A 57,498-nucleotide genomic window follows, 5' to 3' on the forward strand; every position below is an offset into this window, starting at 1 on the left:
TGAGAAAAGCCAGGGCAGGAGGCTGAACACCCCCGCCCGCGAAATCACGGCCTCGGTGCTCGATTTGGGAGCGCATCTTTGCTTTGCTTCTCTGCCTGTTCTGCTACCCAAGGAGGAGTTACAATTATTGCCCCAAATAAAATTACTGTTCTAGTTCCACTGAGCTGTATGTTGAGGTATTTTTTAATTCTGGCAGAAGGCTGACGCCCAGCGTGTAACTGGAGTAGGGACGCTCCTCGCTGCAGCTCTCCGAGAGGGGGGAAAATTAAACACGTGGGGTTCCTCGATAACTTTTCAAGTTTAAATAAAACAGAGAAAGGGATGAAAAAGGTAATCGTGGAAGAAAATGACAGAAAGCACCATCACCACATCAGCCTCATTCCACTTGTGAAATGACTTAGAACTGATTAAAACTGATAAACATGCACTGAATTTAAAACCGAACACAACGCACGCACACAGGCACACAAAAAACCACGTAACTTCCCGCAATTAAACAACATCAACATACCCTCCCCCCCCAATATCAAAAAACCTAATACGAGGAAAGCTAAAGCATGAAAAACCTGTGAGCTTTTAAAGAAAAAAAAAAAGACAGGAAAGGTGAAAGACCAAAAACCATGCAGATTTTAGAGCTAGAAATGGGGAGGAATAACAAACACCAAGAGGCCTGGTAAATCAGTATCTTTATTTTATAGAAATTAGTTTGATCAGTGTGCTGAACCTACCATTAGAGGTGGTTTTGCTATTTTTTAGTAAAAATAAACATTTGAAAAAATTACCTTGGAGGACATACTGCCTCCAAGCTTATCTCCTTTTAATCACTGTTGCTTTTTTCAAACCTATTGCAACTAACCTAACACTGGGTGCTTTTAAGAGGAAGGGAGTGGTAGCTAATGTAGGATATCTCAACAGTTTATTTCCTGTAACTGGTAGCGAGTTTTCTAAAATTAAGCAGAACATGCGTAAGCTCACCTTGCGCCAAAGCAGCATAGTACAAAACCTGCATCTATTCCACTCTACACCTTTATCCATAAACATCCTGCAACATCAGCTGTCAGCTGAAGAATTTTCTGGTTAAAAGTCACACAGCAAGCCAGTTTAAGTACCCAGATGGACAGTTTAACTCTCACAAGTTACTATAGTAGAGAACCTGGATCATATACGTGTTTGAGGTAACAGAGTCAATCAGCAACACAAGAATGACACACTCTGATTGCATTATGTATTGCTGCATAGACAAACACAAGTCACAACTGCTACTCTACAATATTTAAAAGGGACATTATCAACTATAAACTACATTACTTTGTCTGGACATGGAATTATTGTTGAGCAAGCACTGGTGAATGCAAATATTAAGTTCCATTTGCACACATGGCTACTACAAGTACAGAACCGTGAGTAGCCACTATTACCCTTAAGTGTGAGTAACTTGCATAGTAACAGGGAGAAAGCATTAATACCCAGAGGACAACAGTCAACGGAAGTCCTTAAGGGCAACAGCTGGAAGAGTTTTTAATTCAGTTCTTCCCCAACAAACATATTTAAAGTTGAGAGTGTCCCTTTAAAAGTTTCAGATACAACAAACATTTACTCATTTTGATTCCATCATCACAAGAAAACTACCGATTACTTGATTTACAATACTTGTTAAACATCAATAAACGTTGTACAAGCAAAGAATTGATTTGTAATTGAAGTAGCAGCAACATTGAATTCTAGAAGGTTGAGGTTTTGCAGGATTTATTGGGAAGATTATGAAGGTGTGGCTATTACACTGTGATTTTACATAATTTAGTTTTGAGAGTAGCTTATGGTAACTAAAAACATTATTGAAAATGCCTGCTCACAGCCAGTACTTTTCTGGTATAAGCACAGGTTTGCCAGGATTATCCATAGTGCAGCTCTAGTAAAAAAAAAAGACAACATTGTATGCCTTAGCAAATAACATATAAAATCCCCTCAGCTCACAGATGATATAACAGCTTTTTATGATTACCAGTACAATAAACTGAGCTTGAAATATTAAAGCTAAATCAGATATAAATATTTAAGGATAAAACATCAAGGACATAATTATATAATGCTGCCATAATTTTTGCACATTTTCCTTTTCTGAATGCACTTTTGTTAGTTCAACAGGTGCATAAAACCAACGCATGTACATAAGTAGCTACAAAGTCAGGGTGTGCTACTGTTATCTCCATTGTTTTCCTTCTTTCACAAGAATTAAGGAATATTAGAAACTCATTCACTAAAGCAGATATGACATGCACATTGGCCAAGTCTGTTTTGTAAGGTGGTAGCGCTTTTAGTCAGTCACTTTCTGGTCCATCACTGTACTTAAACTGTTTTGATATCAATTTTTATTTCAATCTACAATTGCGGAAGAAAATGACAGTTGAATCACTGAACAGCTGTACCAGTTTGAAGTGCTGCCACATGTTTCTTCATGGCAAAATATTCACATTCTTCTTATTGCACAATTTGAAAATTCAGGTTATGTGCATTAAAACCTTCATAGTGTTTGCACTGCAACTTGCAAAACATACATTTAAAATTACCTTAATACATTTTACAAAATCTTTTAAAACAATTTTATATTCTTAAGACAAAAGCATCCTGAGAATGTTACAAAGTTCATTTTACAAGCCCTTCAGTTCTGCTATGCTTTATTTATCCCCATAGTTCCTAATTTGACAAGTTTATTTTACAGTTAATATCTTGGTGCTATGTTTCACAAAATATCTTTTAGCAAAAAGTACACCATTGGCATTCAAGTAATCCAGCCTCACATCTAATTTACAAATTAAATCTTTGTCATGCTCTCAAGTCAGGAAAAGTAAACCAAAATACTTACAGAAACAGGTTTTAGCTGACTAAAAAATGTAAAGGCTTTGTGCATTAATCATTTGGTCAAACATTTAAGTTATGCAGTTAAATATTTTGGCAAAAAAAATCCATCTACATTTTTCAAAGTTTTTAAGGTTTTTCTTTCATTTTACACCAGACGTAAACTCACAGTACAAAGACTGACAGTATTTAAGTACTTTGCTGTTTAACGTTTTCCTTTTTCAAAGCACTTCTGAAAAGCAAACAAGAACATAAGTGCTAAGAATGAACTGAGTATCTTTGGGCTAAATAAAAGTCTTACTGGAAAAAATGTAAAAATAAATTAGTTGTTTGTTGTTCTGTGTTTTCTTCTCTACAGACATGTAAATAAATAGTATTTGAAGAAATTCTAGTGCCATATCCTAAAGAAGTATCTTCCTGTGTCTCTTCAATCAAGACAAAAGCTTCAGACATAATCTTGACTACTTTACTAGGAAGATATCCATTAATATTTACATATTTTTGTAAAGGAAGTGTTCAGGGTTAAAAATATATTTCTTTTTAAAAGGTAAGCCTGCCATCCTGATGGCAGTGGTTCAAGCTATGGAACAGAAGACTACTTATAGAACATCCTTCAGTTTCTTATACCCTAGATCAGGGGAAGGAGATTGTGCAAGGGTCAACAGCCTGGATTTGAGGAATGGAGACAGACAGTGGCTTGTTATATGAATGCTTGCACAGCCAGGAGTACTCATATAGGCTTTGTTTCTCTTCTACACATAGGTATCAACTTTTATTTTTGGCTGGCTAAACAAGTTGAAAAGACAGTTACGATTGCCACAGCAAAGAAATAACATTATCTAAGGTTTCCATTAGGAAGGATCTGCTTTTAGAAGGTGGCCAGGTGTTCAATATAAGCAGAGGCCATGAACAAATGTTACACTCCAGGGAGGAGTGTAACTACCTCAAAAGGAAGAGTAAACCACTTCAGCAACATCTTGCTAATATTCTAAGTATATAATTTAAAGTTGTGTATAGCTTTTATTTCAGGCAATGATCAAAATCTGAAGGACCTTGTTAATCTTTAAGGCATCAGTGCATCACGGACTAGAAGCTCCAGGTAATAAATATCGGGAGGAAATAACAACAACAAAAGCATCTTTGTGGCACAAGCTATCATTGTGTATTTGCTTTGTTGGCTAGTTCCAGGAAAAATATTTTCAGGGATGGCAGAAGGGGAATGTTATACACAGTTCCAAGAAAAATATTATATCATAAATTTCACATCATGTTTTAACACATCATTTAAAGGGCTGAATCTATCAGGCAAGATTCTCATCTTTACTGTTCCATCAGCACCACAGGAGAATATGTGATTTGCTGGTCCTGTCTCAATTTGCATGACTCCTGTCCCAATGTTTCTGAAGAGAGACTGTCGAGCATGCTCATTGATGAAAGTATGAAGAAGACCAAATGTGGAAAGACTCCATACCTGAAAAAGCATAAAACATCAATCTCTTATAGGAAACCTACCAGTAATGTGTCATGGAGAAACTGGACAACATCTTGCATTTATTTTTCTGATACTAACTTTAAAAGAAAAGATATGCAGCAATATGTAGTAACACCGTTAAATGGTATTAATTTTCTCCAATAAGGAGTATATATGGGACTAAAGTAAGACTAACTGTCATGGATGTGAGTCTGGTGGGTATTTTTGTAAAAAAAGCAGGGGCAGACTCGTGCGAAACTTTGAGAGTCTCCCCCATCTCCGGGTAGAGTCAGGCCTGCCTGTGGCCAGGGCCAGGCCAGGCAGCGCCTCTGCCATCAAGGCATTTCAGAGGCGACCCCACTGTTCTTGCTCTCTCGTTTGGTTTCCTCTTGTGTTGAGCTGTCCTGTCTTTAATATTGGGGAGTTTTTCTGTCGGAGGAGGGGGAGGTGAGAGGAGAACAAAAGAACATTGCCCTGAGTAGAAAGAGATGGAGAAGAGTTTCTGAGGAAAAGAAGGTGGCTGCTGGAGCAGGATCTTTCCCTGGAGCCTCGTAGTGGCTGAGATGGCAGGAAGGGGATTGCCTGACAGCTGGGGGACTGACGGCAGTGAGAGCATCCAGGATGTGTCAGTAGGTGCAGAGCCCCATGCTGGAGGGGAGAGAGACCGAGCATCAGCGGGTGAACGCACCTGAAGCAATCCATGGCCCTGAGGGGCTCCCGAGGAGGAAGAGGATTGCCTCCGCTGAGGTGGACACCCCACGGCAGGAGGGAGAGACTGTGAGGAGCCCTCTTTCTCAAGGAGGAGCTGCCATGGACAATGGCCAGATGGACCAACTCCCCATCCCCTGCTCCCTTGCATAGATGGGGGGGCAGGAAGTAGCTGAGAAGATGGGAGGGGTGGAGGGGTGAAGGGTATTTAAGATTGAGTCATATTTATTGATGTTATCCCTCTTACTTTCCTACCTTGTAAACGGTGGTGCTGAATTTAATCTATGTTTTTCTCCCCAGATCGCTCTGTTTCTTTACCCATCATTTTAAATGGCAGATTGTTACCCTCCCTATCCTTAATCTCAAACCTTTGAGTCTTTTTAGTTGAAACTGTCTCCCTCCATATCACTGTGGAAATAGGGGTGGAGTGAAGATTGAGCTAAAGACCGCATGGTTCTTTGTTCCAGTCAGCTTGAACCATGACACTGACTAAAAGAACTGCAAGGTAAGACTTAACACTTCATAATTAAATTAGTAAATGCAAAAGTCAGGGCTGAGAACAAATGTAGAATATACATATTATTATTCCACACCTTTATGAATTTGCACATCATCACCTACTTCATCTCTCCTCCCTCCCCCTCATCAATACCTTTATGTTGCCTTCAGCAGAACCCGTGACAAAATACTCTTCTGTAGGATCAACAGCAATTGCTTTGACTGGAGAATCATGACTCTGGAGTAACTGCTGCTGTTGTTTTTGGCGAAGATCAATTATACATGTAAAGCCTTTTCTGCCTCCAGATATTAACAGCTGATGTTTTGGGGCATATGCTAGCACAGTTGCTCCACTATCATGACAGATAAAAGCTGAAAGTCAAAGCAAAGGTAATTTAATAAATAAAGACACAGTACTAACTTCAATTTCATAGTACTAACTTTAATTTTCCATCAATTTGGTTCAAGGCAGTAGCAACACTGACTTTGATGCTGCAATCCAGTTGTCCACAACCAGTCCATTTACTGCAGTAGCTTATACGTATGTAAGCCCAGGTTCACATCAGACACCCTGAAGTTGCAGTATTCTCAAACTAAGCAGTTATGAGAAAAAAAATAAAAATCCTTTTTCTATCCCTGTGTAATTACAAACTATTAAGCCTTGACCAGAAACAGATTCTTTTCAAACTCTCTGCTGCTTATTTTAAGGCATACATTTCCTATACGATATGTCCTCCTAAGTTACTTGCCTGAGTATTTATTACATCTCAAAAAGCATACTTATAGGAATAATTCTTCTAAAGCACCTTTGTGATACTGTGGCATGCACACACAAAGAAAGCCTTTAAAACATCCCACAGTATTTGGCACAATATAGAGAATAGAAGTGTCACAGAACCGGACAATCTTTGAAAGCGAAAATGCCCTACCTTACATATAAAAAAATCAAGTTAGTCTTTAAGTTAAACTCTGAAAATTACTACATAAGAACTTATTTGTACATCTGCTTTTTCAATATATTAATTAAAAACAATCAATGAATAGTTTCTAGAAAATGTGGTGCATTTATTGATACATGTACCTTCAAGAGAATCGTTTTGTCATTTTGGACTTTGACAGAGGCAATGAAAAAAACTTCCTCACATATTCTCCAAACAAGTACTGTATCTGCAAGTGCCCAATACTATCTTTACAGTACCATTATTTTGTCTAACACTTATGCCCTGTTTTCAGCTGGGATAGAGTCAATTTCTTCCTAGTAGCTGGTACAGTGCTGTGTTTCAGATTTATTGTAAGAGCAACATTAATAACACACTGATGCTTTAGTTGTTGCTAAGCAGTGCTTATCCTAAGTCACAAATTTTTCAGCTTCCCGTGCTCTGCCAGCAAACAGGTACACAAGAAGCTAGAAGGGAGCATGGCCAGCACAGCTGATCCAAACTAGCCAAGGGGATACTCCATACCACAGAACATCATGTTCTGTATGTGAACTGAGGGGAGCTGGTGGGGGCAGTGGATCACTGCGTGGGCTTTGGTCAGCACATGGTGAGCAACGGCATTGTGCATCACCTCCTTGGTTATATTTCTCGCTATTTTCATTATATTTCTTTTCAATACCGTTATCATTATTACTACTACTATTATTATCATGCATTATTATTATTATTTTAGTCATTAAATTGTGATTTTTCAACCTGAGTTTTACTTTTTTTCCAATTCTATCACTAAAGGCAGGAGTTGCTCAGAATTTTTTAAAAAGCAAATTACAGATGTCTTGCTGTTAGAGGTTGCACTTGTGGTGCAAATGTGCAAGGTATGTCAAGGAATATGACCATGTCCAATCATTTGTATATAGCCCTAAATTTATCAAAAATCTGTTTTTATATGTCCTGCTATACATAGGACAGTGAAAGATATTTTTCTTCTAATATTAAAATTATTTCCCACAGTATCTTTTCCATAAAGACAGACATATTTATATATTTTACTGTGATCGAATATTTTGCTGGTTGTATTGTACTTACCATGCACCAAGCTATTTGTAGGTGAAACCAAAGTATCCCAAAGACAAATATTTCTGTAGAAAGAAAAATGTTTCAAATATTACAAATGTTCTAAAGTGTTTTGAATACTTGAAGAATCATCTAAACCTTGAAAAGATTGTTTCATGCACTGAGCAGAGCCAAAATTACTTTCACAGCTACACATATACGGCAAGAACATGCCCTCTCCATAATCATTCTGTGACTGGTTACTCTCATAAAGCATTCATACTGAGATCACAATCTTCTGAAGCTGAATTCACCTGAATGTTATCAGTTCTTGCTATTTCTTGATCAGAACTTGCTTAAGAATGTGAAATGAAAAGCTATGTACAACTCCCTACATTTACAAAAATTCTTTAAGACAGACTCATATGAATAGAACACAGTATTTCAGCTGGAAGGGACCTACCATGATCACCTAGTGCAACTGCCTGACCCCATCAGGACTCGCCAAACACTAAAGCCTGTTATTAAGGGCATCGAGTGCCCCTCTTGGGAGCCTGTTCCAGTGTCTGACCACCTTCTTGGTAAAGAAATGATTCCTAATGTCCAGCTTGAACCTCGAGTGATGAAGCTTTAAACCATTCCCACATGTCTTACCACTGGATACCAGGGAGAAAACATCAGCACCTCCCTTTCCACTTCCCCTCCTCCTGTGGAACATGAGCAGAGGATCTGTGCTCCCCTATGGAACCTCCTTTAACAGGCACATGGAATTTAGCTGCAAGCATTGCTTCTCCACCCTCCCATGAAGAAAGAGCAGAAGTACACAATTTGCTCTTAAACTGCTTAAGAAGAATGAGTAACGGAGGGAAAAAAAAAATAAAGGGCGGAGGGGCAGGAGGGAGGGAGTGATAGAAAACATGGCACCACTACATTTTGATGCATTATTACAGCAGTTCTTACCTGTTGTCGGAAGACAATCCTGCTGTGGCTATCAAAGATGATGAACTGATGAAAACAAAGTCATTGGCTGTTTTGTTATGACACTGCCACGTCTGAAAAATTGCAGTTTAGAAATTATTAATTAAAAGAAATTTTATGTAAGCATGAAATCTTACAACTTTCTCAAGAAGGTAAGCTGTTTCAAAAACAATTTAAAGAACACAGGATATAAAGGCATGTGTAAACCTCCTGATAGGCTTAATTTTTCATGGAAGTATACTCTCTAGTCCTGTGTTCTTGAAAATTAATTAACAATTGACAATTACTGACAAGTCTCATAGAACATTAAAGTTATTTCAGATCTAACAATTTTATTTTCTACTCTCCAACTTCATAAGTATGACTAGGATTTAAGAATTTGTCTGTCACACAGACCAAGGATGGCAATAATAGATTATTAAATCTTGATTAATACTGTTAATTGGCACAATCCCTACCATCTTCTAACCATTTTCAAGGAGGGAAGAAATAAGTGAGCACAACACAAGTTTATAGAAGCAAATTTAGTTTTCAGCTTACCAAGTATGGTTTAGGCGAAGTTCCAGTAAGTGGGCAACATTTCCAATTTGTTTGATATAAACTTATATATCCATCAGCATCAACAATTCCAAACTGAAAAAGATGTATAGATTGTAAATCCGTATTTATATATCACAGAGAAATTATTCACAATTCAGAGAAATTATTTTATATTTGAAGAACATGACATTTCTGCTAATTTACAATTATACTGAGGAGGGGAGGACAAGAAGAGGGTAAGTACAGAAGCATCCTGGCAGTTACCTTATTTCCTTGGTAATTGAATCTCATTCGAGTCACTCTTGAGTTGCCACCAGATCGAAAACACATGATTTGCTGTGCATGACCCCATTCAAACATTCTCACACTACCGTCTTGAGCACCAGTCAGGTCTGCAACAGAAAATATTTACATGACTTTTCACAGGTGTTGTAGCAGCTAAGTAGGAAAATTGCTTCCAGAATTTTAAGAAATCTTACACCAGATCACGTCATCTTCAGAATGACTAGAGGTCCAATATGTGTCATACTACTCGGCACACTACAGGAGGTAGTGGGTACCACTGAAACTTAAACCCATGCTATTTGAACCTTACTGAACTGCACTTACTCATTATTTAAGAACTATATTGAGATGGTACTGAAATATGAATCTATTCATTTGGAGATAATAATGTATTTTTTCCCTACAATCTTTCATCCAAGTCACAAATAAAACAGAAACACAGTACTTTTTGTTAGAAAAAAAAAACAAAACTGTTTCTAAAGGTAATCTATATCCCTCAGTATTATTTTTTTAGATGAATGATAGTATTAGCAAAATAGAGCTTGTAAGCAACTTTTAAAAGTTATAATTGGTTGCTGTGCAAGTACAAATTAGCATATTTAGAAACAGGGCCAATAAGTAAATATATCATTTTTATTTATTTTATTTCATTTTTTTACAAAACTGAACTTACAATACGGCAATGTCGGATGAGAAGCCATTCTTCTAACATTATTAATAGCCTTCTTGAGCATCTGTTCAGTACACAAAACAACAGAAAAGAATTAAACAATACTACCAAACAATACATTACTGAACTAGAAAAACTGGTGATCGCGGAGAGTTGTTTCCTATGATAATTCCCACTGAAAGCAAGTACTGCGTTTAGAAATGCAGAGAGAAGTCAGTTTCTTCCAAGACTAGTGTAAATGTTAATACTTTTGCAGCTTTATACATCTAAGCAAATTATAGATTTTTGCTTCAGAGATTTATGGATCCAAATATAAAGACTCCTTAGTCTGCAGTCTTACCTCTTTCCTTGCCAATTCCCTTCTGATTCCATTAAATTTATTGGAATATTCCTGAATATTGTAAGATAAGCAAGAGAGAGGCAGAAGCATGTAAAGAAAGGTAAACAAACTTTAACAGAAGTAAAAAATAGGAAGGAATATATTTTCAAGTCTAGTCAGCTTATTGTCAGTGACTGAGAAGTAGCAATCTGCACAGAATTACACAGAATCATTTAGTTTGGAAATGAACTTTAAGATCATTGAGTCCAACTGTGACTTTCAACTGCTATAAAAATTATCTACACGCACACAAAAAAGAAGTACAGCTCTTGGTCACTGCTTGTCACTGAAACAGTAGACAGTTTATCAAGTATTTAAATGTGCTATTCTCCCCTGATCATATCAGGGTGTCAACTGCAAGGAGTTGTGAATTATAAATTCTTACTTGCTTCATATTAATAAACACGATCCAAGGAGTTGAAAAGCAATATTCTCCAAATTTTCAGTTTGCAAATGAAAAGCAGGAAAAACACTTGAAAGGGCAATAGAAGAAGGGCCAGGAGGAGGATCCAGGGAACTACAGGCCTGTCAGCTTGACCTCAGTGCCAGGAAAGGTCGTGGAGCAGATCATTTCAAGTGCCATCACATGCCAATTAGAGGACAACCAGGAGATCAGGCCCAGTCAGTACAGCTTTAGGAAAAGCAGGTCTGGCCTGACTAGCCTGATCTCCTTCTATGACAAGGTGACACGCTTAGTGGAGGTGGGAAGAGCTGTGGATGTTGTCTACTTGGAGTTCAGCATTTTTTAAACCATTTCCCTCATCATCCTCCTTCAGAAACTTACCACTCAAGGCTTGGATAAGTACACTCTGCTCTGGATAAAACACTTGTTGGAACCGGGCCCAAAGAGTGGTAATGAATGGAGAAAAACTTGGCTGGCATCTGGTCACGAGTGGTGTCCCCCAGGGCTCAGTACTGGGGTCTGTGCTTTTTAATATTTTTATTAACGATCCAAATGAGGGGATTGAGTGCACCTTCAGTAAGTTTGCAGCTGACACCAAGTTAGGTGAGAGCATTGATCTGCTGGAGGGTAGGGAGGCTCTACAGGGGAATCTAGACAGGCTAGATCAATGGGCCAAGACTAACTGTATGAGGATCAACAAGGCCCCACACTGGGTCCTCCATGGAAGTCTACAGACTTGGGGATGTGTGGTTGGAGGACTGCATGCTGGAAAAGGACCCGAGGGTGTTGGCTGAAGATGAGCCAGCATGGCCTAGACAGCCAATGGCACTCTGGCTTGTATTATAAATAGGGTGGCCAGCAGAAGTCGGGAAGTGATTGCCTCCCTGTACTCAGCACTAGTGAGGCCACACCTCAAGCGCTGTGTTCTGGACCTCTCACTACAAGAAAGACGTTGAAGCACTGAAGCACGTCCAGAAAAGGGCAACAAGGCTTGTGAAGAGTCTGGAACACAAGTCCTATCAGGAGTGGCTGAGGGCACTGGAGCTGTTCAGCCTGGAGAAAAGGAGGCTGAGGGGAGACCTTATTGATCTCTGCAACAACCTGAAAGGGGGTTGGAGATAGCAGGGGGTCTGTCTGTTCTCCCTAAGTAGCAAGTGATAGGACTAGAACAAATGGATGAAAGTTGTGGCAGAGAAGGTTTAGGCTGGATATTAGGAAGAATACCTTTACTGAGAGGGTCTTTGGGCATTGGAACAGGCTGCTCAGACCAGTTGCGGATTCATCACCCCTTAAAGTATTTAAACAAGGTGATTATCTGCTGCTTAGGGACATGCTTAGGGATTTGGCAGTGTCAGGTTAATCGTTGGACTCGATCTCTTCAAACCAAAGAGATTCTGTGATTCTGTAACTTATTTTCTTGCTAAAATTTCCAAGGGTTTGGATTAGTGAAGTAATTGCAATTCTCTTGATTACATTTTGGAAGCAGATTTAGATCTTTTACTTTTCAAAGATTTATTATTTGTTGAAGGAAAAGCCTTGTGCTTCTCAGTAACAAAATTAATTTCAAAACACTTTCCTGAAGGTAAAAAAGATCTTTAAATACATGTTTTCCTTTTTTTTTTTGTTAAACTCTTCCTGACAAGGAACAAAAGCTCAAAGGTGTGGCAAAACACTGGTGAATAAAACAATATATACATCGTAAGGTTTAGGACAAGAGAAAAGAGGATGATATTCTTCAGACATTAGTGCATATATCAGTGAGTAGACAACTACAGTACTTTGCTCTCTAAACTTAAAGTTTATCTCTAAGTGAAAGAACAATTATTCATGCTCATTCTAATTCTTCCCCAAAATGCACGGCTGTGTTAAGTTTTACAGCTACCAACTTTTACCCAGAAGTCAGCGTAAATCATCTTCTTTCATTCAATAGATAAGCATGCATCATCATCTCCTAACCCTCACTGGATTATGCTTTGGAAAAATGCAAGCTTACAGAGATGTGCCTTTGAAAGACTAAAGTCATAAATCTCTGGTGCAGCATCTCTGATTCAGAAGCCAAGTATCATTATCAAATATAAGTATTTCCATTACCAATGTGATACTTGATACTGCTGGTCCTTAAGTTTCCCCTTAACAACAAGTGATGCCTAGAACACCAATTGTTTTGTTGGAGAGTTGGGAGCTTTGGCTTAAATGTAAAGACTGAATAATAAAAAGAACTTAAAATCTGACCCATCCGTTATTAAACTGGTTAATACCGACGTCAGTCATACTGGCTTGGAAAACAAGCTGTTGAACATAACCTGAGTTTCAAAGTTGACAGTATATACTATTTACCTCAATGATCTCTTAGAAACACCTCCTGTAAGAAGTGCGTCAATATACTGTACTGAAGGATCTGGTGGTGACCCTCCTTACTCACCTTGTGTGAATCGCGTTACAGGAACCAGTGAAGAACAGTAACAGAAAAACCTTAGAGCTAAAAAAACGTTAACTGTCTGAGTATCATAAGTCCCAGTAGCTTCCCTTGTTGATGAAAGTGAAGCAATGGCAAGACTGAAAAGCCAGTAATGGTAAAGAACAGTGGACTGTATCTACTAAATGGGCTGAAAATTATGGAAAAGCAAAGATGGCAACAAGGATCAAATGCAGCATCTGAAGGAACAAAGTAACAAATAGTAGCAACAGAAAGATTTTGGTGAAGCTGTTTTTCCTCCAGAATTGAGTCCTTCCACGGTAACTATCTCCTCCCAAGAGGTCCTATATCTTCCTTCATTTACTTTGTCCTTCATTAAAGTACCTTTGTCTCCCCTCCCTAGTGGGCAGGCGTCGTTGTGTGCTGTGGTTGGTGCTCTAATCTGCCACAGTTGAACAGTATGCCAGACAAAAATTAGGTCCAAAGTTTAACAGTAAATGCATTCAAGGAAAGTATAGACATATATCTTTAGGTAAGAACAGTTCACTACATATAAAACAGAAAGTCATATAATAGTTTACATTGATAGATTTTGCAATTTGTTGAGAAATATACAAAAATAAAAATGCTGCAAATAGGTGTATACATATACACACACATATATATCTATATATAAGCAAACAGATGTGAAAGAAGAAAATGGCAAAGGCATTCAAAGAATACTTGTAGAAGAGTCCAGACTGATACTAGAGTTGCAAAACTGGCAACTAGGATCAGTAGTTCCCAAATAGGAGGGAAAGGTGTAGGTACTAGCACAATACCCACTTCCATACATGGGTTATCACCTTCATAATGCTCATTCCTTATTTACTCATCTTAATCATCAAATACTCTCAAAAATCAACTACACTATGAACTAATCTATGGTTCTTTCAATTCTACACCACTTAGGGACTCGCCCCAAGCTGTTAAATGCTGCAATGCACATCCAAGTCATAAGACTTAATACACTGAGTTATCCAGGAAAACTCCACATCTATGTGCTGACAGGATGATAAACAGGTGTCTTTTATGACCGTTTCAGTCCAGTTAAGTGGCCCCAGATACATATCTCCCAGCTAACTAATCAACGGATACGCATTATTAGGGAGCATCTCTGCTGCACAGGACCCAAGGTAAGTATGTAAATGGCCAGACCAGAATTCTAATTTTATCTGAAATAAATCTGAGCTAATATCTTTTTGCTCAGGGTCAAGCTTCAGATACAGAAACTATTTCTAAATGAAAGAACTACCCTTGTAAGGTGTCACAACTCTATGATAAGAAGGACCAATTTGCTAATATAGACACAGTCATATTTTGCTGAGTTCCCTCACTCTGATGTATTTCAGAAATACCAAATCATCTCAGAAGTGAGATATTTAGTAATGCTGCTAAGCAGACTTATGGCAAAACCGCACAGCACTTCAAAGACAGAGTTGACAACAGCTCTGTAAATAAACAGCTGTACATCAGCATGACATGCAGTTCGAACTATGCATGATGTTTGTAGTTGGTCCTATTCCCGCAGTCCTGCCCTCCTCATTTTAATCATGGAACTAAGAATCCTCATTTTTCCCAAGTTTAAGTTACTCAGTTTCCAGAGCTCAATTCATTTCACTTGAAGCCTCTGTCCTGACACGAAGCCTGCTTTAGGAGTTCATTCACTGTTGTTCCTGTAAAACAGGATCATACTAATATATACAGCGCACAACAATGACACTTCATACTAAAGTAGAAGTTGATTCTTACTTTCAAATAAAATCTGGAATAGTCTGAAACTCGGAATGAAATTTAAGATTGAAATAAAAACTACCGTTCACTGAAATATATCTCCCCAATCTTCATGAATCTACATGCTAAAAGCTCATAAATACATGCTTTCTAGATACAGCATTTGGTTTCAAATCATGAAAGAACAATTTAAGCTGCCACTTCGTACCCAAAGCCCGATTCTTTACTTTTAAACAATGTATCTTAAGTAAATAAAGTATATATGGTTTGAATAAAAATTTTGCTTGCTTAGTTGGTGTACCTCAAGTGCTGTGCTGTATTTTAACCTATTAATCAAATTATTATAAAAAGATTCCAGCTCACATTGAAAATAAAAAAAGCTACACTTTACTTACACACTAATTGTAAAATATAACTTGGAACACTGAACAGACACAAGGAAACAAGTAGGCAGAGTATACAAGGCTAATCTTTGACAAGCAACTTACCACAGATGCACCCCTGCCAGTTTGCGTACTACCAAGCCAAGGCATATTGATAGGTGTGCCGGGATTACTATGAGTATAAGGAGTGGTTCCCTGAACATTTACCAGATCATCACGAGCATGAATAACTAAGAAATCATCAGTCCTAAAAGAGAAACAAGACTGTAAGTTAGATTCCAAACAACATTAAATATTATGTTTCTTTACACTGATTAATACACAGTCCAGCTGTGATATTGGAAACATAGAAAGTATACCCTTTATTTTCTATTTCCACATCATCATCAACCCAGGTATAGATTTGTGTAGCTAGGATCGCAGAAACATCTAACTCTTGAATGTCATGACTTGAAGCTATTGCAATGCAGTTTCGATTTGCCTGAAAAAAAAACCAAACACACAAAGGCAGATACAAAAAGAATACTCAAAAAGATGCTTTTAAAAAAATTATCTTATTATTGTACAGTTGTTACAAAACCATACACTTAATTTACAACATCCCAACATTTATATCTGCAAATCTATATACTTAAACTCTCTAAACTTGACATTTCCCTTTTAAAAGTTCATTTGCATTTGGGATAGTATCACATGCTATTTGTATTTTACACCTCTCTCAAGCAGCTCTAGATTCTCCCTGCTTTCCTCAGAGGATAAACATGGGGTAACTATACTACAATGCTCGCAGCCAGGCTCCCCTCCTCCAATTCTTCAGGCTTGAATGGTTAAACAGGAGAAGAAAAAATTACTTTCTGGTTGTCTTCAACACAGAAGGAAAAATACTCCTACACACAAGCGTAAAGAAAAAGTTGAGGCCACCTCTCCTTTCCTTCAATTCATTGCACAATAGAAAAAAAAAAAGAATTTGCAGTAGAAGTGATTAATTACAAAAAGATAATTATGAAAAGCTTTAGAGAAGGAAGCACTAAGAGTTCAATCTGTAGCGGGATGGCTGGCAAAAGATGTCTCACCCATTCACAATGGGACTGCTTATCAGGTGGAAGTACAACACAATCAGATTATCCTACCTTCTTTATACTCACCTTATTGACGGCAAAAGCAGTAATGATGTCAGACTCTTTATGAATTATTCGTGCTTTGCTTCCTGGGTATCCCAAATCCATTTCTATCTGTATTTAAAATGCAAACTATATTTAAAACCTCTATCGTACACTACTTTTTATTAGGAGTATAGAGACAAACCCCTCAACTGTATGAAATTCCATGTATTTTTTTCACTATTTTAATTTTAAGAGAATATGAGAAATACAGTAATAATAACATATATAACATATATAATAACATATGAAATAATAACAGTAAAACCGTTAATGTGTAATAACCTAGCTTGCCACTGCCATGCTGAGATTACCACAGCAACACAGAAAGCTTTATTTGTCACAGAAGTCCCAGTACTGTGTTCATTCTCAAGTTTTTTCATGCTGAAAACCAGCAGGAAAGTCAATTTGATCTTTGTCAGCTTATCTTTATACCATTCTCCACAATTAAATAAATCTAGAATCCTGTACATTCAAGTACCCCAAATGTTTTACTTTCACATTTTCTTTCCCTCACCCCCCTTAACCTGATGTAATGCTGTATTTGAATTTTATCTACCTTTCTGTATTTTAAAAATGCTTCCAGATATATGCCAGCACACAACAAAATTCTAAACTCTACCAGCACTGTAATACTCCTGTTCAAAATTAAGGAGTAAGTATTGCAAGTATTGCAAGTATTAAATTGATAGATTACAGACTCAGTCTATTGTTGTTACAAAAATAATTGCACAGTAAAAAAAGGTACTGCCAAACAAACGGTGACATAAAAATTAAACATGAATTATAAATGTACAATTTTCTATTTCTTTTCAAAACAAAAAGAATTATTCCAGAAGTACCACTTCCAAGCCTTTTTCCTTCAATTTCTTAAATCTCTGGTCTTCAGAAAGTATAAACAATCATAATTTAGTTAAAAAAACAGTAAGACTGGTGTGTCAAAAAACTACAAATGGTCTTTTTCAAAGTCTGAAAATAGTCCATAGCTGTTATACACCACAAAGTACAATACCTTTAAAGATTACCAAAATACGATTTTGTTTTAATCTAAGTATGTAAAAGTGCATAAGACTGCCGTGACAAACCAATATAAGACCACAATTTGTGCTACGTGGTGAACAAACTCGCGTGAAACTAAGATTATTTTTCCGCCGTCAGTTCCAGCTACCTACTTGCTAATACTGCTTTACTGCATAATTGGTAACAACAATGTAGCCCAAGGACATCACAGTGTTCTCATTTCTGTCTTCTCACTAGTGTTGTGTAAAAAAGCCTGAAAAATACAGTACTTGTTTGTGTTTCTTGACATAGTATTACACGCTTTTAGTCTCATACCAATCTTTCTTGAAAGCTGCTATAAAGTTGTTACATGGGTTCATTTGTCGCCATTTTAAAACTAAGGCCGAGTAAAAATGTTCAGTAGCAAACTGCTCTAACTTCAGTTAGCCCCCGTGACCTTTTTAAAGGCAACTCTTCTAGACATCCCATACCAATGAAAGATCCTGCATCCACTATGTTCCCACAGTACTATGGAATTTTTGTCACTTGAGCAAATCTGAATCCACTCACTTGGCATACCTATGGAATCCGATAATACATATTGTTCTTAGCTGTTTCTTTAATCCAGCTTTCTACGATATATTTAGTTTGGGATAGGCTCTGTAACAAGACTAGTTTAACTCAATCTCTCTCAAAACTGTATTTTTAAGTTTATTTGTTATGTCAGCAAAAATTTAAGGGAGATATCATTTCAAAAAGGAAATACTTCATAATGATGTACGGTCTAATTAATCTGAACATTACTACTGTGTACCTTATTGACGATGGGCAGCTCCACCACAGAATTTTTCATGTTTTCATTGTGCTCCTCTAATGACTTCACCAAGGAAAGAACAACCACAGAACAAAGAATACAAAGAATAAATATAAGACATAACCCTGAGGGTATCAAGGAAATCCTTAATTCCTTGTTGTTTACCCCAACACAGAACAACTGAAACAACATGATGTTTGCACACACATATATTATGCAGTAACAGTAATTACTAAATTCTAAAGTATACTCAGTACAGAAGACATTTACGTATTCTGTACCACCTTGTCCACCTCAAAGGTCAGATTTCTTAGAAAATAAGCTATCTCCAGTAACAAGTGGATAAAAAACAAAACCAACACAACTATGCTGTGTAAGGGTGTCAATGATCCTATCTGGAAACACATAAAGCACATCTAAAATACCTTTCTATACAGCATAGCAACATGGCTGCACTAATCAAAGACATGATCAGAAATGGTGCACCTTCAAAGGACAAGACAAAAGGAACAACTTTACTTTTAACTGCAGTCTGTAAACACAGTTAGCCACAAATACTCAAGCTAATATCTAGCTGTGACAGCATGTTGAATTTATTCAGATCTACTTCTTTCTATGTTTCTGCTACTCCACAGTTTTTCGATAATGCATGTGATTCTTCTGAATTACTGGGAGCAGCGTTAAGTAAGAAAGAGAAGTAGCAAATAAAGAGGGAGAAAAACAGCAGAACTCTATCACAGAACCACAACTTTAAAAAATTTAACTGGATCTGGAACCTGGAGTTCAGCTAGACACTGGGAAAAGTTATCAGAGACAAAAATACAAACTAATGTATGACCATTTTTCTTATTCAATCATAACATTATAGAAAACAGTGGATAAACCCAGGATGACTACGATAGGGACAAACTCAAACTTTTTTGGAACTTTGATTAGGTTACTGGTTAAAATCTTTGAAATTTTAAAGCTTGTTTTCTGGGGGGCAGCTTTTATGCTGATTTTAACAAAGAGGCTAAGTGTAGCTAAGAGGTGCTAGTTATCAGTCTACAAAGACTGAGAATTTTTATTTTCAGTGAAACATTGAACAAAGATTTTTTAATATGAAATACCAAGTATTTCATCCACTCATGCTCTAGAATGTAAACAAGCTAGCCAAACACCTTAAGTAAAAGCTCAGAAACCATCCTGTAATATTTTATGCATTTTACATAGCATACCAACCTCGTTTAGGCATCGTTTCTTTGTAAAAATATTTCTGATGAAGGTTTCCTGGACTTCTTCCTGTTTAACCAAGTACTGCCAGAGCCTCTTCACAGACAGTGCAACACGACTCGTAGAGCTACAGAATAAATTCAAAATAAGTATTTACATCACATTCATATCTGTGAGACTGTAATATCTTACATTCTGATCAAACTACAGTAAGCATGTTAAGCTTAAAACTTAAAAGATCTAGAAAAATTTTATTGTTTTTCCTGATCTTACTTTGGACCAGCAATGTATGAATTCTGATATGTCCCCAAAATTTCACAATGGATTAGGAGCAAATCTAGAAACTGGCATTATATAATTTTTGAAGTTATGGAATATCACATACACCAACAACACAATGTTTAATATATACTCAAGCTATTATAGTCAGTGTTCATAGAAACTAGACTCACCTGAATGGTGTGTTTGCAGGCTCAAGTAAAGTTTTATGGCGAAGCAATGCAGGACCAGCAGCTAGGGCATCTTCAGAAGGAGGAACTGACATGTAATGTTGAGGCGGACCCCCATATAGCTCAAGGCGTCGGAGAAGAACTTGTTCCCAGCGTTGCAGTGTTTTCAAAACTGCATGGCATATCGGGGAGCTAACTGGAAGCTCTAGAAAGACAAGTAAAAAGTAATAATAAAAAACCCCACTTTCCTGGTGAGCAAGAGAAAACCCATCTATGTCCTCTACTTTTGACTTCAGTAAGGCCTTTGACAGTCCCCCACAGCAGCCTTACCTCTAAACTAGAGTGATATGGATTTGATAGACTATTTGATGGTTAAGGAGATAGCTGAATGACTGCATCCAAAAAGTTGCAGTCCATGTTTCAATGTCTAAATGGGGATTAGCAATAAGAGGTGTCCCTCAGGAGGACATACTGGGACTGCTACTGTTCAGTATCACTGATAATGCTATAGGCAGTGGCAGTGAGTGCACCCTCAGAAAGTCTGCAGGTAACATCAAGATGAGTGGTGCCGCTGATTTACTAGAGGGACAGGGATGCCATCCAGAGGGACTTTGACAGGCCTGAGGAGTGGGCCCATGCGAACCTCATGAAGTTCAACATGGCCAAATGCAAGATCCTGCACCTGGGTCAGGGCAATCACCAGTATCAACACAGTGATGAATGGATTGAGAGTAGCCCTGAGGAAAAGGATCTGGGGACACCAGTGGATGAAAAATTTGACATGAGCCAGCAGTGTGTGCTCACAGCCCAGAAGGCCAATCACATCATGGGCTGCATCAAAGGAAGTGCGGCCAGCAACTCAGGGGAGGTGATTCAACCCCTCTTCTCTGCTCCCATGAGATCCATCCTGGAGTACCACATCCAGCTCTGGAGTACTCAGTACAAGAAGGACATGGACCTGTTGGAGCAGATCCAGAGGAGGGCCACAAAAACAGTCTGAGGGATGATGAAGAAAGGCTGAGAGAGTTGTGGTTGTTCAGCCTGGAGAAGGAAAGTTCTGGGGAGACCTTAGTGCAGCCTTTCAATTTTTAAAAGAGGACTTAGGAGAAAGATGGAGAAATACTTTTTACCAAGGCCTGTAGTGGTAAGAGAATCAATAATGGTATTAAACTAAGCAAGTGGATTTAGACTAGATATAAGGAAGATTTTTTTTTTTTATGATGAGTATGGTGAGACACTGGAGCAACTTGCCAGAGAAGCTGTAGGTGTCCTATCCCTGGAACTATGGAGCTTTGAGCAACATTATCCAATGAAAGATGTCCCTGCCCATGACAGGGGAGTTTGACTACATAATTTTTAAAGGTCTCTTCCAACACAATTACACGATTCCATGGAATAAGTAGTAGGAACGATGTAATCTGAATAAGAGAGAACTACAGTGTTTCCACCAAGAAATACATTTTGGAAACATTCTTGTACAACTAAGAGGCGATGAAAAAAAACTAAGTATACCAAGACTTCTGCTAACTACTGAGCATTCCTCCTCACCCACTCATCTTACCCACCCATCATACTATTATATAAATAAACCTGTATGCTAAACAGTTTCAGAACAGTTACTCCCATATCATGGAAAAACTAAGAACTTTTGAAGCAAAATTAAAGCTACAGCATTAAGTATGAAAGACAACTCTGCTGCTTATTACCTGAAAGATCATGTCCAGCCAAAGGGTAGAAAATCTTCAAATTGTGAAGTACCAGCTGAACCATTGCCAATCTCATCAGTGACCAACTAACAAGAAAGCACTAGTAAGTCATTTACTAATAGTAAAATTTTTTTTCTCACTGATTCACAATTAGGATTTCAATTTAGAGCTTTAAAACTTCATTATAAGCTGCTGAAAACTACAAACAGTATTTCAGAATACTATAGATACTCTGAATTCAAAAGTCACTATACCATGTATTAATAAAATGAGTAAAATAATAATTGTGAATAATTAGCTAGTAAGTCTACATAATGCACTTCCATGAAATATCAAGTAACTGGTGTATTATCACAAACTAAAAGGCCAGAAATGCAAGTCTAGCTATTGAAAATCATCTTGCATTCTGATGAGTTACTTACCTGTATGAATTTGAATTAGAATGCTCTTGGTTACAAGAATTTGATGCAAAAACATCTCCCTCAGTATCTTCATCATCTTCTCCACTTTCCTGACTCTCTTCTGAATCATATTCCACTCTATTTTGCGATGGAAGAAAAGGCTACAAATTTAAAAAACATTTCTTGAGCATCTTCTAGCCAATACTTAGTTGGTAAGAGCTTTTCAATACTTATTTTGCTTTACTTTGACATCAATGTATCAAACCAGATATAAGACAGACGTTTGTTATTTTTCGGAGAGAAGCCAAATCCACCAGTGTATTTTCTCTCTCATCCTTCCAAGAGTTCAGAGGAATGAGGAGCAAGAAAATCCTATCCCCTGCCTATAGAGTTCAATATTTATAAGCCCATCATCAGTGCTTTACTGTGCTATTCAGTATTTGCATTTCTTTTTGGCCTTGCATCTATAATGTTGTTTACATATTTATTTTGCTGACATGCCCAATATTTGATGCAGAAATGTACGATGCAAGTCTAGAAAGTTATATAACCTTCTACAAAGATCTGCCACAGCAGACTTGATAGAAGGCAGCATAATTTGATTTCTAGTAAGTATACACATTCATTTCACCTCTTTGAAAAAGATAAAAAGCTTCTCACATTTCCTTGCTCATCTAAATAGCTGATCTGTAATTACTTACATATTTGTACTCTGCAACTGTAAAAAACATGTTCTGTTCATACCATTATCTGGAAACAAATTAATAATAGCAGTTTTTAAGAAATCTGTTTCAAAAATACTTATAGGCAGTGAGAAAAAGCTAAATATGAATAATAAGAACAGGTAGCTTCTATTACACATCTAAGGCAACACCTGGAACAAAGACTAAGATGAAAAACTACCAGTCCAGAAGTGACAGAAGATATTTAACTGTCGTAAAAGCAAAAAAATTACCTTTGCAATGAAATAATCCCAGATGCTAAGCTCAGGAGGAATAAATCTTTCCCTGTAAGATGGAGATTCTTGGTCTACCAATGGCAATGCAGGTAACTGAGAACTCTCTTTTGGAGAGGTTTTTGATGAAAGCCTGTAACGTTTTTGCTGTTTCTCTCCATCGTCTACAGAGGACGAAAATAAAATATGTTTCTTTAAATTGGGTGTTCCACAGCCCTACTGCTTTTAATAAAGGAATTTATAATAGAAAGTAAAAATATTCCTTATTACAAGTTCTCAGAATTTTATGTAAACATTTCTTTAGCAAATAAGAATACAGAATGTTAATCCTCAAATATGCAAAATCAATACATAACTAGAATGCCAGAACAAGAAAACCTCCAGGAAAAATACAATAATATAAAACAGTATAGTACATCCATAACTGCATTAGAAGATTTCTCCCTACAAAGACGAAAAATATTGTTGCTCAACCAATAATACTGCAAAATTACATTACTTTAATATGTACTACTGAATAGCAATTATGCTTGGTTTTTAAGCCAAGAGTCTTATCTTTCAGAACATACAGTGCAAGTATTTAAGCTTGCCATTCCTAATCCAAGTGAGTTCTGTGTTTCATTCCAGAAGAGGTCTGTACATTTTTCTAAATGCTACGATTCTGATAAATCCATATGTCCTGAGCCCAGCAAACATAAAAGACCCTATTTTAACAAATACAATCCAATTTATAACCTTACAAAACCAGGAAGGACTAATTATTTGTAATAATACTCTAATTCCTAAGAATTAGATAATTCCCTCACTATTGACTTTTTTCAGAAAGAAGTATCTACAAGAGATTTGAACTACATTATTGATGTTTACAGTACTCAAGGAAACAGCTTATCCAAGCCATCAGGAATATCTTAATGCATTTATATCACATACAAATGAACATGTAAACCTCATTTCAGATCCCTTATCTTCATCTTAACTGAGAAGTACAAACTTCACAAATAATAAAGAAGTAATGGTTTATTTAAAAAGAGGCTCACATAATGACCTGATAACTTAAATTCAGTATGGTTCTTAGTAGGTGAACTGTATACCGATATAGCCTGTCACTGTCTCTGTCCCTATGTAGTACATTAGTGTTCTGGCTCTCCAGAACACTCTTGAAGTGGAAGGGACCAGAGAGAACAGGAGTCATATTTGGAGATTCAATACAACATGGTGGTCTTCATTAATCTTCCATTACAGATGAAAGAAAGCCAAAACATTAATACAATAATTCATTTTTTTTTAACCCCCTTTTGAATTCCCCCAAACTTTGAACATCATCTTAACCAAGTATTGAACATTTACTTTTCTCTTTAGCATTCCAAAGTCTTCCATTTCCATTTAAGGTTTGGAAACTATGCCATCACTCAAAGGAATCACGGAACACACTTAAGTTCTACCCCATCCCACTCCTTCAAGTAAAAAGGGGTGGGAAAAAAAAAAAAAGAGGGATGATTTCAGTCTTCAGCTGATGGAACAGTAGTAACAAATAGAATCAAAAGAAATAAATCTACAGGCTAAAAGAAGTGACCTGGAAATCAGATATCCCTATCAGTGATTTCAAATACCAACATATTGGGCCAGACTGATTGCAAGGACGAGATAAATATGAACATCACAAACGCAAATGCATTCTTTAATGGCTTAACTTTCCTTATTCCCTTCTGCTACCAAGGGCCCACAAAACTAATTTCCATTGAAGCTTCTGAAAATACTTTTTCCTGTTAATAATGCTGGAGATTACACAAAATGAACCAGTATCCCTATGCATGTCCAGACTGAAACTGCTACAAAGAAATATTTCTTGTGCCCTTATGTTTTTCTGGTTTACATGTTTATCCACAGAAGACCTGTATGCCTTAATAGATACTGGACAGATAATTTCCTTCAAAACTCTTACACACGCTCCAATCACTACACAACAGGGATAACACTCTGGACAAGAGATAAATAGTGCTCATTTAAGAACACTTATAAGACTTACATGCTTGTAACAGAAATGGAGCCAACCGCAAATCCCGAGGGAGGTAAGATTTAGGTTGATTTTTCAACTATGATTTTTTACTTCACTTTCTTTAAAAAAAAATTAAAACAACTGGCAGCTCCTTTGTACTCACAGAGGCTGATGGAATTTTTTCATCATTTCATAACTGACTACAAATGAAGATGACCGTTACCACTACAAGCAGCCAAACCATAAAAGAAGTTATAGATGTACAATAAAATAAAAGCTGAAGACAAGAGTTTCATCTTGAAAGTGCGATACTTTAACAGTCTGTATTGCACTACTATACTGTATCATAATTTTTTTATTCTATTAGGGATATTATTTGAAATTCACTTACCTGTACTAAAAGGTGCAAATATAATAGCTGCAGCACAATACATTTTCATTTCATTATTTAAAGCTCATCAGCTAAGAAACAGCATGCACATGCATCACTGTGTGAATTTTTAGCAATTGCTTCAAAAAACAGAAATTCACTAGGCATGAAATAAGGAACAAGTGTTGCATGATACAGAAATAAGCAATATATACTTGCAGGTTGTTTTTCTAAGCAGAATTTAAAAAGTAAATGCTTTACTTGAAAACACTATTTTTCTTCTGGCTGGATTCTTGGATTATTCTTTGTATTTAATAGTACTGCAAGCTACCTAGTTGAAAAGAAATCTATATCCAAGGCAAATAAAACTACAACCATCTAAGTGGTTTGACATACATACTACTAACGCCAATTTATTTTACTGCACTCTAAAAATCTTTAAATAAACTAACAAATTAATTAGAAATCTGACTTTGTCATTCGGGATTTCAGATCAGCAGTTTATTAACTTTCAAATTTCTCATATTTCTAGTTAAGAGTCATTTATCTTTGGTCCCACTTAAGACAAACATAAAGTTCTTGGTATTTTACAAGAATGTTTCAGACAAGAAAAACGCTTCTACTTCTGCCAAGATCTAACATATGTAATGATATTAAAAAAAATTTTTGCCCACATCTGCTCCCGTCCACCCTTCTAGAAGACCTAAAAGGCAAACCTCTTTCAATTTCCACCAGACTCAAAAATGCGAGTCAGAGTTACTGCAAAAAAGGCAAGTCTTCATTAGAGTTGTATGATTATCAAGTCCTCTTCTTACAAAAACATCAGCCTTTATTGTGGGCATAAACAAATACCAGCACCGCTGACTACTAGAAGAGAGTGGAATGACAGACTTATAACAAAGAAATACTGATGATAAATCACACCTCAAACCATTTTAGCAGGTGTAAAGCCCTGCATAGATTTCTGTAATTCTTTAAGAATCTATGAAAACTTGTGCAGTCAAGGTGATGAATTTAAGGAATTAGTACTCAAGAGCAGCAATTGCAATTAAGTTCCATAACCTGCAGTTTGATCACAGTCCATAGACTGTAAATTCTTTGTTGTACTTACACAGCATTTAATGAGTAATGATTCACTGAATAGCTCAAAACAAGTATATATAAAACTCTCATATATTTATGAAGACATTATATAGATTAGATAAGCACAATGAAATACTTGGTGGCATACACAAGCTTTGATGATATTTCCTGTTGCAACCATCCAAGGCTTCTTGCACCAAGCCAGAGTAACTCCATTCACACTTCAAGTTAAACTTCTAACCTGTTTAAATGGCTGACTTAATCAAGAATAAGACAGCAAGAAGACAAAGACTTTAATACAGAACAGAAAGGCCACACAAGTAATGAAGTACTTAGTACTCTGAAGTGCCATAAGAAAACAAGCTCAGCTTTGCAGTCTTCAATACTGAGCTGGAATTCAAGGCAATTATTCTCACGTTGATGTGGAAGTTTCCACTACTATATTGCAGGGGAATTCTGCATTAAAAAGAAGCAGTTTGGTATGGCTGCTATAGGTCCTTACACAAGACTTCAAACTTGAGAACTCTGTATTGTTTTATCTAACCTGAGATTAAGCCATTCCTGGAGATAAAGTCTAACTATGAAGACTTTTTACTGTTGTTTCTGATCTGCTAGTGAAATTGAGTAGCAGATATATAACATTGCTGGATCTAGTGTGAGCAGAAAGCTACTTAGTCTGAAGCACTACTAATGCAAGTTCTAGTTTTGTTCTTGGCTGTTTTTTCTAGATTCTGGATGAAACTTACCTCACTAGGGTACAGCAAGCAGATAAATTCAAGAGTTATAAAGGTTTGATTTTTTTCTTTACAATTGCCTAAGCAAAGCTTGTCCAGACACTAAATTCATCTTCTACTTAGATGCTCTGTTACTCTAAGTCAGACACTTAGAAAATCTGTAATGGCAGTATGTTTTCTACAAAGTCATGAAAAATGGTTTGTGGAGAGCATGCAGAAAGCTACAACACAATTCAGAGGATCTAATAAGTTAAATACATAGATAAGACTGACAGCAGGACTGCACATTCTATGGATAAATTTTACACACTCATCCTCATTGTCAAGGCAATTGTTTCTCTAAACCTCTTGCACATGAGGCAAAACTCATCACATTAAGAGCTGACAGTTTATCATTGCTCCCTAACAAAGTACTCATAAATATTTCTGTTATAAAACTTTTTTAATTGCTTGAAAAGTTAAGACAATCAACAGAGAAAGATAGCTCATCTTAATGGTCAAATATTAATCAGATTTCTGATTTTCTGCATCTGAAACCCAAAATAGTTTTCAAGTGTATAAAGTACACTTGTAAAATACTCAAGTTTTGGAAGTAGTTTTGCACTTGATTTACTCTTACAGCATGGAATGACTGAACATATTAAATGATGTCATGGATTTCTAACTGTTAAAACAATTCAAATTTTTCCTTAAGAACTCTATGGATTACCGTCTCTTTACAGATTTAAGTTACAAAGCAGTTTTCTGAGGCAGTTTTGAAGAGAAACTGTAACGTAAATAAGATTCTGAAAAGATCTGCTGTAATCAACAATAGGGTTATTTTCCAGATGCTAATTGCTTCTTGATAATAAAATATATCCACAACTCAAAGATATTATTCTAAGAAATTCCTAAATGCTAATCCAGTTTGTCAAAACCATTTGCTACAACTGCAGAAACAAGAAACACAAAGTCTAAATCATACTATGGAAGAAGGGCCACAGTTGACTGAAACAAGCATTCCAGTCAGTTCTCAGCGTTTGTTTCTTGGTGTCAGAGGAACAAAAAAGAAGGGAAAAAAAACCATGACAGTAAAGGCACAAAAGTACAGCTCATTTTAATCTGAATCCTCTGTTCACTGGGAATCTATTTTCTCCTTTCTCCGTTTCTAAAAAAAAATAAAATATTGAAGTAGCAGAGTAAGATGTTTCTCCAAAATTCCTTTCCCCAAACTTGCTCTAGATAAACACATATTAAAATCAAACAATAGTCCTATGGAATCATAGAGCTACATAGGTTGAAAGAGACCTGGTCCAACTCCTTGCTCAGAACAGGGCTAATGCAGGTGATGGTTGGTTTAAGTTTTGAATAACTCCAGAGATGGAAACTTAACAACCCCTCTAGTCCAACTCTTTCATCTTCCACAGTTCTATTATCCCTACAAATCAGCATTTTTCCCTTAAATTTTCACTTTCAGCTTTTTGGTTCTTCCAGCAACAGTTTCACTAATTCTGTGATCAGACAGTCAGCATTCACTTTTATGAAAAACATTCAGTAGATAGGTACTTAGTGCACATTTCAGAATACATTTTTGTGTAAAAACTGTATTTTAGAACAGTAGTAGCAACAGCATTAATACAACTCAGTATACAGTTACCAACACCTAGAACACTTAGAATTGCCAACAAAAGCCAATTAGCCTTCCAAGAATTCTGGTATGGCAATATATTTTCCCTAACAAATGATAAATAATTATTCAACTCAGAGAAAAAAAAAAATCAATTGAATTAAATCAAAGAAAATTGATTAGTGGTAGAATAAGAACTCATTTTTGATTAAAGATTTGTAGTTTGAAAATACTTTTCTAAATGTCTGTCAAAGTCTATATTTAAATACTATTTTTTCAGCTTTCCTTAAATGCAAAGTAAGACATTTTTATATGTAACATACATCTAATATCAATAATAAAACATAATAACAAATATTGCATACTTTAATTTGCATGTTACATATATTCAGATGTGGTGTACAAAGTCATCATAGTTTAAGCAAATTTATCTTTACAGAATCTTCCTTTAAAAAAATTTGATAATCTGTAGGATAGTTGCTCTTGGTTTTACAGTAGCCCAAGTAAATCACAAAGCACAAAACCGTACCAAAAAGAAAAGCATTACAGAATTCATTCTGGACCTCGAGATAATTTATAATCATCTTAATTTAAAACTTGAAGATTGCTTGCTTTCCTAAAGGGTTCTCAGACTATAAGAATTGAATATCAGCAAGACACCTTTCTTTTGCAATGTCTAGAATGAACACTTAGAAATCCACATGCATAATAATGCTTATATTCAAAAAGCAAAACAAGCAGCTCTTGAACAAAGATATGAAACACTTCTGATCCTCTCAAACCATGGTGAAAGTAATTTTACATTTAATATTGATTTTAAATTAAGTGTAGTGAGAATACAACAGCAGCACCGGCAATTTTCATTTTTAACAAGGCCAAATTCCACTGGTTGTTTAATTACAAAACTCTGCTTTAAATTTTGGTGTCATGGCTTGCAAACAGAAGTTTTTCTGTCTTTCTACATATGCAAAAAAATCACACATAGCAAACTGCATGTAGAGGCCTAGTACTAAATCTAATATCTTGCCTGAAGATTTGGTAGGACTATGAGTACTGAAGGTGGTAAGGGATTTGGAAAACCCCACGCATTCCATGGAGAACACTACTACCTGATGTGGGCTAGGCATTGAGAAGTGCCTACCTGCCAAAGAGAGAAAACATACTGTATTTGTAAAGTAGGTATATATTCCTGTTACGAGAGAACTGGAAAGCTTTAAAATAAACATTAGAAACCAGGCTGTAATAGTGCGAAAATTTTCTCTGTAAGATTAACTTAATCTTTTCACATTACACCAGTTGTGCTACTTGGAAACCTTATTTCCATAGCATTCACTTCTTCTTCCTATTCTTTTCTACACAATATCTATGGTAATAATTTTAGATGCTTATTTTTCTTTGCAGATCTAAAGCCGTCTCAAATTCTTACAGATCACAAACTATTAAAAGCAATTACTCTTAAGTTCTCAGCAGTCACACTAATTTTCTTAAAAGAAACTCAGAAGACAAACATGAATAAGACAACAGAACTAACCAGGTTTTGTCTTTAATTCTAGTTGTCCTCTGCTGGGTGTACGAGCTCCTCCTCCAAAGACAGCAGACCACATTTTGTTGTTAAGTGGATGAGCCATAATTCTATACAACTCATTGCTAGCATGTGTTGCCAGGCCATGGATGAATAGACTCAGATACACCGCAGTTAGAATTTCACAAAGTAAAACTGTGAGACCTGGCTGGGCCTCCTCACCAGCAGAATTCAGGAGACGTATTAGAGCTGTTATTCCTGTTAAAAAAAAAAAAAAACAAAAACAAAAAAGCAGTATGTGTGTATGTGAACACAGTCTCGATTATCATGGGCATTTTGACTGGCAACACAATTCATTTAGTATTTTCTAGTGTAGAAAACTCTTAAGTTTTAGAGGAAATTGAAAACTACTGTAATGTCCTGATCTTAGCTAAAAACTCAGTTCTGTTTAGTGATTTCTACTTTTCAGTTTAGTCTCTTCAAAAAGGCTGCACTTTCTGAATTTCGCAGCATGTTTTTGCAGACAGCGTGTGCTACTGGCAGTGATAACACCTGATGTTTACAGTTACTGCCTGGGACTGGGATGCAGAAAGGTTCTTGCTGATACTTATTCCTACAGTGACCAAGGCCACTGCTGGCTCTTGTGTGCCACGCTGGGGGTGCCGGGTAGTGAGAGGGGTCACAAGGAAGTAAAAGGTGGCACTTCTGTGGGGTAACAGACAGGACAGGTGACCAAAGAGAGTATTCCATTCCATATACGTCATATTTAGTATAAAACTGAGTGATCACAAGAGTTTATTTTCCTTTCCTTTTTTCTGCAATGGCCAATGTCCAGGGAGGATTCCATCTGACCTCCTGCTTTTGATCCAGATACTCAGTTCCCGAATCCAGCTCTCACCGCTGCTGAGTCTGGGGCTGCCCCAGTGCCTCCTGCTCTGCAGCATCCATGGGGCATGCTGTCAGGTTCGAAATCTGGCTTATATGTAGTTGTATATAGTTTCTTTATTTTCACCATTTCACTATTATCTCCATTATTGTTGTAAAAATCATTTTAGTTTTCTACTCCGTAAGTCTCTATGCCTCATTGCATTTTCCTTCCTGTTTTGGGAGGGCAGTGGGGGTGAGAGAGCATCTGCCCACATTTAATGGCCAGCCAAGCCCTAACCCACGACAAGGAGAAAGTGGTATGCTGTTATTTTTAACAGTTTATTTCAGCTTTTCAGATTCATGTTTTGGACTAACAGTTAAAGAACTAGATAGTAACTTTTCACAAATAAGGGGGGTGGAAATCACAAAAAACCACTCAAATTTTAGGCTATAGTTTAAATAGAGGACTCACAGCTTTATTTCAACTGCCTAGAACTGAAACTCTATCACACAAGGTTTAGTTACATGAATCTTACTTGACCCTATGTCTCAAGGTCTCTCTTTTGTAGCTCCTCCACTCTTTCAGCAAAGGGTTACCTCTTTATTCTCTACTTTTCATCTAGTGTTTCACCATATATTCAATACGCAGCATCCAAAAACTTAAAATAAAACTATCTGCATTGACTTTCATGTTGTACTTGTTTCATCAGTTAGGTTTATAAACTCCATCATAACACTGTAAGTTGAAATGCTAAACTCTTTGACTTTACAGCAGTAAAACTAACCAAAACTCACGGGCATCAACTTGAATGATGCATTGTCTGACAACCTCCAACTGTACTTTTACCCAAGTACTAAACATCTTGCAGTTTTTATGCTCTCACAAAAAGTTGTAGAGTTGCAGAAGTGGCTCTGACTATATCACTTTGCACACATAAGTGAAAATACAAATAGCAGTAACCAAAGAATTCTGTTTTATGTTGTACTCCTGCTTTGTACATGAAGCATATGAAGCTATTAGAAAAAGAGGAATCAGTTCAAGGTGATGTCACCTCTAAGCATAACTGCTAACAATCTCATCTCTCATTCATTAGGCATTTAACTCTGCAACTGAGATAAGGAGAAAACGACAATCTGATTTCTCTCTATAAATCCGTAGATTCAGTGACAGAAGGTTTTTCAGAGAAGAAAAAAACAGTATAGCAAACAAAACACTGCTTTAAGGTTCTCCAAAAGATTTCTTTCACATGAAATATTGTTAAAACAAATCCCATAATATGAAAGCGTCTTTCTGGTTACACTTAAATTAAAGCTAATGCTTTAAACTGACATGTATTATGTAGCTTACACTCCATCTAATGTGACTAGTATAGTCTCACGAGTATAGGTCTGAACATATTAATAATTACCTCAATGCCTACATGGATTTTAGAGCTACAGAAAAACTTAATTCATTATAAACTTCTCATTGTCAGAAGTTTCAAGTTAGTTCAAAAATTATACATAAGCTACAATCACTCTGAGATGGAGCACAAAATAAGTTATCCTTTCAAGTCCTTTTAAATAGAAGTATAATAACGAGGCTGATCTATTGCCTGCAGAGGGAGCAAGCAGAGCACAGGACAACAATCCCACTTTCTGACCACTTGCCCTTTAGTGGACCCCCATTAACTTTTTTTAAAGCAAATATAAATCAACTTAGTGAATAACCACAATTACTAGCTTACAGCTTTTGAAAAGTGAAGATAATTTATTATAAGAACTTACTTTTACCACACATTAGTCCAGAATTCTGCTACAAAGTCCAGAGCATAGCTACATGCTCTTGCAGCGGATGTAGACAATGAAGTTTTCCTTAGGAGGAAAGAAACTAATCAACTCTAGATACCTGGCCATTGAGCAGGTGACGTATTGGGAGTCACTGTTTCTTCTAAGCTTGTTCTTAGAGAATGGCGCTGAGTTAATAGCACTGTCTGATACACTGTTCCAGTGAATTGATTTGCTTGAAATGAGCTGTGAAACAGAAAAGTAGGATATTGTATTTATATACAAAAAAGGCGCTATGTTTAAAACTATTCAAGCCATAGCCCCTTCTAGATGTAGGCAAGTGTACAGTGAGACAGTGTGTTGATCATTCTCTACAAAGCACTTCTCATAGATCTTTACCTGTAGCTATGGCCATCACAAAGGCACTGGTAGATGCAGGCAGAGAGTGACGCTGCTAGGGTATGCATTACATATATCTGTAAGAAAAGGTTTTACAGAACATATTACACTCAGGATGAACCATGGTTAGTATCACAGCCTTTCACATGTACAGATTTGTAACAGAGGAACAAGCACTGAATATGGAAGGTATAAGAATGTAATGGCAAAAATCAGTTATGAAAGATATCTTCTCTTCAGAACTCAGTTCAGATGTATCAGTTTACTTTGCAATTAAAGGGATGGTGAACCACTCACCACACCAACCCATAATCACAAATGAGCTCTAGCTGCAATGTTTTTAATTAAGAAACAGTAACATATTAAACTTCTATACTTCTATACTCCCTGACGACACGGAGGCTGGATTAAAATGATCTCTGAGGTCTCTTCCAGCCTGAGCCATTCTATGATTCTATGATTACACCCTACGACAGGAGCAATATGTTGAGTCCAAATACAAAGGTTTTGCTTCCAAATGAAAATTGTGCTGCAGCTTAGTTTTTGACCAATTCTTATCTAGCTCCAAGATACACGCAATTTACTCAGTCACATTGATCACTATTTTTACCATAGCTGATAGTTCCTTAATATATCACAAAACACACTTCTGTCAAGAGTTACAGAATGTCTTGATTAAAAAGGGTCAGTTAAGAAAATGAGTTTATTATACTTATTTGCCCATTCCCTCTGAAATGAAGCACAGACTAGGAAATGAGCAATCGCTTGAGTGTTCTTTAGAAATCCCTATTAAAGCTAAACACTATTTGGTACTTAATGCATAAAAAGACTTCCGGAAAGACTTAAGCTAAAGTTGTAAGTTTGGTTTCTGGTCCAAGACTAAATACAGAAGAAAACTTACAGAAACATAACTTAAAAAAATAGGCTATATTTTACTGCATGAACAGATATATTTTTTCATATAAAAGTTTAAGACACATCACTGCCAATCAGGTTTTGTACTTCTAGGCTTAATTTCATTTATGTCTGGACGGAAATGCAGAGTTTACTATTAATGTAACATAATCCAGGCTAAGGGAGCTGGGTTTTTTCTCCTTGGAGAAGAGAAGGCTTCGGGGTGACCTAATAGCGACCTTCCAACACTTGCAAGGGGCCTGCAGGAAAGCTGGAGAAGGGCCTTTAACAAGGGCCTGTAGAGATAGGACAAGGGGCAATAGTCTGAAACTGTAAGAGGGCAGATTTAGATTAGATATAAGCAAAAAATTCTTCACCATGAGAGTGGTGAAACACTGGAACAGGTTGCCCAAGGAAGTTGTGGATGTCTCATCCCTGGAAGTGTTCAAGGCCAGGCTTGGTGATTAATCTAGTCCAGTGGGAGAGAGGTGTGCCTGCCCACAGCAGGGGATTGGATCTTCAAGGTCCAATCTTCAAGGTCCCTTTGAACGTTAACCATTCTATGATTCTGTGATATTGTCATAAAGACAATACTGGTAGTGTAGTACACGTTTTCCATAACGTATGTCATGTTGGACAAATACCCAGTCCAGAAAGCAGCCAATCTACTTCAGCTTGTTGGACCAGATGCTCAGCACCTCAACAATAAGTGGATATTACTTTAGCCCAAGATAGGTAGCACAACATATGTTCCACATTTCTATTACATCTCACAGATAGGCACACCAGAAGGTGTTCATGCTGTCAGAAAAAACGCTCATGGCTTCAAACTGGACAATGGCAACAACAAACCCAAACAACTATCAAAAAGAAATAAATATACACACCTTGCTGTTCTGAGCATCTGGATGAGGTGGTGAATCAAGGTTTATTATGGCATGTAATATATCATGAGTTAAGTTACCAAGATGTAGCAAGGGATTAGCCACCACTGTTTTGGCACTAGCTGTGCAAGCAAATAGCAGAGGTATGGAGCTCTGCTCTGACGGAGGGCTGGAAGCTATCTGTATTGACTGCTCCTAAAAACAAGCAAGAAACACATATATGAAGTGATAGTACAGCTTCCTAAAGGAAAGAGAAGAACTTTGAAGGGAGGGGTAAGGGATTCTAAACAACAAAACATCCACAGTCTATAGACAAAAATAATGTTAGTAACAGTATTACATTTATCATAAAACAGGTGCCTGCTATAGTGGGAAAACTTCAACAATAATATCCAACACATTAAAAAAAAATAAGCTACAACAAATCTGAAGTAGAGAAAAAAAAACAGACTAAGCTCCCCCACATACCTGCTGAGATTCCTGCAACAGCAGAATTAATTCCATTCTGACAGATGCCAAACCTCCACCATGAGAGCCATGAAGTATACAGTAACTAAGGAACATTCTTAGAAGAGATTGGTATTTCAGAAGCCATTGGCGTCTTTTCTGAAAGTCTTCTTTCTGTAGATTATTTTTTTGCTGGTCAGCTAAGTCTTCAGTGTTTTCACGTAAAGTAGCTTCTTCTTGTATCCTACTAACTCCTGAATGTACTTCTACATCGACACCATAATCACAGGTCTTTTGAAGAGCTACCACTTCTCTTTCAAGCCATTGATAAAGCTGATACCTCAACTTCCCACCATCTACCTCATAACCAGTGGACAGTGTACGAAGCTCTACAGTAAGAATTTTCAGGCATGCTCTAAACTTCAGCTGTGCTGAAATTGTATCTTCAGATGGACTTAGAATATCATTGTCATCAACTACACTAAAAGATTCTGTGTAGCTAGAACTCGTTTCATATAATTTTTCAGTTTTCTTCAGGGGTTTTATGTCTTTCATTACCAGGGAAGAATCTTCACTCTCATCACTTTCATCACTGTCTGACTGTAGTTTCAAAGGTTCATCCTGGAATACCACACTTGGCTGGCTCCAGTCAAAGGAAAGAGTTGAACTTGAATGTTGTTCTGATGAACAATCTGAAGATGAACCTAGACCATTCAATACTGGCTGTGACCAATCAACACTGGAAGACCGGTCTTTTGCTTCCAAGTCTTTAACTGGAGAAGATGGTGAGAAATCTTTAGTAGTATCCCCTAAACTAGGAGATCTACAGAACGACTTTGATCTCATGACAACTTTGGGCATCTTTGATAACACTTCTAAGGCCAACATTGGACAACCAGCTTTTAGATGTGCATATGCAGTGGTGAAAAACAGTTGTCTTTCACCTAGGTTGATTTTGTCAGCTAATCCACTTTCTACTGTTAGACAAACATGTGCAGAAGACTTATCAGAAGAGCCAAAATGACGTCTCAATAAGAGGGGGTGTGTTCTTAAGTAGTTATAGAAGTTAAACACAGCAGGGTTACAACTTGACGGGCCACCTCCTTCATCTGAAAAGATATTGTAAGATGAGGATAATATATCATTCTGCATGAAATAATTCATCTGCAAAGTTCTAAATTCACAAAGAAGACTTTGGGATCTTAATATTTATTCAATTGTTCACTGTATCCCTCTTTTCCCCTTTCTTTGCAGCTTTATCATTTAAGTGTCTTGGGAGGGAGGACATTGACAAACCTAATCACTACCAAAACCAGAAGCTTTTAATTTTAAACAGTTGCCATTTCTTTCCCTTGCAGTCAGGCTGGTTCTACTGCAGTCAAATAAGACCACATTCCTGTTCAGTTTACATTCCCATTGCTAAATCAAAAAAATTCAAAAAAAGTTTTAAAAAATTCCAATTTTTTTGTTGTTGTTTTGTCTGCCTCTTAACAAAAATGTAACTTAAATTAGAACCAGGAAATGCATAAACATTTATAGATATTGGAATCAGTATTACATACAAATAAATGAATGATACAGCAGTGAAGCACCTATACAATCTATTCATGTCCAAAACCAAAACACAAAAAGATATGTAAATCATTCTATGCTGATGCTCATATCTTTCAAAGTGTCCAGGTTATTGGAGACAGACACAGTGTCTTTAACAGGAGTTACAGCACAGATTATAGGAAAAGGTACATGAAGAGCACCTTTTAGGTAAGAAAATAAAGTAAAACATCACATACAAGACACTGAACTGATTAAAGAGTAATAATATTTAAAAATGATTTTACACAGGATGACATGACCAACACTGAAGTGACCTAAAACTATATCCCTAGTTTACCCAAAATTATTCTGAGGCAAGAAACTTCTGAAATCAATTTTTAAAATTAATTACACAAATCTAGGGATTCAAATCTTCATTTATCTATATCAAGCTTCTCTCAGTAGCCAAGAGTTAGCTAGCACACTAACTACTAGGGACCTGAAACAGTTAATTTCCTTGAGGAGATTAACTTCAGGAAATTATAGAACTGATTTTTAGAGGGCCTATAAAGCTAGCGAGTGAACAGCAAAAAGAATCATTTTAGGAGACTCACATGCTATTTCAGGCACCACATGGGCCTGCTTGTATCATAAAAAATATGAAAATCTTTCCTATGGCAGATTATCATTGGGGTAACCATTTTTGCCAAGGACTAAAGGCTATAACACACCACGTCTTCCAGACTCTACAATGTAACTGTGAAATCAGAATTTTTCTCCTAGGTTGTGACGGAAATAATTTGCCTCTTTATTTTTAAGGTAATGATGGAAAAACAGCTGCATCACTGCAGAGTCAGAGTCACTCCATATCCTGATATTCACATACTTAAAGGATAAATTAACTATCCTTTCATGGCTTAAAGAATAATTAACAACTCAGTCACCACATTTACTATACAAAACACACACATTGCTACAGCAAGCTATTTACTAGCAATGGCATGCAACCATGCAGTATCTGTTCATGTTCAGACTTTGCTCTAAGAATCTACAAAAATGAAGTAACAGCTAAAACCAACTTAACAGGCAAAAAAAAATATTCTTACCTCCTTCATCCTCAACAGAATGTTTAATCAAAGTGTCAAGAGCCTTGCTATAATCTTCCAAAATCCAGTAAGCCATGCTCCGCAGAAAAGGGTCACAGTGTATGTTTCCTGAGCTCTCCTTTCCAGGAAACATACTTCCCAAAACTCTCTTCTGTAGTACAGATTTATACGTACTAGACACTTCAAACTCTGACTCATAAAGTCTTGATATTACAAGAGCCAGCTGAATGTCATTCAGTTTTTCAAGGCATACCTAATTGAAAATAAATACATTTGCAAGACCAAATGTTATTCTCCTCTGGTTAAAATAATCACAAGACAGAAAGTGCTATCAATCCGTTCAGACAGAGGTAAGTAAGCCTATAAACTAAAAAAAAAATTAGCACAAACTGTGGAGAATAGCTGTGCCTAATTATTATATACAGGATCTAATTTGCAATTCCTTTAGTTTAAGCCTGACATGACAATAGATCTTTAAAATCAACCAATTTCAATAAATCATTGTGCACATGACACTCCTTGAAGCTGGATGTTTTGGTTACTAAACTCTGATAATGAATGTTTTGTTCTGTAAAGAGACAAACTTCCTCCCAGCCTTTGAATTCAAACAGACCTAAGGAAATTATTTTTTTGTGAACTGATTCTAGGAGCCAACCCACATCACTGTGTCAAAAAAATCATTTTCACACCTGGAACTTTCTAATGAAAAAATATGTTGTCTTCATTTATGGCAAGGCAGACAATCTGAAAGCAAGTCAATAGTACGACAGCCTCTCAGTATTATTATAGAAAATCTAACCATGGGGTTTTTTTTAGTATCACTAGTATGAGAGCTAAAACAGAATCAAAATATTAAGATCAAGTATTTGCATTTGTTATTAACTGTGGGGGTAGTGGAGGAAGGGCAGGGAGGGGAAGAGCACAAACCAGAATCTTCAGGGGTCATACTGATGTAAAACACAAGTCGTATTCAACATATCTGTAATTGTGGGGCACTATAAAAGCCTTAAATATTAAAAAAAAAAAAGTTCATATTATTACCTCCACTGCATCTTTCAAGTGTCCTGCCAACAAGAAAAAAGCCACAGAATGTTCAAAGCGCTGTTTGCCAAGCAAAGAAAAAGCATTCTTTAAAGCTGCTTTACGCCATCTGTCCTCAGCAAAGTTGTTTCCAAAAAACTGTGTCATTTTAGTGTCTTTTTGAGACCTGTATATTGAACATAATGGATATAAATATTATATTGAACATAATTGATATAAATATTATATATTTTACTAGATGTATTACAGCTCTTGTTGGTAGAATTTTACAGGGATCTTTTCATCTGGAAATGCAGAGGCTCTCACCACACTGGGAGATTAAGAGGCTTCATATTTAAAAATAACAAAAACTTAAATAAATACAAAAACTATCGGTAGTTTCAGTTAACCTCACACAAACAGAGAAAAGATCATTTTTCCCAGGTGGGCATTTAATAGTATAGCAAAAACTACTTTTTAAGAAGTCTGCAGTGTTGAACGCCATATTACGAAGTTGCAGTTTGGAAGACAGACTTAATTCAGTCCTCCGAACTTAAGGTAAAATTTGTAACACTGCTCTAAAAGATAAGCAATGTCTTTAGACACATTACACCGATATTCCTCAAAAGTACATCAGAATTAAGCAGTGATTGAAATTACAGTAGATTTGAGAGTAAAACTTGAAACATCTACCTTCAGAAACAGCAAGTTTAGTAAATACAAGAAACTTAAAACCTACCCTTTCGAGGTAGTGACTAATTCAGAAATCAAGTCTCAGGTTCCAGTGATTCGTGCTTCTTTGGGATTACCATCGCATTCAACTTTTGCCCCAAAATCAGAGCAGACAGTGTGAAACTCCATGTAAGAGCTCACGTGTTCCCTACCTGTATAATCCCCAGATCACAGCCTTCTTTTTCATTGCAAGGTAAAAAATGGCCGCATCAAGTGGATCATTGTTACGCTGAAAGGCTGCTTTAGCCACCTGTGAAGATAGTTCAACAGCAAAAAAATCCAACCAAAACTTAAATGAATCTTAAATGGTATTCTTGGTCCTGTTGGTATCCCATGCCCCACCGTGCTTGCCAAGTTCTCATTAATAAGATCTCTATTCTCATCATGAGTCTGACATACGAACATGCGAAAATACCACAGCTTCAACACCTTGTTTTTGTTTCCTATCATTTAGCTAATGCTCTTCCAGTTCTAGAAGCTTTTTGGCAGATCAAATGGGAATGCCTACATCTGAAATCAGTTTCTGAAATCTTAAAAAAATTAACTTATTAGATGCTGGTAACCAAAGGACCGACGGAGTCTTGAAGAACAGGCTGGGATGAGTCACGACAGTTTTTCAGAGATTACTTTTGGAGGTTGGAAAGGAAGGAGAACTTAGTGGCAACAAGAATGCTTCAAGACTCATAGAAGGTAACCTTAAATGCAGGCGCACAGTACTTCAAATTAATTTTTAATGCAACTTCAAATTTTTGTTAATGCAATGAAGGTAAATTTCACAAGATCATGATTAACTGCTGAAGACTGAAAAGTGAAAGTAGGAGACGTGCATTTTAGTGTTTCGTAGTCAAGCTGTGTTGTATATGTCATTTTATTTTATACCTCAGTACACCTAGCTTTTCCAAGAACTTAAACCAGGTGATAATGAGGTTACTGCCACACCTGTGGCATAATTCCAAAAAACCCACAAAAAATCCAAGCCAAATGAAACAATAGAAGGCTTCATTATGATGGAAATCTATCAGTTTGCAAGACATGTAAAAAATCTTAGTTGCTACCACTTCTGATAAGTTTTTAAGGAGAATTTTTTTCTGTAGTCTGTTTCCTATTTTTGATATTAAAACCCCTGTATGTTAAACCTGTATCTTGAGCATCTGAGCATCCACAGTAAGCACTGCACACATCCAGATTTAAAATGGAATATCTAAAAGCACAAAACGTATTTCACACTAGAATTTGAAACCTGAAGTACTACAATAGTCTATATTTATACAAGAAACTAGATGTACAAAAAATATGGCACAAAACATTCAGAAACACTAAATGTATTTAAAAATTTAAAAACCACATAAATTGAACGGTAAACACCAGAGAGCAGATGTTTGAAAATTTTAGTAATTTTACTTCAGAATGCTATGTTTACCTTTTCTATGCATTTTCGCAGGCTATGGATATTTCGAACCCACCATCCTACGCCCATAGCTCTGAGTTCTGACCAAGTTGGATCTCCTTTCTGCACTGCAGGGAGCATGCTCAGTAGTTCTTCTTCTGCTACTGAATGAAATGCCCAAGCAAAATGACTAGTAGATAAGCCTACATAATAAGCCATCAAAAAAGAAAAAAAGAAAAAAAAGGAGAGATTCATTGCTGAAATAATCCAGAATCTGAAGTCCAGGGTGTAGGAAAGGTAGAAGGAAAGAAGGTCAAACTGTTTATTTTCTGATTTTTAAGTATACTGCTAATGAGGCAATAGAAATTTAAGAATATTTGCAAGCAATGTACACCAAATATTAAACAAAGCTCACAGAGATGAAAACATTTTTCACATGTAAACTCTTTTAAGTTTTCAGAAAACAGTAACTGACTGAAGCTCAAAATATACTTATAGTAGGTGGCATTAAGATCAGCCATGACACATCAAAGTACGACATACTGGTCAAACTTTCAAGTTTTGAAAGCTAGGTTCACTCTTTTGACTTAGATTAGAAAACAGTTTCAGATAATTACAGTAAAAAACGTTTCAGATAATTACAGTAAAAAAAAGCTTTGAGGAAACAGATACAAAAGGAAACTGAAAGAAATAAAAAAAACCTGTGAGGAAGATGGCAATAACTAAGCAGCTGCACAGCTGGCTATGGATAACTGCAACTACTGAGGGCCAGCAGAGGCTTCTTTGCACAGAGGCACACACAGCTGCACCACCTCAGATGCTTTGGAGGCACTTCTTACTCTCACCAATTTCTCAGCCCAGCGGAAGCGAAAGTATGCCAGCTAGAAGTATTCCACTGGAGAACTAACTTAACAGTACTTTGTTGTAGCAGTCCCGGCAAATTCCAATCTCTGATGCAGCTGAGAGTTGACAAGCCATGAGATTGGAAATGCCACCAACTGTCATGAAAAGGTAAAGTAATCACAGCTAGCCCTTTAGATTTGATTAGGCCTAATCAAATCCATCTCATTCAGTCCTCTGCAATATCAGCTCGGAACTACGTAAAATTATACCAGATAAAACTACCTAAAATAGTTCACTAGATAATTACAGTAAGCATACGGAAAAAAAAAGCATTTAAAGTCCTAAAAAAAATAAGTAACTATATACTCCAATTTCTACTGTATTAGTCCTACAGAAGGTTACTGGAGCAATATGATACTACAAGTAAAAAAAAGCCAGTTCTTTCAGAAAATAGAAAAAATAAAACTAGAAAATTGTTGTATTAAAAAAATCACTTCAATTCCAAGATCTCTACCTAAAATAAAACAGATTTTCTTGTTATGGCATACATTCCTACTGAGCAGTATTTAAAAACAAAATAAAAAGCCCAAATTATTGATTCTACAGAGGTATGTCAGCAGCACAGAAATCAGGTGTACATCACTATGATACATATCATCTAAGAAAACACATCAGTTACCTTGGTGAAGGAGTTGAGCTCGGTGTATAGGAGGAAGTGAAGTTGTTAAAAACGTGTGCAGCCGAACAGCCAGTAAAAATTTTAAACCACACTCATCAAGAGTTTCTCCACCTGGAATGAAACAGAGGATTTTTATACACACTTCAGAGAAACTTCTAAAAGTAGCTATGGTGTGTCTTAACAAAAGAAATACTTCACATTTCTGTGACTACTGATGCTTTAAGATCATAAACACTAACAGATTAATTCACAATTCTTCCCTTCAAGGAACGGGAAAGAGGAAAACTTCAAATATAAGATGTTATTTGGTCTTAATGCAAGCAACAGAAAAAGCGTTATATAAAAAAATCCATAAACTTATTTCTCAATTTCTCTGCATGGTGCAACAAACACTGACCGTTAGAAACTTGTCTCTTCGAAAGCAAAGTAGAAACAATTGTGATGTGCGGACTGATGGACTAACACTGGCATTAACAGCAAAACAAAATTTGATTTTATGCAAGTCTGAAGTCTTGAAACTATCTGAACAGTAAATACTCTGATGGCACAGTAAATAATACAGGCTATAGTATGAAACAAAATTATGATGTGCTTTCATAAGCCACAAAAATATTCCAGAAAAGGAAAAACTCTCAAAGAAGTTCACGAAACACAGTAGAACATTTTACTTGGAAGAGATAGCTTACCCTGACTTCTGTCTCTGCTTTCTCCAATGTCAGTGCTGGTAGTAGCAATTGTGTCTGCCAAGGCCATCAATGACATTTGCTCCATCCTAGTCAGACCTGGCAAGCTTGAATGAAGCAAGTGACGAGAAAGAACTTGGGCATGCTCTGGTCCAAAGTAAGTTGGGCTATACTGAGAAAGATCGATGACTTTTGGTTTTGAACTGTCTTCATCCACATCAAGCATCAGTTCATCTGTACTTGTAACAGTGTTTTGAAAGAGATCTTCGTAACTGTCAGTCGTCATATCCCTTATATTATGGTTGGTTTGATTATTAGACTTCTCTAAACAGGAATGACATGAATCATCATCTGCAGCAAGCAGAGCATACAAAGGCAATGGTGGAACAGAGTCTATTTCAATATAGTCTGTAGTCTCAGCTCTGCTGAACGTTTTGGGATCTCTTGCAGTACTTCCACTAGCACTGATGGTCAGAGATCTGAGCCTCTTATCAAGATTGGATTCAGATTCATTTACAGCAACCACCTCTCCAGCAATGCACTTCACCAGATGGGACAGAATAGCTTTAGCTCTACGTACTTTACCAAGATCCATGAGTTCCAACAGTTGATAAGGATGGTACTGAGGTAAAGTGGGAGATAATGTATGAGCTGCTTCAAAAAGTCCAGAATCTTCCATTTCCATAGACAGATCAGAGGCAGACTTTTTTCCACTAAGTTTCTGTGCAAGGCTGGTCATAGATCTAGTCAAGGCTCGCTTTGGTGGATGCAGACCAGAAGCAGCTGACTGACTTTGTTTCATTAAGCTAGTTATACATGGCGTACTTCCACTGTAGGAATCTGTACTAACTAGTCCCTGCTTGGAAGGAGATTGCCACTGGGAATAAACATGCATTTCACAGTCCATTCCAACAACAAGAATGCCATCACGCACCCAAGACAACGAGACTGGAAAAGGAGGTGATCCCTCCACAGATGAAACTAAGTCGACACAACGCAGCAGAACAAACCTAGAAAGGGCTGTAGCCTTTGTACTGCTACTGTGGGAGATTGTAGCAATCTCCTTACCGTTTTGCTCTTGCATTTTCCCAGACAGCTGACCAAACATATAAAGTTTCGATCCTATTCCCACTGTTAGAATATGGGAACCATCTTCCCTAGACATCCAATCTAAGTGTACCAAGTGCTTAGCGCTGGGCATACTATTGCCACCATGAGAGAGAGAAATGTCTTGTCTGTTATACTCCACTAAAGTACTATCAATACTAACCCCAGAGCCTAACACGGTGCCTATCTCATCTAAATCAAGAGTCTGTTCTAGAATCCAAGAAGAACCCCCTGTAGATTCACATTCAAAAATACTAACATGCATTATAAAATCTTGAGAAAGATAACTGGTTTTAGATGTTACCTGTTTGTATGCTACTGCTAATCTGTTCGTGTGTGCACAGCTAACTTCAGTTGGCCTTCCTGGAACATTAATAGCACTACTACTAAGAAGTCCATCCTCAATCAGTAATGGCCATTCTTCCCATACATATGTAACATCATTATGCGTGCTATATTCTGGCATGGAAGAAGCTGACGATTCAGTGGTAACTCTGCATCTCCAGAATCGAACTTTTCCATCAGAGCATGAAGTAGCCAGCAGATATGGTGCACGACAAACAGGATATATGGAAGAAGAACTCAGATGTCCTAGAAATTAAAAACATTTTTACTGGGAGAAATATTAAAAGCAAGAAAAAGTAAAGTCATTTTTACTCAATTATTTTATTATTCTGAAACACAAAAAAAATATTAGCCTCTCCTCACAAAGAGGGTGGTTTGCAGGGCCTCACAGAAGAGACATGAAAAAATTTTATGAAATCATTTAACACTTTGTTTCCATTTTAAGCGCTAGAGAGGGGTCAAGTCTTATGACTTAAACCTTAATATTAACATCTATCATCTCTCCAATCAAACATTTGCCATTCAGAAATCTAAACTTCTCTACAAAATTTTGAAAGACTGCTGATGGAAGCCTTAATATTTAAGTATAAGATCCTACAAAAAACCTATTATGAATGACCACAAAACAGATTTTTGTTTCTGTAATTGCTTTTATTGCAAGAATCTGGAATTCAATTATTATCATACCTTATATAAAAGCTTTTTTTTTTTTTGTATTAGTCCCAGGACTGAGATAGGAAGTCCAGGGAGTAATTTTTAGCCAACATTTTAGATCCATCTGCAGGTGTTTTTATTTTAATAAAAAATATCAAACTTATTATTACTTTATTTCTATTTTAAGATCAAAGTCAAAAAGGAAAGGATTCCCTATTTTATTCTTTTTAAAAAAATTACAAACCTGCTGATGGCTTTACACTTAGTATCTCTACTCCTTCTGGCAAATTCAGCTCTTGACTATACACCATTTTGGAAGACAGAGTCAGCCAGCTGGTGCTCTGAAGGTTTGCTCTACAGGCCTGATACTTTTGAGTGAAAGGTGATTGGACCTTCTCTGGATCTGGTGAAGAATACAACTCTTCTGCTTGTGCTGTTGCTTCAGGTGTATTTGAATCTACCTTTTCATCTAAAAAAAAGTTTACATTGTTGATTTTAAAACAAGTCAGTGACTTCTTTTAGCATAATCTTACTCACCTTAGAAGTTCCAAAACCATCGATCAAACATGACTTGACATTCTACTTTCATTTTAATGAAATATCTTCCCATATTCAGATTTCAAGAGAAATGCTAGCAGATCTCAGATTAAATACTTCTGAAATTCTAGAACTGCTGAGAAGTTATAGCTTTTAACGCTTCAGTCTTAAACACATCAAACTGTAATTAGAAACTCCCAAACTGCACGTAAAAGAGATACATAGGTGGCTATCCACAGATATTAACTCTTCATGAAGCACAAAATACCTGCAGCTAGAGAAAATTAAGACCTCCACGTCTTACCTTACAAATTGGGGAAAATTAGTTTAAAGAAAAGTTTTTTTAATATTTGCTTAAGATGTAGTATCTAGGAGATAATGCAATACAAATGCTTCACTACTTTTTTTTTTTTTTAATAAAAGTCAAGAGCTAAAGAATTAACTTGATCAATTTGGAACATGAAGATTGCCAATAGGTTGGTTGAAAATCCTTATTGATACTGTCCTCATCATTTAAGTAGATCACAAAATTAAAACTAACTGCAGGAATACTTCAAACAACTGAAGGAATTCTGCCTTTGAAAGCAATAGTAAGACAAATACCAATTTGGTTGAAATGACAGAAATACACATTCTAACAGATTCCTCTGGTATGTGTTGAATACCAGATTGTTTTCTTAGAAACTTTAAATGTTAACAAAAAGCTACTGAGGTAAATCTTAGCTTACTTTAAAAGCCTTACAGCTTTCTGTGGTGGTTTGGTAGTCTGAAAGAGAGATTGTTTCAAATCTTCAAAATTGTTCATAATTTTAATATCCCTCTTGTTTACGTGCTCAAGACTATGGTCCAGGTTAGAACTTATGTTTAAAAAACTGCAGAACAAAAACATTTGAGAATCCAACCACCTGAACTGTTAGGCTGTATTAAAATCAGATAAACATATTTGTCTTTAGAATATGGGGATTGGCTTAACTCAGAAGCTTCAGCATTCTAAAGATTAAGAAGTAATCAATAAAAAATGGGTTGTGATGAAAGCTTCTAACTGAACTGAACATCCTCTCAAGAAGTTGAAATACAATTTAGAACACAGAGAAAAGCAGATATATTCACAAGATAGAAACATTTTCCTAAACAGAAAAACACAAGAAAGAGGGCTTACCTACTGAAACAGGAATTGACTTCAAATGTAAATGCCACATATGTAGCAAAGAATGATTTTGAGTATATTCTACTACTATTAAGTAGAACTTTTCAGAGAATCCGCTCTGCTGGTTTCCTGATGAAATTCAGAACAGGAAGATCTTAGGGTTTATTCACCTGAAAACAGAACTAAATTTTGCTGGCTAGCAAATAATCATATTAAGCTGTTGTAAATTAACACTGAAATGCAATGGTTTGACCATATCCAACTCTCATCATATTAGTTTTCTTAGTATTTCATCAAAAGTACACACAAAGAACTTTCAATGTTTTCCTTCAGAGATTTCAAACTACTTGACTGAATTTGCTGTGTTCATATTTAAATGCCAGAATGTACTCATGGCTCTACACCTTTGTTTTTTACCTGCTCAACTCTTACAGTTTCTTAGCTATGTCACTGGCAACTGTAATAGTTAACACAGTGAGCTTAGACAGAAGTTTGGCCTTTAACATATAAAAAGTATAGAAGCTGCATCTAAAGATGTGTAAGAAATACTTTACCAGAGTCTGACAAACTGTTCTTTTTGGTTATTTCATTCTGGTTATTTAAAATGAAGTCCTCTTGAAAAACATGAAATAACTGTGTTTTCCTGCCATGCTAAAAAAATAAACATAGACAAGAATTGAGCATCATGAACACACTCCTTAAAATTGCTCTCTACCATGGGTGCTATATAAAACAATGAAAGCTTTCTCAAGAAAATGCACCTTTATCACTTGCTTTCTTTTCATTTACAGGTACTATGAAACCAAAAGCAAGCATATCTCAGAATCAATCTTTAAATACCTCATCTTTACCTGGTGGAGAGCTACAGGTATAGCCTTTATTATTAAAACTTTTCAAACAAGCTGATTATGGTATAAAATGAGTACAAAAATTAATAATAAAGAAAATAAAGTCTTACAAGCTCTGTGATAGCATCCAGTTCAATGATACATCCCGGGCGAGCTGTAGATTGCTGACTTATGATGTTAAAAACTTCACCAACATATTTCTGTTTAAAAAGAGTCAGGGGGATGCTCTTGTTAACTCAGTTTTGTGCATTTCTGGGGCCTGCTAGGTAGCTGCAACATCATAAGCAAATGTTAACTAAAACATTAAACATACATTGGTTGCACTCCACCAAGAACACAGGAAAAATTCCCAGTTTTATCAAGAGCCACATTGTTTTCAACAGCTGAAAAGTGATGAGAGTATCTGCAAAGCCTCACATTCAGTACTTTATTGTCACTTCCCCAAGCTGCACTGTCATCTCAACTTTCCTTCAGGATGGACAACACACACAGTTTGTTGATCTGTTACAACTCTGCGTAGTGCAAGTGTTTCAGAGGTACTTCCCAACCATTGACGTGCCTCACTATACAGAGTTTGGGATTAAACTGAATGTATATGGATACAATGCTAAAAAAGCTTTACTATACCTGTTCTGAAAAAGCAGACCTGAACTACCATAATTTGAAATTCTCATCAATCAGCTTTGTTATCAACAAGTCTGAAACTGGTGCTGCTGAATGAAGTTCCAAACTTGAGACAGCTTTTCACTTACAGAAATTTCTGGGTTGGAGAGCTCACACAGAAGTTTCTTAGCATCTATTACAGCTTGATATAATCTCAAATGCTGTCCATCACTAGCCACAAAGCAGGCACTTGGAGAATTGCAGTATGCACCTGAAAAATAAGAATGCACAAAGTTATCATATTCAGACACCAAGTCACTCCCTATATGGGTTTTTTTCTTGGCAAGAGGCAATTTTGAAGTTATGAAAAAAACCAACACAGCATACGAAAAAAATCTTTCTTTTTAGTTTATATTCGCTAGCAAGAACTAGCACGCTTCATGCTGGACTCAGTAACCAAATCAAAGTTTATAAAAGAAATTAAGAACCCTAGTTCCATACCACAGCAATATCTACCTCTGCTTTTAAGTGTTCAATACAATCTTAAATACGCACTAGCATCTAAGAAGTTTACTGTCCTACCTCCTAATATATCAAATACATAAAAGAAGGAAGAACAGACCAACTCCTCACACAGGAATAAACAATTTCCAGGTATCAGCAGATTGAAAATTTATGAAATAAAGGATCCATGCTTAACATACCTTCCAATGCATTCTAATATAGCTAAATTATCTATTTAATAGCATTATTGGATTGTATTACTCTTATTCTAGAACACTTCACAGATCAGGAAACAAAACTCACCAAGGCAGTAGCTGGGTATAAGTGTGGGCAGCCATGCAACATTAGAAAAAGCCGAAATATGGAGAGAATTGATCCGAGCAATTTCAGAAACTCCACCAGAAAACGACAAAGGCCCAACAGGGTCAACTCTCCAAAGAATAAGTTCACTGTAAACTGCATTGGGATCCTGGGATGTTACATTTGTATTGCCTCTACTCTGAAGTCTTATTGGAGACTCCTGAGACTTCAAAGAATCATTTGACTGTTTTGCATTCTCAACATCTGGTGAAATTAGAGCATTGTGATGTGAGGTTGTAAGCAGCAGTGGTAATACTGAGTGGCAAGCCAAGTCATTAAGATGAAAACGGTGACCACAATATCGGGATTTATGTGAAATACTGAGTACAGTTGAAAAAGCAGATTCCTCAGCAAAACTCACTAGCCACTGGTTCAATGACCCATCTGCATGTTTGGAAATCATCATGACATTAGGTGTGAAGATACTTAGTTTTAAACTGTTGGTTGATTTACTGTGTCCAGAAGAGATAAGCATAGATGAAGATCGTGTAAGGCCAGGAGGCTTTTGTTTGCCTTGTTGTATAGCTAAGTCAACATTTTTGGTACAAGCATACATCACTATACTTCTGCAAAGAGAGTTTGCGTCACCCGTTGGAAATGCAACAGGAATTCTTGAGACAAATGACACCTGGAATTTTAAGGGAGAAATAAGTTATTTTCTCATCATACTTGTAACTGAGTAACTAAGCATAATCCTGAAAAAATAAAGTACCTGCACCTGGCGAAACATGCCAGGCTGGTATTCATCTAGCCAGTCCACATGCCAGACCAGTAGAGAACCATCCATAGGATGTATACTGAATAGCATGTCAGCATTTTTACTCCACTCAGAAAGCAGTACTTCAATTTCATGATCAATAATAGCAGAAGATAAAGGAACAAGGCTTGGAGTGGTTTTCTCATCACCCAGTTCCTTCTTTTCCTGGTTTCCTTTTTGCTGATCTCCATTTTCAAAAACTTCTAGAACACACAGAGACATATATATTCGAAAGCAGAAGTATAGCAAGCAGTGTTATTCTGGAGCACCTTTCAAGCTTTTTATAAGACACTCATACACAGACAAATACAAAAAAATGAACGTTTTAACCAGAAACCCTCTAGCAAACCTCAATGACTAGCAAACCAAAATAGTTTATACTGTACATGGATTTGAAATAGTTTTATTTTTCCCCACTTCACATAAATTTTTGCACACATAGGCAGAACGAAGCAATCATGTCCAAATTGTATATATTTAAGTTAATTGACCATATTGTGTTATAAGGCTGTTTAAATTAGGTGTACATGAATAATAAAAAAAAAAGTTAATTCTAAAGTTGCACTTGTTTCCTCCAAAGCTTTAACACACTTTCAGGCAAAGGTCTGAAGGTCAGCTTAATTAAATAACACAGTTTTCAGCATAAATAACTCAAAATCTCTGGAATAACAATAAACAAATTGATAACTTCTAGATACAGATTTTCAAAAGACACTTAGGTACTTCCAAAGTAAGGACTGAAAATACTATTGTAAGCTGTCTGTATGCTTACATGTAAAGTTGCCTGTCTCTTGCCTCACATGAGAGTACATTACAAATTACTTTGTAAAATAAAACCATTTGTCTATTATAAAAGACTTTTACCTCCTTCTGATCTGCCATCCATTTGATTAGATTCCTCACTATTAGTCTCCAGAGAATGATGTTCAAAACTCTTTTTAAGTTGTTGCAAAAATACTTCCATGGATAAAGTAAAATGAAGTTCTTTATTGTTTAACCAGTGCACAACAAAAGGTCCACTTTTTTCTTCATTTTCACCAAGACTCAGAGATGTGATAGAAGGGAGTAGAGGAATATCTACCAGAAAAAAAAACATATTGACATTTTTGAAAGCAAAGTAGTCTGGTCAAAAATAATTTTAGGCAAATTGTTTTTAAGCAGAACTCCTACCATGGAAAAAAAAATACACTAAGTGTATTGTCACTTGTGACTCCTTTCACCAACACCATTAAATTGCTTGATTCTACAACAAAAGTTGTTCCACGGGGAGGCTCTTTGGTATGGTTACATTAGGATTACAGTATGTCCCTGTACTGTTACATCTTCATGATGTACCACTGCCCATATCTGTTGATTTATCATGTCTTTCGCTACTATAGTTCAGTACAAACCAAAAGAATTCAGTTTAATTTCCCAACATCTAGTCCACAATAAATGCTGCAATAGGCACATGCTGTAAACAAAGACCATGTACAACAGGGCTTACACTAGCAAAACAACTAGTACAGTGACTAAATGATATCTTCTAATACCATGTAAATCCAGGTTTTCTAATTCCTATAGATTTGATTATTAATTTACATTGTCCTGTGATGCTACTTGATGTCCTAGGTGGCTGTGAAAAATAAAGCAGTAATCAAAAAAGCAATACAAGAAAATATCAGACTGCTGCAGAACAAAACAATCTAAATTAAGTGTGGCTAAAAAATAGCTATGTGATTTATTGCGAATTCCTCAAAATACAAGCAGCATGCTGAAAGCTGTATTTAATTCTCACCCAGAAGTCTCTTTTTGCTACAGTTCCGCATTTTTTTTCAAAGCCAATGATGGCTTTTGATTAGCTTCCCTTCACTTTAGCCTAAGAAAATCTGAATTGAGCACACAATAAAAGATTGCTATTGAAATCACATTTTTGCCCCTTCTCCTACCTCAAAACTACCAACTTCTAAATGATGTTCAGCTCTGACCAAAACCCTCAGTGAATGCTTATTTGCTTTACAAATCATATTCTCCCTTTTCAGAAAACTCCTAAGGACTTGGGATATAATAACTTTTTCTGAATTTGCCTAGACGTAATTTTGTCCTAACCATCACTGTTTATTATTTTCACTGAACTTCACCCAAGCTAGATACCAGTTTAAGTAACATGTTAGTATAAAAGGTGGTCTATCAAGGACTTTGTCGCTCTAAGAAAATGAGTTTCAAACTTAACAAGAGAACACAAATACAGTAAATATTAAATATACACTTGTTCTCATATATGACAGCATTAGTCTTCAAAAAAAGAAGGGAATAAGAGATGCCCAAAACAGGGAGGTTGGACTAGATGATCTCTAAGGTCCCTTCCAGCCTAGGCCATTCTATGATTCTATGATTCTATGATTCTATGATAAAGCTGCTTCGGTCTTAGCTTTTATCAAGTACTCTGAATGTTGCAATAAGGGCAATTTTTCAAGTGAGAGATCACAAACTGATTTGGTTTAAATCAAATGAAAGAAAATACGATTACTTTTTTGGATTAAATTTAATTTCAAAAGGGCAAACTAAAAGGACTACTTAGAGAATCTGTTAGACCAAGGTACTCAAGGACTTGGCTGTGAGGGAAAACAGATACTTCTTCAAATTAAGATTCAGGATGTCAAAGTTACTTTGAACAGAGGTTCTGCATTCATTAATCTGTTAACCTTCAATCCACTGAGTTAATGATCAAGTGATCCAAAAAACAGTAATAAGATAGATAATACTAATACAGGTACCACAGAAGCAATACAAGATTAAAAAGGGCAATGAGAAGTTTTAGACAGCTAGGAAAATATTTTACCATTATCTTCCAATATCATTTTTATTCTCATTTTTTAAATTTGCTGTTGCACGCATTTATATTGCAAAGACTACTAAAAGTGAAATTATGTTTACTCAAACAAGGAAACAAGTGCATCAATTAAGACTTGATATAAGAACAATGAAAAACTACATGCTAGCCACATGAAAAAGTTAGCTAGTTCCTTGTGCAATTTGAGGATCCAGAAATGCAAAGAGAACTACAAATCTCCAAGAAGCTTTGGAGAAATTTTCATTTATGACTTCAAGTAGTAACATATGTGACTAGAGATATTTACTGTAGAAATAGGAAAGCACTGACGGTACAGCACAAGACTAACAAAAGTTCCCTTCTGGTAGGCTGGATGTGATTCTAGTCCAACCTATTGAAATAAACATGGACCAATTCTAAAAAAAAGACGAAGACGAATTCTAATACTACAGGAGAAAGTGCTTACAGCTGACTCAGCCCAGCAATAGTCCTTCATAATATAACAAAGGCTGTAAAGCTACAAATATGAACTCCTCATGAATGTCTTTAGGTCAAAACTGGCCTTTCAAACAAGGGTCAGTAGGAACAAAAAAAAAACAATTTAAAAATACTATTTAGAAGATAGAGTTTAATTCGTTTAGAAAAAGGATTATATATCATGTTTGTTCATTAAATCTAGACAGAGGAAATCAGATCACAGCCGCAAAACCTTACTGAAAGGCCATTCAATATTGCATTTCCTTCAGTTTTTCAATAAACAAACCAGTGCTTCATTTTCAGCATACACAACCAATCATGAAAACATTAATTATAGCAGCTACAGGGGATTTCTCTCAATGCCTATCAACATATTGCTTGAGAGCAAGAGAACATTAAAGTTTACGGAACAAAAGTTGAAGGAGTATTTTGTTTACAGTTACACAACAGAAGTACAGGGATGTGTGGTTAATGCAGACACTTGGCGTCAGACACTCATTTTAAAAAGTTTGAAAAGTTTTAATTTATCAGTGTGTTCCCAATATCATATACAATTTCAAGTAAACTCGTAACTCTGGTTACAAATACCTAGCTTTTTGCATCTCAGACCACTCTGAATCTCAGTTAATAGATGATCAAAACCGAGACAGGATTACCATGGAAGAAATTAATTCAAATCATTAGTGTATAAGAAGGTTCTCTCACGCATTAAATGAAACCAACATGATAGTAATTTCACATCATCATGTAAATACTGTACAAATATATCTGAGCCAGTTAAGCCTATACAGGTAACAGAGACCTATCAGAAACTGCAGCTCACTCCGTAGCTAGGATTTACCACATTTCTTACCTGTAGCTGGATTGATACTGGCAGCAATATGGAAGTGACAAAGCGCATTTGCATGAGGAGGGACGTTCCTGTGAACTTCATGTGGATCTTGCTGATGTGGAACATATCCAGTATGTGCTACAACAGCACCTGACCTCCTCCTCCCTCGTCGAAAGTGCCTCAGGTTTAACTGCATGAAAAATAAGTTGTCATTTTAATTCCTTTCAAAAAACAGTAGATTTCACCTGTAAGTCGTTTTCTAGATACTAGTGAGTGAATGCTTTAAAAGCTATTTTAAAGCATCAGTGGAGTTCCGTGCAAAAATTACATTGTTCAGGTTGTCTACTGTAGAAAGATACTAGTGCTTTCAGATTCATTTATGAAGTACCATACAGTACCTTGAAGTAACTGCTTCATATTTCAGTGTGCAGACTGTATACTTGAAAACAATAATGTTCCATGCTTATTCATGCACATCATGCTTATGAAAGATTCTGAACAAACAAAGCAGCAAAACTGAATATTCTCACTTCTGAGGCTTAAAAACTTTATCAGTACTTTGGATCTGATTAGATCAGCACATACACCACAAGGGCTGAGCGACTTTCAAGATCTTCCTGACTACAACAGTATTAAAGTCTCCCTCTACACACACAGTTCAAGCCCACTGTGCTGCAGATATCTCTATAGGCATCTAAAGGTACAAGAAGGTATATGATTTGTATTAAGGATGATAGTATAACTCTGAGCATACTCTTTCCACTTGCTGTCCTTTGCATCTTACTACACCATGCTCATGTAAAATAGCTTTCTCTCAATTTCTATGTAGTTGATATTTCTGATCTCTAATGCTGCCTCTAATTTTCAACAGGAACAGAGAACTGTCTCCAGTGTCTTTTCCCCTGCCCCTTTGAATGTTTTTCTTTACTGCGTTGTGCCTTTCAGACTATTTTGCAACTCTGCCACATGTACTAAGAATGTGGCATAAAAGATAAAAGCACAATGCCCACATACTCTCTACACAGCCTTGCAGGAGACCACTAATGCTTCAACTTCTGCTGCTTCCCATTGGTTAGAAAACGCTATCTGGTAAGGATCATTTGCCTTGGAGATAGAGCTTACAAGCATCTGCTCTACTTGAGGACTACAAGCAGTAAGGCAAATTTTATCTTTCTTCTCTCCGCATTATCACTTTTCTCCAGCTGGAGAAGCCAGAAAATATCCAGCAACCTCAGAGGTAACAAATGAGCCCCTGCAACACATTTTAAGGTAGCATCATTATTGGGTTTCACATAGCCTATACACAGAGGATGTGCTCCACACCTTTCCTAGGCTTATGAACTAGATCCTGCAAACCCCTTTGCTTTATTTACCAGAGCAGAACAGGCAGTGAGTCTTCTAATGTGAAAGCTCAGCAGAGCAGCCGTCAGCTTAGACTTCCTAAGCAAATCCTTTTTACATTTGCTGTACAAAGGGTTTTAGTTTGATACATGTTCAAGTTACTAATTACAATCCTGTCTAAAAATCACATGTGCACACATGTGTTTATTCTCATGGTTCAATTTCACTTCTCACCTCTAAAGCATTTTGCACTTTTTCTTTACTTGAAGTATTTCTCTTGAAGTTATTTGTGAAGTTTGCTGCTTCACTCCAATTGTTGTATCCTCCACCATAGAGCAGGCTGTCATTGGGTAACAAAGTCTCTGCCCAGAGACGACACACATTATCCTTACAGCAAGTCAGGAGTACATTGCAGACAGCACCCCTAATGAAAGAAAATTAAAGGCATGAAGAAGCTGCTTACTATCACATACCATGCAAATAAAGTGAGTTTTGCACTATTAACTTTCAAAATTGCACCAAGTAATTAAACTGATCAAAGAACAGCTCAACAGTAAATTCTTAGGAAAACAAAGTATGTATGAAAGGTTTTCATATTTACTAAAGTATCTCAATAGAAGTCACTTCAAACTTCATTACACAACCATGAAACACCAAATCTCAGATTTCAAGGATTAGTCATAGCTGGAATAGCAAAATTTACATTTTCTTTTTAAAATCATAGAGTCACAGAAACACCAAGGTTGGAAAGGATCTTAAGATCATCAAGTCCAACCTACAGCCCTACACCACTCAAACACTAAACCATCCCCTCAAGCGCCTCTTCCAACTGTTTTTCAAATGCGTCCGGGTATGGCAACTCCACCATGCCCTTCGGCAACCCGTTCCAGTGCTTCACCACCCTTTTGGAGAACAAGTTTTTCCTAATATCCAATCTAAACTTCCCGTCACAACTTGAACCCATTCCCTCTTGTCCTATCGCTGTTCACTAGGGAGAAGAGGCCAACATCTGTCTCACCACAGCTGCCTTTCAGGTAGTTGTAGAGAGTGATAAGGTCTCCCCTCAGCCTCCTCTTCTCCAGGCTGAACAGCCCCATCTCCCTCAACCTCTCTTCATAAGACTCACCCTCTAGTCCCCTGACCATTCTGGTTGCCCTTCTCTGTACCTTCTCCAGCACCTCGATGTCCTTCCTGTACTGGGGAGCCCAGAACTGCTCACAGCACTCGAGGTGCAGCCTCACCAGTGCCCAGTACAGGGGCACAATCACTTCCCTGCTCCTACTGGCCACACTGTTCCTAATACAGGACAGGATGCTGCTGGCCTTCTTGGCCACCTGGGCACACTGCTGGCTCATGTTCAGCTGGCTGTTTATCAAATCCTTCACATAAAGAGTTAATCATACTCTGGATACCTGTTCTCAACTCCACGCATCTTACAGCTGTATAGCACTTACGAAATTATGTATCCAAGCCAGAAAAAACAGAGTAATACCAGAAATGTAAGAGCCCATTTAAAACTACAAGATTTTATTAATTATTCTTTTTCCAAATGCAACTTGTTACATATATATATAA

The 57,498-nt window shown here is 36.6% G+C and overlaps 1 protein-coding gene across 1 annotated transcript; it reads right to left on the reverse strand.

Moving 5' to 3' along the window:
- Positions 1-3,880: 3,880 nt before the first annotated feature.
- On the reverse strand, positions 3,881-56,349 carry DMXL1 (Dmx-like 1; the record flags this gene model as incomplete). The annotated part of the gene is made up of 39 exons (XM_009871724.1): positions 3,881-3,908; positions 3,944-4,327; positions 5,688-5,905; positions 7,558-7,610; positions 8,485-8,576; positions 9,043-9,135; positions 9,307-9,434; positions 10,001-10,061; positions 15,457-15,598; positions 15,711-15,832; positions 16,497-16,583; positions 18,325-18,387; positions 19,546-19,663; positions 19,989-20,190; positions 21,692-21,777; positions 22,114-22,253; positions 23,048-23,211; positions 29,864-29,977; positions 30,368-30,616; positions 33,114-33,238; positions 33,392-33,468; positions 35,173-35,364; positions 35,638-36,725; positions 38,256-38,508; positions 39,297-39,462; positions 40,160-40,257; positions 41,428-41,597; positions 42,917-43,027; positions 43,603-45,297; positions 45,950-46,174; positions 47,402-47,518; positions 47,944-48,040; positions 48,348-48,437; positions 48,990-49,111; positions 49,648-50,332; positions 50,417-50,664; positions 51,326-51,538; positions 54,604-54,772; positions 56,158-56,349. Coding segments are annotated over 38 exons (8,490 nt in total), but the record flags the coding sequence as incomplete, so codon positions are not given.
- Positions 56,350-57,498: the final 1,149 nt, after the last annotated feature.

This window comes from Apaloderma vittatum, unplaced genomic scaffold (genome assembly GCF_000703405.1).
Source record: "Apaloderma vittatum isolate BGI_N311 unplaced genomic scaffold, ASM70340v1 scaffold10876, whole genome shotgun sequence".
Taxonomy (NCBI): domain Eukaryota; kingdom Metazoa; phylum Chordata; class Aves; order Trogoniformes; family Trogonidae; genus Apaloderma; species Apaloderma vittatum.